Source organism: Euleptes europaea, chromosome 9 (assembly GCF_029931775.1).
Source record: "Euleptes europaea isolate rEulEur1 chromosome 9, rEulEur1.hap1, whole genome shotgun sequence".
In the NCBI taxonomy this organism is placed as follows: domain Eukaryota; kingdom Metazoa; phylum Chordata; class Lepidosauria; order Squamata; family Sphaerodactylidae; genus Euleptes; species Euleptes europaea.
In genome coordinates, this window is record NC_079320.1 from 42,892,131 (window position 1) to 42,958,826 (window position 66,696).

General features: G+C 43.5%; 1 protein-coding gene across 1 annotated transcript; it reads left to right on the top strand.

The window, feature by feature from the left end:
- Positions 1 to 22,790: 22,790 nt before the first annotated feature.
- On the top strand, positions 22,791 to 53,364 carry EDNRA (endothelin receptor type A). Its single transcript, XM_056855278.1, has 7 exons — positions 22,791 to 23,204; positions 36,083 to 36,210; positions 38,770 to 38,968; positions 47,444 to 47,596; positions 49,467 to 49,597; positions 49,979 to 50,087; positions 53,224 to 53,364. The coding sequence occupies exons 1-7, from the start codon at positions 22,794 to 22,796 to the stop codon at positions 53,362 to 53,364; spliced, it is 1,272 nt and encodes a 423-aa protein (XP_056711256.1). The 5' UTR covers positions 22,791 to 22,793.
- The last annotated feature ends 13,332 nt before the right edge of the window (positions 53,365 to 66,696 follow it).

Sequence of the window (66,696 nt, forward strand, 5' to 3'; positions counted from 1 at the left end):
GGGTATAAATTGAATAAAATAAAACTTTTTTCTAATGTGGAGCAAAAGAGGAAGTATACCAATGTTTTAAGGTCATATTTTGTATCAGGTAGTGAATTAGGCCTCAATTCTCATCTCTCTTTTTTATCAATGTGGTTTTGTTTTTCATCATAAGAAATTAAAAGTTTATGATATAGATTTGCATATTGCACAGCATACTGTCCCCACATTACAGATATTGAATTAATGTCAAATATTTATAACTTGAGGAAAATGGCCTTGTGGATTTCTCAGAAATGTATAAGGAGGACCATGAAAAAAGCAACAGCCTGACAGTGACTATTATTAGGCCGTGTTCTATAACAGGCTGCTGGCATGAATGGATGGAAAAAGTCAAAAGCTTTGAGTCGATATCGAGCTGGTTGTCTTCCAATAAATGAGCATTTTAAAAAAGAGAAAATATCTTGTTCCTAACCAGTCATTCAAGTTAGATTTTCCCCCGGAAAAAACTATTATCTTCCAAAGGTTTTATCCAAGCCCACCTTCTAAACCTGATCAACTTGTGTCTGGCTGTAACTGGAGACTGTGGATGAAAACTGATAGAACTCTCAGTTTGTTCAACCCCTGTCCTCGATGTTTTGCATGCAAATCTCTCCATTACACATTGGAATAGGTGTGAAGGGTACACATACTGATTCCCATGTCTTTCCCAATTACCTCTTAATGTTGGATGATTGACTATTTCTATGGCACTGTGTATGTGACATTCATTCAGCTATCTACGACTCTCAAAATAATAAACATTTTAAAAATGAATGCTTTTAAAAAAATTGTTTTGCCAAGATTTGACGGCTCGGTTCACAACAAAGAAGAATTGCTTGGAGTAATTAAGAATAAGCTTGGAAGCTTGGAGTAAGGTTTCAGAGGGGTAGGCGTGGTGGTAGTCTATTGCACCAAAAATAAACTCTAGTCTTGTGGCCATTTAAAGGCTAACATTCACGCGTTCATGGACTGGAGCCCACTTCTTCAGTTGCAACTAATGGATCCTTACTAGGCAGCCATTTTATGTAAAGGTATAATAAAAAGCAGCAACAGGGCCAAGGGTTCACAAGATGCAGGAAGAACTGGATGAAATGAAATTATGTAAAATTCAAATCTAATCAGAAAAACACAGAAGTTATTCACCAGTTATGCTAAGGTAGTTAATGCTTCTACCTAGTGAGAAATCCCAAGTCTTTGCTCAAGTTGCGGTTGCACGATGTAGTATAGTATAGTGAATGGTTTCTGTATTTTTCTAGATTAGATTTTACATGATAATATTTTGTTCTCTCACGTCTGCTTTTCATTTATTTTCACACTCCTGCATAAAATGACTGCCTAGTGAGCATCCACAACTAGCATCTGAGGAAGTGTGTCTAGTCCAGGAAAGCTTATGCTGGAATAAAATATTAGCAATTATATGGTCAACCGACCATTCTGTAATACAATCATTAAAACTAAATATACCAATTGTGCATGCCTTATTAACAGAGTTCTTTAGTCTCTAAAGTGGCAAGACTTCTGTTCATTCTTGGAGTAAGGCGTCATTAACCTTAATAAGTGGATAATGTTAATATGCAAATAAATTGACAATAGTGACATCACATATCTGTAGTCTCAAAAGTTAATAAAACCAGTGTGCCAAAACATCTGTGCCAAAACATAAGCCCAGAGTCTGCATAACTTCCAACACTAACACAAATGAAAGGGCAGGGGGAGATAAGTTAAGGAAGCAATTACAATACAATATTTCTGCCTAAGGATGCTATCCTCTAGGTGGGACCTGGGGATCCCCTGGAATTACAGCTCATCTCCAGACTACTCCCGTGGAGAAAATGGATGTTTTGGAGGGTAGACCCTGTGGCATTGTACCCCACTGAGGTCCCTGTTGTGCATGTATATAGTTGGGGAGTAAGCAAGGGTGACTTAGGAGCTTGAGTTCTGCACGAAGGATCCTAAACCCTGCTCACCTATTGGTCAAGCAAACGGACCCCGTTGGCTCTAAGCCAATATGTACCATTGGTCACCAGGAGGTTATGTCCCCCTATCACGGATCAAGGGGGGAGTGGCCACAGGCGGCCAAGGGGGCATATAAACAGGGGTTGCTCATTGTGTTAACCAGTTCTGTTCCTGTAATCAATAAACGCAGTTGTTGTTGAACTCCGTCTCCAACCTCGTGAATCCTTCCAACGCGGACTTAACAGTCCCTGTCCCCCCAGGTTCGACCCCCAAATCTCCAGGAGTTTCTCAACCTGGATCTGGCAACCCTATTTCTGCCTGCTTGGTTACTTCTAATTTTGACCCAGAGGAGGCAGGGTGCTATTTTATTGAATCAAGCTTCGTCTCTAGCATAGCATTTGTACCCTTTCAAGTTTTAGCAAACTGTTTAGGATGAAGGAACAGTCTATGGAAAAAATACCAGTGGTGCCTGTGATACTAGTCAGTGCTGCACCAGCACTATCAACCGATGAGTAGAGATGGAGATGGAGCTGACGATGGCACCTTCCATCACATCCTAAGGGTGGTCAGAAAATGCCAGCATCTGCTGGCACTACTGTTGTACTGGACGCATGTTAGTAAGAGTACTTCTTTGGCTGATTTTTTTTCAGATTTCTGCTTACATTGCAGCAGCTGAAGTGAGAGGGAGGTTCCAACTCCCTCTTTCATCTCTTATTGGCTACAGGCCACAGGCCACATAAGCTTGAACTCTTTGATTAAAGAACTGATTAATTTCATAAGCGGTTCCAAAATGACTTTTGTGTGACTTGCGGTTAGCCTGTCCTCTGAGACAGCACAACATAACAACATGCATCCAAAAAGTATGAAAATATTTTATTTTGAACTCACACTGAATGCATTAACCAGCTGAAGGACAAAATGTAAAATAGGGACGACTACACAACCAGTTCCCCACAGTACCATACCATCTTCATGTGTCACTTACACTACAGACTATAGCTAATAGCTGCAAACCTCTGCATGTTCACACAGGCTTTCTGGAAAATATGAACCCTTGAGTACCCACAAGGACTTATGAATGGTTTGCAGATTTAACAAATGCAATGTCTACTTTTTCTTTTCTTTTTTTGGCTTGAACACAAACCATGAACTATGCCTTCTTTGCAGTGTTACTAAGATGTTCTTTATTTTCTTTTATTCATTTAAAACATTCCTATGCCACCATTCTACCCAAATAGCATCCCCAAGATGGTGAATATCAAAATATTAAAACATTTCAACCTTAAAACAGCATTTTAAAATAAACATACAAAACACCAAAACCAGGGAAGAAGGCTAATAACATCAATTAGGGGTATGCCAAACAAAACCTGCTGGTGGAAGACACTGATAGAGGGAGAGACACAAATCTTCTTGGGGAGGGAGTTTTGGCACCACAACAGAGAAGGCCCTTTCTTGGGTTGCCACTTGTCTATCCTGAGATGGCAGGAATACCCAAAGCAGGGCCTCCAAAGATAACTGGAGTAAACTGGTAGATTCATATGGGACAAGGTGGTCCTTAAGGTATGTTGGCCTCAAGCCATATAGGGCTTTAAAGTCAATACCAACACTTTGAATTGGGCTTGGAAGCAAATTTGGAGCCAGTGTAGATGGAACCCAACTGGGGTGATGTGATCCTTATGACCCACTCCAGTGAACATTCTGGCTACAGCTTTCTGTACCAACTGCAACTTCCAGACAGTCTTCAAGGCCAGCCCCATGTGGAGCACTGTGGAGTAATCTAATCCAGATGTTACCAGGGCCTGCACCACAGTGGCAAGATCTTTCCTGCCCAGGAAGGGCTGTAGTTGGCTCACCAGCCAAAGCTGGTGAAAGGCATCCCTGGCCACCGCTGCAGCTTGTCTAACAGGAGTCCTGGCTCCTGGGTCCAGCTACACCCCCATGCTATGAACCTGGTCCTTTAGGCAGAATGCAACCGCATCCAGAATAGGAAATATCCCCAGTTCATGAGTCAAACCTTCCCCCCAGCAGTAGCATTTCTGTTTTGGGGGGATAAAATTTCAGTTATAGGCCTAGGGTTGCCAGGTGCCCGCTGGTGGCAGGCAAACCCCCGGCAATTGCCCCCTCTGCCCGCCAACCACCTGAGGGTTGGCGGGCAAATATGCACGCACGCGTGCATAACGCGCAAGGCACTTCCGGTTTAGAACCAGAAGTTCCGCCTTGTGAGGAGCCTTTACCTCTTAGTCTGAGTGGTAAAGGGTGGCTTTACCACTCAAACTAAGAGGTAAAGGCCCTTTGCGAGGCAGCACTTCCGGTTCTAAACTGGAAGTGCTGTGTGTGCGTCGGCATGTGCGCTTAAACGCGAAAGCCTCCTGCCGGAGGAAAAGAGGGACCTGGCAACCCTATATAGGCCCTTTCCAAGCCCATTTTGGCCTTTGAGGGAAGACTCTGAGGCCAGGGCTGGATAGAATTGCCAGCTCCAGTTTGGGAAATTCCTGGAGATTTTGGTGTGGAGTCTTGGGGGTGGGGATAGCGTTTAGGGAGGAGAGAGGCCTCAGCCATATATAATAACATACAGTTCACCCTCCAAAGCAGCCATTTTCTCCAGGGGGACAGTTCACTGTTGTCTGTAGTTCAGTTGTACTTCTGAGAGATCACCAGGTCCCACCTGGAGGTTGGCACTAGCCTCAGAGCAACCTCGGAGTGACTTGTTATCACCTGACTTGCATGACTCAACTAGGCCTGGCTGCTTGCTGCTTTTCAACAACAGCCACCCTATGAAAGACAGTGTGGTGTAGCAGTTAGAGCTTCAGAGTAGGCCCAGGTTCAAATCCCCATCTTGCTGTTGAAGCTCACTGGGTGATTTGGGGACAGTCACATACTTGCCGCCTAACCAACCTCACAGGGTTGCTGTGAGGATAAAAAGGAAGAGAGGAGACTAATGTAAGCTGCTTTGAAGAAAGGTGAAGTATAAATGAAGTAGATAAATAATAAATACAGTTGAAGTTGGGAGGCAGATAAAAGAGAGGTTGGAATGTCTGGGAAGGAGAGATGAAGCAGACATAGTTGAGAGAATGTGGGGGTTGCCAGGAGGAGGGAAAGAGAAAATAACGTGGGGAGGGAGATAAGGGGAAAGTGAGGTGCCCCCCAACAAGTCTTTGTGGGTTCCCTATCATGCAAATGGGCCTGGCCCAGTGGCTTGCTCCACACAACTGGACCATAGTTTTCCTAGGCAGAGGCTGCTGGGGGGAGGAAGCTGAAGATGGGGGCAGAAAAAGGTAGGTTGGCTGCTGAGTGGGAAGGAGAGAAGGAAGCAGGAAAAGGGGTTTCAGGTAAGGGAAAGAGGAAATAGTGCAGGAGGGGGAAATGATATGCCTCCCGCAAGTCCTTGCAGGTTCCCGCTTGTTTTCTGACTAAGGTTGTGCCTAAGTAATTGGCTGACAGTGCAATCCTAAGAAGAGTTATACCTAGGGTTCCCAGGTCCGTCTTCACCATCGGCGGGAGGTTTCTGGGGCAGAGCCTGAGGAGGGTGGGGTTTGGGAGGGGAGGGGACTTCAACGCCATCGAGTACAATTGCCAAAGCGGCCATTTTCTCCAGGTGAGCTGATCTCTTTCGGCTGGAGATCAGTTGTAATAGCGGGAGATCTCCAGCTACTACCTGGAGCTTCTCTCAACAAACACAGTACCTATGCTGAAAATAACGAGGTTGTGAAAACAGCAGCACGAAGGCTCACAATAATGTAAATATTGTATTAATTACTAATGAAAATAATTGTTAAAGAGCTTGGCAATATAATTTTTGACAATATAATTAGAAACAAAAAAGAAACAAAAAAGAAGAAAAAGCATTGCTTCATGCATATAATCAATTCAACACAAAGTAAGTACACCCAAAGCAAAATACATGTACACGGGCGAATTGCCCTCAAATGAGAAAAATGTTCCACTAACAAGTGGTAAAGAGTCTCTGTGGTGTACTTGATATATCAAGAAGAAGGTGATGAAGGAAGCCAAGAAGCCGAGACGACACCTCCGGTTTGGTATTCGTTTCGCATGTGCTTCTTCAGTCGGATGTTGCCATCATGTGAAAACTCTCTAGGCAAAATAAAGGCTTATATAACATAAAATCCATTGCTAAATATTTTCTGATATATAAAAAACAGAATGTTCTTACCATATGTCTTACAATTGACCCAGGGGGTTCATAGACCACAGGTTCTCATGTCCTTCAGCGAGGTAACAGATCATGAAATAATGTCAGGGTATGAATTTTAAAGTAGCAGCTCATTACATACAGGTGAATTGAATACATGGCATTCTGAGGTCTTAAAGCTACATATTACAAAAAGCAGGATAAATCAAAGTCACTGTTTAGTCCAGTAGGGGTCAGTGTTTTAAAGAGAAAAATGAGTTTCATTTCTTGCCTGTGCAAAATCTGGGCTACATTTTGATGATGAAAAGGTTTGGGTCTATATTTCCATAATGCAAAGAAGAGCATGTCATTCTCTGAGTGTCCCTTTTTCAGAAAATGCTCTGTTAATGGCGCTTCGAGATTCCTCGCGCGTAAACGCGCTTTATGCTCGCCAATTCTAAGTTTTAATTGGCGTGTGGTTGAGCCAATATAAATTAAGGAACACGGGCACGTGACCGCATAGACCACATTGTATGATGCACAGTTACTAAAATGTCTTAATTTATATTTAAATTTAAATGCTGTAGAGCTGACTTCCTTAACTTGTAGGCTTAACGGGCAAAAGGTACAGGAGCCACACTTAAAATGGCCGAAAGTAACTTCCTGTTGTACCGGAGTAGCACTTGTTTGTATTAATTGGTCTCTCAGTGAGTTTGTTTTTCTCAAGCCAAAGAGCGGAAATTCTTGGCAACCTGGAACGGTGTGCAGAATGTGCCAATGCTTGTTGATTATCCTTTTGATATCATTAGTAAGATGATTAAATTCTAGGGATGAAACAATCCTAGTGGTACTGCTCTTTGTTTGCTCCGACAGAAATAATGACTCTCTAGTTTTTAGTTCCGCTTTAGTATAGGCTGCATTTAAGACCTGGTCATTGTAACCCCTATTTCTCAGTTGGGCACATAATGCAGATGTGGTTTGTATGTAATCCTGATGAAAAGTAGAATTGCGTTTAAGCCTTAAAAATTGGCTAAAAGGTAAGTTTCTACGCAAATGAAGAGGGTGGTGTGATTCAAAATGTAACCCTGCGCCACGATCTGTAGCTTTTTTAAAGGGTTTGGCTGCAATCTGACCCGTCTGGGTCCTAAAGACCGTGATGTCAAGGAAGTTGATAGATTGGGGGTCAGAACCTCCAGAAAATTTAAGATGACTGTCCAAAGAGTTGAACCACCTGTTCAATTCGGAAAAGGTGTTGACAGAATCCAGGACAAAAAATAAATCATCAATAAATCTAAAATAAAATAAGACGTGTGATTGAAAAAACGTATTGCAAAAAAGAAACTTACTTTCAAAATCCGCCATATATAAGTTGGCTATGGCAGGGGCGCACGCGGAGCCCATAGCCACGCCTTGTTTTTGTAGCCACGCCGTGTAGCCACGCCGTGTACATGTATTTTGCTTTGGGTGTACTTACTTTGTGTTGAATTGATTATATGCATGAAGCAATGCTTTTTCTTCTTTTTTGTTTCTTTTTTGTTTCTAATTATATTGTCAAAAATTATATTGCCAAGCTCTTTAACAATTATTTTCATTAGTAATTAATACAATATTTACATTATTGTGAGCCTTCATGCTGCTGTTTTCACAACTACCTGGAGCTTGGCAGCCCTAGTTATACCCTTCTAAATCCATTGACAGCAATGGGCTTATAAGGGTGTAACTCTGTTTAGGATTGCAATGTTAGACTACTTCTTAGGCACAACCTAAGGAAGGCTAATCATCTTGCGAGGAAAAAGGGACTAGATTTTATGTTGGAATAAAAATGAGGTATTGGTTCCTTTAGTTTGTAGAATGACAATTCATTAAACTGCAATGCTATTCTGTTTTGCCGCTGACCTCTTCAGCTACATTCCCAGTGTGCAGTGTTTACATTTGTTAAATGTTACATTCTAATAATAAAACCAGTGGAAAACACTAGGGAAAATGCTGTTTTCTCTTGTATTCTTTCAGGGTTATCGCCAAAACACCAAGGATGCAAAGGTAAATTGTAATAAAGTTCAGACTTGTTTCTTTGTATTCTTGTGCTCTTTTCCATTTTCCTCATGCAGCTAAAGGGTAGAAAGATGGCTACAATCACAATGTGACAATTGAAGGAATCCAGAAAGGGTGGTAAATAAAATGAAAACGCTTTTTAAAACTATGCCTATCTATCAGTTTTGCTTATTTTCTGTTGACTATGCTGTATCTAACCAGCATGGTGTACTAAAGTCTCAGACTAGGCTCTGGGTAAGATTGCCCACTGCCCTGACGAAAAATGTCCTGTCCTTTGAATGGAGGCTTAGCCAGATGTTATTAAATAGTGGGTATTAATTGACTCCTCCTCCCCATTTCCACATACTAACCCTCTGTTAAAAGGACAAGATTTTTCTTTTTCAGGTCTGTTGGCAACCCTAGATTAGGAAGACCCAGATGCAAATACCCACTCTGGAATTAATCTTGCTGGGTGACCTTGTAATGTTTACTGTTTCTCTCAGCCTAACCTATTACTAGGGTTACCAACCTCAAGATGGTGGCAGGAGATCTCCTGCTATTACAACTGATCTCCAGCCGATAGAGATCAGTTCACCAGGAGAAAATGGCCGCTTTGGCAATTGTACTCTATGGCATTGAAGTCCCTCCCCATTCCAAACCCCGCCCTTCTTAGGCTCCGCCCCCCAAAAACAAGCTACTGCAGACAAAAATGTTTCCAAAGAGCCAACAATTTGATAAAAGATCTCTTCTCTTCAAGTCTGCCTTCATTCTATTTACTCTGCAGATAGGGAAGGGGACTATTCTTGATAAGTGCATGTTGTATTCTGGGCACACCCTAAACATATTAACAGCTGTTAGATCCCGCTCTTTGTATGCACGTAGGGCATGCAGCTATTGAAAGGGGATACTGCCAGGCCTTGTCACTGCTCAGATGTTTTGGAAAATAAATTTCTTTTTGTTTAGCTTGTTTTATGAACGTTAATTGCATTAGTCTATTGTTTGTGCTGTTTACCTCACTAGGTTAAGGTTTTAACATGGCAGATTCATGAATATGACAAACATAAATATGCATGAGCTGTAAAGGTCTGGATTTATATTTTGATCTTCCTTAAGTGGAAACATCTGAGGAAACATTTTTAAGTTCTTTACAAACATAACAGTCATCTTGCTTAATCCATCATTAAATAAGTATAAACTCAAATAGGTCCTATGTAATGTGGAAAACTGATGTTCTTGTTTCCATTGGTCAGGTTCTATAACTGTAACAAATTAAATTATAATGATTCTAAAGACGAAACATATCCTAATATTTTTTCTGAGTGTAAAATTCAACAATTGCTATTTCTGAGAGAGAAAAAAAGCCCTTTCCCCAAGCCATTAATTATAAACCTACCTTGGAACCTCTGCATTGTAGTAAATAACAAATCTGGAAATAGTAAGGCAAGGAAGGTCTATGCCAGCCTGTGTGTGAGAGCTGTTTGTGATGACTGAAAAATATGTCATCTGCTCAGAGCCACACAGCATGCTTAGAGACAGGAATGTTGTTGACTTACAGGCAGCTTTCCCCAGCTGCATGTTTTCATTTATCAATGATTTTAGTGAAAGAATTTGTGTCAGCTTAAGACCCATGCAAACAACACAACATTTCTGTAGTTGTTGATAGTTAGCTATCATATTTTGGTCACATTATGAGAAGACAAGAGTCACTAGAAAAGACAGTCATGCTATGAAAAGTTGAGGGCAGCAAGAAAAGAGGAAAACCCAACAAGAGATGGATGGACTCAATAAAGGAAGCCACAGCCCTCAATTTGCAAGATCTGAGCAAGGCTGTCAAAGACAGGACATTTTGGAGGACACTGATTCATAGGGCCGCCATGAGTTGGAAGCGACTTGAGGGCACTTAACACACACACGCACATGCTTTACCAGACAGTTAGGAGTTGCCCTGAGGAAAATTCCTCTTCAGGTATACCCCACTGCATTAATTCATACATAGGCCATGATCCAGTCAAAGTTTCTATTAATGTATTTATTTATATCCAACTTTCCTCTGCACTGGGGACCCAAAGCAGCTTAAACGGTTCTCTTCTCCCCCATTTTATTCTTACAACACTACTGTGAGGTAGGTTAGGCTGAGAGCTTGAGGGCCCCTTAGGTGTGGACCAGACAAATGAGTAATTAATCTGTAGGATTCACTTCCAGTGGATGTAGTGATGGTCACTAGCATAGATGGCTTTAAGAAGGGATTAGATATATTTATGGAGTGTATGACTTTAAATTAATTCTTGCAAATATTCTTCAAAGAAGGTATTTTACTGGAGAAGAAATTTGCATCAGAGTCACTGTCCATCCTGAAGCATTCAAAGTATATCTGAGTCTTATTGCCCCAATATGGAACTGCCTGAAAACTGCTCCACACAAAGCATCTCCATGCACAGGTATGATATTGCTTACATGTAGCATTGCCATGTCAATTACTGACAAGAACATGACAAATGACCTCTCTGGGCAATAAGACTGATTCACATTGGAAGCATCTTACAAATGGTGAGGCCTCTCTGCATGGAGCTTCCACCACACAAAAGTGTCTTTGAAGAGGTCCTAATGTTGTAATCAGTCCGCAGTGTTGCAGCTTTATTTAAACTACTGTATGGGTAAATTTCCCTGACCTGAATGTCCCAGCTAGCCTGATCTTGTCAGATCTCAGAAGCTAAGCAGGGTCAGCCCTGGTTAGTATTTGGATGGGAGACCACCAAGGTCGCTATGCAGAGGAAGGCAATGGCAAACCACCTCCAAACATCTCTTGCCTTGAAAACTCCATACAGGGTCATCATTAGTCAGCTGCGACTTGACAACACTTTACGCACACACACAGGTAAACTTGGTAGTTAAAATTGCCCAGAAGCAAGCCAATCCAAGCAGTCCCTGCAAAGCTAGCAGCCCCATAGGAGCTGTTCAGCCTGGAGCCATCCAGAGACTAAAGTAATGATACAAGCTGCTGTAGCCAGGTCCAACCCAAACTGCTGATTCTGCTGGGACTTGGATCACATTGGTTCAGGCTACCAGGGTACGACTGAGACAACAACTGTCCAGGAACTTTCTCAATACATTACACTACTGTTTAAAATACATGTGTAACTAATAAGCCCATGCAGCAACCAAGGGGTTGTTTTAATTTTGATGTACAGAAAATGTAGGTGGATTATATTCTGAAAAACATCTCTCATTTAAATCTAAATTGGGTGGGCTTTCAAAGTAAGCATGTTTAGTCTTAAGTCCGCGTGGGGGAACACGCGAGGTCAGAGAGGGAGTTCCGACAGCAACCGCTTTATTAGGTGAACGAGAACTGACTTACAATGACCAGACCTCTGCTTATATGCCCCCCTGGCCGCCTGTGGCCACTCCCCCCCAGTCTGTGATGGGGGGGAACCCCGGTAGCCAATGGGAACATACAGTTCAGGAGCCTTGGGGAACACCAAGCTGCCCAGGGTTTCCCCTGATGAAGTTACAAGGATCGTTATTCCCTTGATTCAATCACACACGCATACATAACATTTAGGATCACAGCAATTGTTTAATCAAACTCTGAGAAGCTAGCAACCCCCCCCCCCAATATTTTCATACCCCTTGAGATTATGAGCATAGGCTAAACCACATTTCAAGAGTGCCACTACACAGGTGTTTTAGCGCTATCTCTGTGTACTCAGCTTAGAACTGTGGTCATTTACAGAAAGCATCGAGGCGAGGCTGACATGAAACAGGGTCTGTCATCCGAAAGAAAACAACTTTCTGTTGTGATGCATGGCAACACAGGAAGCTGGAAAAACAGAACAAACAGAAGGCAGAGAACATTCTCCCATCTCCTTTTAGAGAAAATGTTTCTCAGAGTTCTTCAGGTTAAGAAACAAATGCAAAGGATTGTATTTAATGGCTATTATGAAGAATGACTTGACTAACGCAGCTGCCCATGTGGGATAGTTGGTTGCAGAAAAAAATAAGCAGGAGTCTTGGGGCACCTAAAGACTGAAACTTCTTACGGTAATTCCAAAATGAATATTCTTAGACTAGAAGAAGAAAAAGAGTTCATTTTTATATGCTACTTTCTCTACCACTTAAGGAAGAATTAAACTGGCTTACAATCACTTTCCCTTCCCCTCCCCACAACAGACAACCTGTGAGGTAGGTGGGGCTGAGAGAGCTCTAAGAGAGCTGTGACTAGCTCAAGGTCACCCTGCTGGCTTCATGTTTAGGAGTGGGGAAACAAATCCAGTTTACCAGATTAGCATCCGCTGCTCATGTGGAGGAGTGGGGAATCAAACGCGGTTCTCCAGATTAGAGTCCACCACTCCAAACCACTGCTTTTAACCACTACACCACACTGGCTCTACATCCCACTTCTTCACATGCATCTGAAGAAATAGGTCTAGTCCGCAACAGTTTATGCTAGAATAAAATTGTGTTAGTCTTTAGGCTGCCACAATACTTCTGCTTATTTCAGCTATCTCAATCACCAAAAAAGACCTACTGAATAGATGAAAGGACCCTTTCATTTTCGAAGTAAACAAGAACAGCATCCTGGCCTGGATGCCTGTTTGAGGAGCAACTGTTTCTATCCCTGACAGAGCTCTCTTACCACTTGCTCCCACCCCCTTAGTTTATTTATTTCTTTATTTTCTTGCACTTTTACCCCACCCACCCCAGCCGGAAGTTTGTTGATGGCAGATAAATTTGTTGTTTGGTGACTTGTGTTTAAAATGTTTATAGAACTGATGGTTTCCTATTGCTTTTTGATATTCTAAACGGCTTTATGTCTGCATTGAGGGGAGAAAGGGGGGGTTAAAAAGTGCATAAATAAAGAGATTCACTAACCATGAACTAGAAGCCCTTTGTCCTAAGGGCAGGTTTTTGCAGGCTCATTGCATTGACTTGGAGGTGGAGTCTTTTCCCATTTAATTTGTTAGCAAGCCATTCACTTGCTCCATGGATGATTGCGGTTTGCTTCCAAATTTTGGAACAATCTCATTATTAATGAAATCAAGTGTCTGGAATATAGTTACTACAAAGTATTTTTTGTAGCCTGAGGGCTATCCGTTTCAACTGTGCAGGCTGCAAGCCTCCACTATCTGGTATCTCTTATTTACACATGTCATTGAAAAAGAAAGGTTTGAAGTACTTGTGAAAGGGCAGGCACTAATTGAATCTAATGGGGTATTTAAAAAAAAATGCTGTTATAGTTTCAGGACATTTGTCAGATCCTGTCTACATTTGTGCAGTAGTACCCCAGTCAAATGAAGCAGAAGCAGGTTTCCATACATACAGGTTTCCATGATATGTTCTCTGCCAATCAGGAGCTGCATATACAAGGCTAGATCATTGCATCCAGGGCCCCTAGTTGCTGAGTTCCCATTGCTACGTCCAGAAGAAGAAGAGTTGGTTTTTATATGCCGACTTTCTCTGCCACTTAAGGGAGAATCAAACCAGCTTACAATCACCTTCCCTTCCCCACAACAAATGCCCTGAGAGGTAGGTGGGGCTGAGAGAGCTCTAGCAGAGCTGTGACTTGCCCAAGGTCACCCAGCTGGCTTCGTGTGTAGGAGTGAGAAACAAATCCAGTTCATTAGATTAGCCTCCTCCGCACATGTGGAGGAGAGGGGAATCAAACCCGGTTCTCCAGATCAGACTCTACCACCCCAAACCACTGCTCTTAACCACCCTGTGTCTCTGAAGGAAGCATGCAGCTGAAGGGTTGGCCTTGTCAGTTGTGGCAGTACTGATTCCTTGTTCAGAGGATAAAGAACTTCCAGCCCCCTATAAAAATGAAAAGGACTGTCAGAGTTGACAGTGCTAACCCACAGATCAGCTGGTATGAGCATACAGACAGTTGCATGCAACCTATTTGCGACTGGGCCTTGGTCTAGAGGGTGCATGCCAGAAAATATTAAACCTGCTTAACAATACAATCCTAAACAGAGTTACACCCTTCTAAGTCCATCAAAGAAAACAGGCTTAGAAGGATTGTTCTTGAAAGGGTTGGAATGCCTTAGATTGATCCAGTTGACTTGAAAAGGATCCCTGGCTTCAAAGTTTTGCTTGGCTGTGTGTTCATTTCATTGGTCTTAGGTAAGTTGCCCTTAGAACCTCAGCTCATTTTTTGTAAAACAAAGGGGAAATTAATGATCTCCCACATAAAGCTCTTTGGAAGGGACTAACATATGGATGTAGATTACTTTAAAATGCAGAAAATAATTTTAAAGATACCTTGTTGACATCTGAAGGAACATCCTTGGAAAGAGTATGCATGAGCAATGTTACACATCGAGCTGCCTTATACTGAATCAGACTATTGATCCATCAAGGTCAGTTGGTATTGTCTACTCAAACTGCTCTCCAGTGTCTTGGGTAGTGGTCTTTTACATCACCTACCACCTTATCTAGGAGCTCCGTGGCGCAGAGTGGTAAGCTGCAGTATTGCAGTCCAAAGCTCTGCTCACTATCTGAGTTTGATCCCAAGGGAAGTTGGTTTCAGGTTGCTGGCTCAAGATTGACTCAGCCTTCCATCCTTCCAGTGTGCAAGGTCAGTAAAATGAGTACCCAGCTTGCTGGGGGTAAAAGGAAGATGACTGGGGAAGGCACTGGTAAACCACCCCGCAAACAAAGTCTGCCTAGTAAACACCAGGATGTGACATCACCCCATGAGTCAAGAATGACCCGCTGTTTGCACAGGGGACCTTTACCTTTTCCCACTTTATCTAGCTGGAGATTCTGGGATTGAGCCTGGGACCTTCTGCAAGTGAAGCAGATGCTCTACTAGTGAGCAACAGCCCCTCCCCAAAAGTTGAAGCAAGGGTAGCAAATCTCATCCACAACTACTAAAACCACTCTCTGTGGCCTAAATGTGCCCCTGGACAGAGAATCACAAAAGAGAGACAGTGTGATGTAGTGGTCACTGTACTCAATCTCTACTCAAGTCATGAAGCTTGGTGGGTAACTCTGGTACTGTCACTCTTTTTTAATGTCTAAGCTACTGCACAGGGTTGTTGTGATTGTGAAGATAAAATGGAGGCACTATCCTGAGTTTCTTGGAAGAAGGGTGGGATAACAATACAAGAGACAAAAGCTGTTGGGATTTAAAGGTTGGTCAGCTTATGAGATCTTTGTCTTAACGCTGTGGGGCTCTTTTCTGGGGTTCATGGATTTAAGGGCCACTTCATAGTGATGGTTTTCCTAAGTGTACATAACCCTGTGTGTGTGTAAAGGTAAAGGTAGCCCTCTGTGCAAGCACTGGGTCATTCCTGACCCACGGGGTGATGTCACATCCCAACGTTCACTGGGCTGACTGTGTTTTATGGGGTGGTTTGCCATTGCCTTCCCCAGTCATCTACACTTTACCCCCAGCAAGCTGGGTACTCATTTTACCGACTTCGGAAGGATGGAAGGCTGAGGCCATTTATGCCTGGGAGGTTTTGCCTTGTATTTACTGCTCTCCAGATGCACATTTTCCCCAACTGAATTCTCAAAACTCTGCATGGGGGCTTATTGTTGAGTTTTGAGAATTTAGATGGGGAAAATGTGCGTCTAAAGAGTGGCAAAACCTCCCATGTATAAATGGCCTGCGTCAACCTTGAGCCGGCTACCTGAACCCGACTTCCGTCAGGATCGAACTCAGGTCAAGAGGCGAGCTTTTGACTGCAGTAGGGCAGCTCGCCACTCTGCGCCACGGAGATCTTTTCTGCGTGGGCGAGTGTGGACGTGTGAAATCGGCAGATCTGCTCGTTCCTCACCCCCTGAGCTTGGGACGTGCTCCTCACCCCTAAGGCGAGGATTCGTGGAAGGTTTTGCCTTGGATTTGCCACTCTTTCGATGCACTTCCCCCCCATCCATGTTCTCAAAACTCAACAATAAGCCGCCAGGCAGAGTTCGGAGAATTGAGATGGGGAGAATGTGCATCTAGAGAGGGACAACCCCAATGCAAAACCTTCCACGAATAAATGGCCCCTGAGGGGCGTGCGCACAGTCACAAGCCGCGAATCCTCCGCTGCGCCTCCCTACTCTCCTTCCCGGGTCGTTCCAGCGAGCTGCACGTGTCTGCCGGGAGGTCCGCCTCGCCCCTCTCCCTTGAGTGAGTGGGCACAGCCCCGCCTCCAGCCCAGGGAGGAAACGGTTAAGGCGCTTCGCTTCCCCCTTCTTTTGGCCGGGGTCTCCTCTCGGGCTGGAGGTTTTCCTTTCAGCCTTTCCAATCGGGGGCGCGGGGGGGGGGGCGAGGAGACCGCGGAGGTGGAGAGTCCGAATCCCCCCCAGACAGCCAGCCAGACGGAGGCGGGCGGGTCGGCTCGGAGTGCTTCTCTTTTTGGTTTCCTCCCCCCCCCCGCCCCGGCGAGGAAGCCCAGCCAGACGGACGCGGGAGGGTCCCCCTCCAACTTTGCGCGCAGCCGCCCATGGTGCCCACGGGAAGAGGCGCGAGACCCCTTCGCCAGGCGCAGCACGGTGGGTGGACGGGGCCGTCTGGAGCGCTTTGTTCGGGCTGGGGCGCTGGAGGGGGGCGAGGCGGGAGGGGGCGACCGGGCTGCCCCTTTCTCCTAGGTAGGGCAAGAGGCCGGTAGCGCCTGAAAGACTCGCAAAAATATTTTCTGGTAGGGTGTGAGCTTTCGTGAGCCACAGCGGAGCTGTGGCTCACGAAAGCTCACACCCTACCAGAAAATATTTTTGCGAGTCTTTCAGGCGCTACCGGCCTCTTGCCCTTTTCTACTACTGCAGACAGACTAACACGGTTACCCGCGGTGAACTTTCTCCTAGGTGTGAGGGGCAAAGCAAGCGTGCTTCAGCCGGGGCTTGGAGAGAGCCGGGCCAGCGACGCCCTGTCGTGTTAATTAGCGATGCGCGAGGACGCATCTCGCTGCCACGCGTAATAACCCTGCTGCTGATCTTCGGCGTGGTAGCAAAGCCCCTTCTCTGCACACTGATGTCCCGCTGGCGCAGGAGGAGAGGAGGCGGACGGGTCGTTATCCCGAAGCGAACGGAGCTCCCTTTTGCGTTGGTCTGCGGCGTCGGCCCCTGCGCGGGAGACCCGCGGACACGCTCTCTCTCCCCCCACCCCTTAATGAAAAGCAGCCCCCGGGGTCTCAGACGGGGAGCGGGGGAGGGGCTACTTAACCCTTTCCCTTCCTAGTAGAAAAGGGCAAGAGTCCAGTAGCGCCTTAAAGGCTCGCAGGGATATTTTCTGGCAGGGCGTGAGCTTTCGTGAGCCACGGCTCGCTTCTTCAGATACGGCTAGAACGGGAACCCATCTGTCTTTAAGGAGAGGAGAGGGAATTCAGACAAGCGTTAGTATTCAAAAAGGGCAAGAGTCCAGTAGCACCTTAAAGACTAACAAAAATATTTTCTGGTAGGGTATGAGCTTTCGTGAGCCACAGCTCACTTCTTCAGATACTCATACCCTACCCACCCTTCAGAAAGCTCATACCCTACCAGAAAATATTTTTGTTAGTCTTTAAGGTGCTACTGGACTCTTGCCCTTTTTGACTACTGCAAACAGACGAACACGGCTACCCGCTGTGAAGCATTCGTATGTAAATGTTAACAGTATGTCAATGTGTATGTCTCTTGTCGACACATTGTCTATGTCAATGTGTCGACAAGAGTCACTGGAAAAGACAGTCATGCTAGGAAAAGTTGAGGGCAGCAGGAAAAGAGGAAGACCCAACAGAGATGGGTGGACTCAATAAAGGAAGCCACAGCCCTCAGTTTGCAAGATCTGAGCAAGGCTGTCAAAGATAGTGGAGGACTTTCATTCATAGGGTCGCCATGAGTCGGAAGCGACTTGACGGCACTTAACACACACACACACACACACACATGTCAATGTGAATAGCAGGCGTGATGGGATGAGTGTGGCATGCAGAAGAGTCTGTGATGTCCAGAGGAGAGATGGGTGTGGAGAAATCAGCACTGGTAATGAGGCATGAATGCAAGGTCTTTATTCAGCCCAGGTAAATGCATTGACTTTAGTTTGAATATCAACTGTAATTCAGCAGTTTCTCTTCTTGCCCTTTAACCACTAAAAATCCCACCCCCCCTTCCAGGCTGCTTTCCCACGGGGGTGGGGAGAGGGCTTAGAGCATGGGTTCTCAACAAGGGGGATTTTAGGGTTGGGGGGGCATTGGGACCACTATTCATCGAAATGTGATGTCCTGTAGATTATGTACAATCTGTAAAATTGTAGTTTGTTTTTAATTTAATCTGCAACATTCAGTAAAGTGTATGACTGTCTTGGGAAGCGGGGAATTACGTTCTGAACAATGGGGAAAGCGGGGAATGGAGCAAAAAAGGTTGAGAACCACGGGCTTAGAAGAACAGAAGAGATAGCGGGTTCAATTTGGAGACAACCGGCAACGTCAGAGATTGTGCGTGCTGAAATATAGTCTGTGAAATGAATGGATCTGGCCTAGTAAACCCCAGTTTAGCATAGAGGAGTCCTGAAAACTTGTGTAGATGTTCCTGACTACTTAGCTCTGACAATTTAGACTGTTCCTTTCTAGGCCTCATACTAAGAGAGCTTCAACTCCATGTACAGAAAGCGGGGATTTAAACCAACTTGACATTTCCGTCCTAAAAAGTTTGTTTTCTTTAAATGGAAGTAAATCCCACTTGACTGCACTCCAAAACGAACATAACTAGAGATTAGACTGGCTGAGATCAATTATAAACAATTGGGCACAATCCATGAAAATTTGCTTTGCATTTTAAGTAATGGAATAGAACTTGGTCACAGCTAACTTTAAATGCTGTTGATTTCAGTGTTGTTGATTTCGCTGCTCAGAAGTACATCCCACTTACGTTTATTTGATTGTAGTTATAGGGATTTTTTTCTGAGCTGTGACCAGGTTTTCCAGGGTTAGATTGTTATCCGCATTGCCTCAGAAGAATCTAATCAGTTTATAGTTCAAGGAAAGTTATCATTTAATTAGATCCACTCAAAACCACTTTAAATTAGTTACCCAGATCATAGCCTGAGAATAATGAGAAAGTCTTGGCACTTTCACACATGCCAAATAATGCACTTTCAATCCACTTTGGAGCTGGATTTTACTGTGTGAAATGGCAAAATCCACAATTCTTAAAGTGCATTGAAAGTGCCCTACGTGGAATTTTAGTTATAATAGAAACCTGCCATTTTCCTACCCTGTTTGAAAACACACACACCCTGACCTGTAGGAGCCTAGGCAGAAGAAGCCACAATGCTGCCGGTGGCATCTGTGGATCTTGTTGCCTGAAGTAGAAGGGGTTGGTATGTGGCTTTCAGAAAAGGAAGGTAGTTATAGTGGAAGGAGAAAATATGACAGAGACAGGAAGGGATGGGATTAAACAAAAGCATGGTCAATGTAGTGTGCTGGGGAAGACAGGCTTCTGATAGCCCTGGATCATACTAAAATTTCCTTGTCTGGCTTTTGACAGTCAGGTCCCAGGTAGACTGATCTAGTCAGATCTCAGAAGCTAAGCAGGTTTGGCCCTGGCTAGTACCTGGATAGGAGACCACCAAGGAATGCCAGGGATGCTATGGAGAGGCAAATGCAAACCACCTCTGTTAGTTTCTTACTTCAAAAACCCTACTGGGTTGCCATAAATTGGCTACAACTTGACGGCACTTTACACACACACACTCGCCTTTCTTTATTCCCTACTCTCCCGTGTGTTCTATAATGTCAGATAATGTACATATAGTGAATGCTTAAAACCTCGTTAGGGCAAGATTCTGAAAACATATTTAGTTGTTAGATATTTATACTCAATGTTCTCTCGTCGTTCTCCCCAACACAATTTAGGTTTTTCCCTCCTCTATTTTATCCTGATAAACACAATCTTTTGAGGTCTGTTAGGCTCAGAACTGGCCACAAGTCATCCAGCAAGCTTCCGTGGTAGTGTAAGGATTTGAACATGGGCCTCCCAGATCCGCATCCACCTCTAACCATTATATAACACAGCCACAAAACTGTTTAGATTCCCATTATCTAACGCACAACTAACTTTTTTCAGAGAAGCTAACACACACAAAAAACCACTGGATCTTTAGCGCTTTCCATTCTCCGCTGTGACTTCCTAAAGTGTGTACATGTGTGGCAAATGTTCTATTATCCCCAAAGGCATTCTCATAGAAGGATTTCTGTTATATCATTCATACTGAAATAATTCTTGTTATTTTTATATTTATTATCATGGGACTTTTGTGGGGACTTGGGAATTTAACTTGGACAGTTTTCCTGTTGATTCCAAGTGGCTGCCAGGCAGGAATATGGCACCGATTTTCCCTTGGAGAGAGCAAAAGTTCCACGCTGGAGCACATGCTTTGCATGTACAAGGTCCCGAGTTCAATCCCAGGCATCTCCTGTTAAAGGCTGTTGGGTAGGAGAGATGGAAAAGATCTTATCACAGGCTTTGCAGAAGCTCTATTTCACTTAGAGACAAACTATGTATTATGCAGTCCTGAGATTGAACCTCCCAATTATTTTTGTTTTTACTTTAAGTAGTTATGGCATGGGAATGCTGCCAGTATTGACAGATAATTAAGTATTTCTGCTTACATCATTTTCTCATTTGGAATCTGCAGTGGTGGAGAAAATACAGGTATCTGCTATTAGTCCTGCAAGGGAAACGTACAGAGAAAAGTGGGAAAATAGCAGTGTGTGGGGGGGAGGGGGTTAAAACCCACAAAATGCCTTTCCCCACAGCACTACTGATCCAAACAAATTCAGAGTCCCACATGGCTTTAAAGGAAAAAAATAAAATAGTAAAGAGATTTAATAAGGGATCTTCTCTGTAATGTGTCTCCTAAACTAACTGAAATCCATGAAGTTAATTGTGCCTTTCTCTAGTGACAGATTGCGACCATTGTTAGATTGTGGACTTCATGGTTTTATGAAGGTCTTCCTTTACACGGGTAAAATCTTCTTCAAATGCACAGAGTTACAGCCTGCTTTGTGGGAACCCCTATTAAGATAATGCGTTGGGACTTGGACTTGTCCCTAAAAATCTAGCACTAGGACTGGAGTGCGAGTCTGATGGACTCCAGCTGAGCTAAATTACACTTAAGTCTTTCACTAAATGCCAGACTACATGTCGTGTGTAACATCATTAATATTTTCTCATTTTCTTGTTTATAAATTGAAATTAGCATCTAGGAACTACAAGTTTCAGTGGAGGAATGTCTTCAAGCTCAAAATTACGTATAACCTATGGTCCATAATATAAGGCGGTGCTGTCCATTACATGGTATTAATGGACTCAAGCACACCTAACCGTCATGGGTGGTGGCCGACTCACAATGCAGCCAGAGCTCAGCACTTAATCTTCATTGAAATTAAGGACGCATGCATCCCAATCCTATGCTTTGAAGTAAGTCCCACTAAATTCAATGGGACAATCCCAAGTAAGCGCACATACAATTTCAGCTGGACTGGGTTATTTCCTGAGCTCCCATCAATTCATTGGCTAACATTTGTTTATTGTACATATTCTACCTTTCTTCCCCAGAACTCAGTATTACCATTATTCATGCTTTGGATAAGGCAGTGAAGTCCAGAAACTATCTCCTATAATGTACTGAAGAAAGATGATGCATAGGAAGGGAACTGACTCACTGGTTGAATCTAAGCAGGATTTTTTGCTTTGAGGCTTTTTGGCCCGTAATAGTGGTTTTGTTTAGGGTGACTAACTGTTATTGCCGAAGAAAAAAGTCTTGGACGTGTCTAGAGAGTTTAAAAAAAAAAAACTACCATTGTTTGGCATTGCTGATCTTCCAAGCGCAAAAGTTTTTCACCACTCAGTGTGTATTCTGTGTAATTTATATGTATAGTTTTTGTCTTTCCATGGCCCTAAGCCATAGAAGTCGGTTTCAGGTAGCCGGCTCAAGGTTGACTCAGCCTTCTATCCTTCCGAGGTCGGTAAAATGAGTACCCAGCTTCTGGGGGTAAATGGAAGATGACTGGGGAAGGCACTGGCAAACCACCCTGTAAAACAAAGTCTGCCTAGTAAACGCCGGGATGTGATGTCGCCCCATGGGTCAGGAATGACCCGGTGCTTTCACAGGGGACCTTTACCTTTTTATGGCCCTAAGCACACTTCATTGAAAATGTTTTACTGAAATCAGTGCAGTTTACTTCAAAACATTTTGCTTAGTTGAGATGGATTTAGGATTAGGGGTTGGAAATATATGATTGTAAGCAAACTTCCATCGGGCGTGTTGTGTTGACTTTACTGGAACATAGTTCTAAACGTTCTGTCCTTGAGTTCATAGTATTGCATTCTGATTACACTTCATGGTTCTAATCAAAGTGTCTCTGAAGTTAATGGAGATTATATACATGTGTCTGCACGCAAGTAGGGATCCATCTATGGCTCATTTAGTGAATACAAATAACACTACAGTTTTCAATATATGATTTCTTTAAATCAGCCTGCGAAACTTACAAGTAAGTGCATTTAAAATCAAAATGTCATTCTGATTCATGAACTAGGAATGAAATACCAGATAACTACTTTTAAAACATGAATTAGTGTGCTGATGTTCCAACATAAATATTTTCATTGTTTCTCTTTGTAGGTGAATTAAGTACGACAGACAATATTTAAAATACTAATTTCTGGTGTTGAAGATTTGAAGATGGAAGCCTTTCATTTTGGGATTATCTTGGCACTTTTAATACCTGGGTTGGTCTTCAGTGATGATCCCAACAGACACTATGCAAACCTGACTGACTCTGGAAACTATCTTGTGACTTACTCTGGAGTAGAACCTAGATTACTTTTTGCTACCAGTGAGCCCAGTCAACTGATACAGCCAAACAAAACGGTTCTTTGTGAACAGCGTACTAAATTCAATCACGTTTTCAAATATATCAACACAGTAATGTCCTGTGCCATTTTCATCATTGGACTGGTCGGGAATGTAACTCTATTGAGGATTATCTACCAGAACAAATGTATGAGGAATGGACCCAATGCGCTAATAGCTAGCTTGGCATTAGGAGACCTCATCTATATAATCATCGATATCCCAATTACGACATACAAGGTAAAGAAAAATCCGTTGTGTTTCTTTTTATCTGCAATTTTTTTACAAAATTACAAATAGGTGTTGGGACATTGTGAGTATCATCTGTATCAATAAATCACCCTAAACTGATGCATGCGTGGAGCCAGCATGGTGTAGTGGTTTGGAGCGGTGGACTCTGATCTGGAGAACCGGGTTTGATTCCCCACTCCTCCACATGAGCGGTGGAAGCTAATCTGGTAAACTGGATTTGTTTCCCCACTCCTACACATGAAGCCAGCTGGGTGGACTTGGGCAAGTTACAGCTCTGTGAGAGCTTTCTCAGCCCCACCTACCTCACAGGGTGTCTGTTGTGGGGAGGGGAAGGGAAGGTGATTGTAAGCTGGTTTGAGTCTCCCTTAAGTGGTAGAGAAAGTCGGCATATAAAAACCAACTCTTCTTCATGTCCATCTGAGAGCTGATTAACTCAGATGTGTATATGACTCCATGTCACATCTCTTAAAATGTTAGAGATTGAATGCTTCCAATTGAACAAGTGATTTGCCTCCTTTGGAGAAAAAAACATTTTTGAAGTGACATGAAACTTTGTCTATAGCGATGGATCCATGGCTGTTTTACACATACAGATGCTAGACATAAGTTGATGTTTCAGTCATAAAGTTATTAATCCTTTTCAAACTTTGTACTGTGGAATGATGTGGATTACTAGACACACAGCAAGGGTAGAAGCCACGGCGAAGTTGGTGACTGAATGTTAAGCTTATAAAAGATGTCTTGTCCAAATTCATCCTCAGGTTATTGCTCCTTATCCAGACGCTGGTCCAAGAAAGTGTCCAATACACCTGAATCAGATGAAAAAAATGATTTGGCATCAATAGCATATTTTATAAATCCATACTCTAAATTTCTGCATGATTTCTCCCTTCAACTGCATGCATGTGTATGGAAAAGCATCGGATTGAACATTGCAAGTGCAATCCTAAAGCGAGTTACTGTTAAGCGCAATGACTTCATTGGACTTAAAAGGGTGTAACTCTGCTTAGGTTTGCACTGTGCATCAATTACCATGGAGTAGAGGAAGCCACCCACTTCTGCCTTCCAAAGTTGATTGTACCAGATAGAATGTTATTGCAGCAAAGTGCCCTCTGTAGCAAGCTCAGCAACTCGCTCAGCAACTCGCAAATTGACTCCTTGAGCTCACGATTCTTACCACAGGTTTGATCCCCGTGTCCTATTTCACATACTGCAGTAGATGTCAAAGCAGAAATAAACAAATTCTGCTTCTTCAGTTTGATTTAGCAGCTCTGTTACTTGGTCATCAAAGGCTATCGAGTTTTTCCATAGCCAGGGGAGAGATTGAAATTCTGGTCTCCTAGGCACTGCTGCTGGAGAGTGTAGCCTGCTCTCATCCAATCTCAGAAGCTAAGCAGAGTCAGTGCTTGGAAGGGAGACCACAAAGGAAGGCTCTGCAGAGGAAGGCAAATGGCAAACCACCTCTGCTTCTCACTTGCCTTGAAAGCCCCTTGCTGGGGTTACCACAGATTTGACGGCACTTTACACACACACACACTTACAGGTACTACTCCTGCTCTCTTATACTGGACCACCACTGCATTCAGAAAACTGGAAAAAGACAAACTCCAAAAGATGCCTCCATCCTTCTCTTATTCCAACCAATCCTACCCTCATGCCTAACAAGTACAGCGTGACTCATTTCAAAAGCTGTGTGCTCAAACACTCATGCTGTGTTTACAAACTATAATCTGCCACCACTGTTACTTAAATTTACTTATTTACATATTAACTGTAACATGTTTACTGCTAGTGTTGCATAATATTCTATTAAAATACAATCAAAGGCACGTCAGACGCAGTTATTTTTTAAAGTCTTCTTCCAACTAACCTCCCCCTTTTTTTTGTCCCAGTCAAGTCACAGCTGACTTGTGGCAACCCTGTAGGATTTTCAAAACAAGAGACGTTCAGAGGTGGTTTGCCATTGCCTGCCTCTGTGCAGTGACCCTGGTGGTCTCCCATCCAAATACTAGCCAAGGCCAACCCCGCTTAGCTTCTGAGATCTGACAAGATCGGGCTAGCCTTGCCTTATCAAAGTCAGGACAACTAACAAATAGACACATGAAAAATAAAAGAGAGCAGAGTAGTGCACTAATTCGTGGGATTTGTTTCATGGCTTCTTTTTCAGAGACTTGGCCAAAAACTGTAAATCCACGTGAGGTTAATCAAGTAGCATCATCTTTGTTTTACTGTAATGCTTTAAAAAAGTCAAAGATGATGTGATAGAAATATTAATTTATGGTGTGTTTATGGTCTGGACTCTGAATGTATTTAATAGAGCTTGAGCCAGGCTTAGTCATTGGATTACTGAACCAAACTACTAAAACTGAGGTCCGCTTTCTCCATTCCTCATGGACCTGGTGGGCCCTTTTTGCCTAATTAACCCTCTGATCTAGTGAAATGCTGCCTGTCTGGACCTGTGATTTCTCTATAATTATATACTTGATGACTGGCAGCTGAATGCATCAGCTGGTCCACTGAAAAGTACTGTTTTTCAGGGTTAAAACGCTGTGCTGTCCCGTTCATACACATAAGTTATTTGTTAAGTGGCATTTATTAAGTGTGGAACATGAATGTATGAATCACCCTTTAATCAGTTCTGTTTCTAGGAAATGGGTTGTAATTACGGTAGTTATGGGGCGCAAGCAGGTATCCAGCAGAAGGAAGAGTTTGAGTCTGTGACCTATATCTGGTCTTCTATCAATCTTGTGGATTTGACTGCTTGAGAAATGTCTTTTGAGACTAAGAAAACAGCAAACTTTCATGAGAGGGAACATCATGGGAAACATATATTAATGTAGGCAGTTTTTGCTAAATGAGTTTTGTTTAATGAAATGCAACTTTTCAATTACTTTTTGTGAAATAACTAAAAGTAATAGGAAAGTGTACATTTCATTATGTTGGTGTAAGACTGCCAGGTCCCCTCTCTCATCCGGCGGGAGACTTTTGGGGCAGAGCTGAGGGGATCTCGCATGCGTGCTGATGCATGTGGGCAGTCACTTCCAGTTTATAACTGGAAGTGCCGCCTCGCGAGGGGCCTTATACCACTCAAACTCCCAGTTTGAGTGGTAAAGGGCCACTTGCGATGTGGCGCTTCCTGGTGTAAACGCATTGCAAGGGGCCTTTGAGTGGTATAAGGCCCCTCGTATGGCGGCACGGAAGTGACGTTCTGTGATGTGGGTGCACGTTTGCCCGCCGACTCTCAGCTGGTCGGCGGGCAGAAGGGTCAATTGCCGGGGGTTTGCCTGCCACCACCAGGCACCTGGCAACCCTATGCTGGTGGCAATGAAACCTGGCTGCGTAGAGCACATGCATCAGAGAGGGACAAGTAGCTGGCAGCAGGGCCAGGTCAAGCGTTCCAGGGATTATCTATGAACCTTCCTTGCTTATTCCACTCTCCTCACACAGGAAGGAAATAGTGGGGGCGAGAAGGAGACAGGGAGGGCGAATGGGAAAAGAGCAACTCAGTAAGATTCATGGCTCTGGGCAGTGGTGGGGTGTGTTCCCGGGGCTTGCAGTGAGCAAAGCAGGTGTTAGCTTGGATGTATCCTATTTAAGGTTGCCAACCTCCAGGTTGGGCTTGGAGATCTCCTGGAATTACAATGGATTCCCAGACTATAGAGATCCGTGCACCTGGAGATATGGTTGCCAGGTCTTCTATCAATCTTGTGGATTTGACTGCTTGAGAAATGTCACCACCAGCGGGAGGTTTTGGGGGCGGAGCCTGAAGAGGGCGGGGTTTGGGGAGTGGAGAGACTTCAATGTCTAAGGGCGAAAACGCATGCGTTTTCACCGAATGTGCGTTTGATCCTGGCTGAATCCTGGCTGAAACAGGGAACAAAGGAGGCTAAAGTGACCGTGCGTTTTCGCCCATAGAGTCCAGTTGCCAAAGCAGCCATTTTCTCCAGGTGAACTGATCTCTGTCGGGTGGAGATCAGTTGTAATAGCAGGGGATCTCCAGCTAGTACATGGAGGTTGTCAACCCTACCTGAAGAAAATGCTTGCTTTGGAGGGCAGACTGTATGGTATTATATCCCACCGAGGTCCCTCCCCTCCCTAAACCCCACCCTGCCCAGGCTCCACTCCCAAAACCCCAGGAGTTTTCCAACTTGGAGTTGGCAATCCTAATCCCATTTACTCATACACACCCTCCAGCTCTTCGGCCGAGCACAGGCAGTGCTAATTCTAGAGGAAGCTGAGCAGCTTGTCTGCCACATGTGCAGCCATTGCCCTCACAAGGCTGCCCTTATCACTTCTGCCCTCCTTTTAGGATGTGGATTGATGATTCACTCTTGCCATTGCAGGGAGTGAGGAAGATTAGATGTGCATACAAAAAGCATCAAGTCGTACTTCTTTTCTTCAGCTCTGCTAAAAGGAACAAAAATTAAGGAGAGAGGTTGCTTCTCGGGGGTCCTTATGATTTCCCCAGCATCCTCGGAGAGTTCCCTGGTCAGAACTGAATTCCCTTTTACTGCACTAACAATTGCCTGAGGAGCATCAGGAGCCCTCCATGCACAGCTAATAAAGCAATGTCTGTCTGAGAAATTATGCATTTTATCATGGCAAAAATCCATTTTAAACTATTGAACCAGTTTTCAGAATTCTCATGTACATTGGTGTAGTGGTTATTTCTCATAGTGTAATGGTTAAGAGTGGAAGACTCTAATCTGGAGAGCTGGGTTTGATTCCCCGCTCCTCCACATGAAGCCTGCTGGGTGACCTTGGGTTAGTCACAGTTCTTTCCGAACTCTCTCAGCCCTACCTACCTCACAAGGTGTCTGTTGTGGGGAAGAGAAGGTGATTGTAAGCGGCTTTGAGACTCCTTAAAGGTAGAGAAAAGCGAGGTATCAAAACCAACTCTTCTTAAAACTGATTTCCCCCTTAACCCAATGGATCAGATTATATATTGTTGGTTTTTATTGTTATATATTGTTGGTTTTTTATATATATATTGTTGGTTTTTTATATATATTGTTGGGTTTTTTTGGCTCAGCCTTTTTTGAAGATGGATTCAGGTGACTAGGTTGAAGTTCTTGCATTAGTATAAGTTTTAGCTTTGTTTTGAGTAATATTTATGTTACGTCTGTATAGCTTGGGACAAACTTCCTCCCACATGGATTCCTGTGCAGCCCAGAGGAGTTACTTCTGTTGCTGGGCACCACTTCGCGGTCACTCCTTGTCACTTTCCCTGCTTGTCCATGTGTAAAATGGAGAATGTGTGTATGTGCACACATAAATGTCCAGGTCTTAATTTTTTTCAGTTGTTGGTATTATTTATAAAGTGAAACTCCAAGGGAATCTTAGAGGGATGTGCACGAATTTCCTCCGCTTCTTTTTGAGAATAAATTGTATGCAGTAGGAACCGATTTGGCTGTTAACGACAGGACATTTGGGAGGACACTGATTCATAGGGTCACCATGAGCCGGAGGCGACTTGACAGCACTTAACACACCCAGACGCGTACATTTTATTCTCAAAAAGAAGCGGAGGAGATTCCTCCAAGTCAGGGCCACGGTACTAAGAAGGGAAGGGGTTAAATCTTCTCCATATGCTCTTTCCCAATTGAAACTGGCTTCCTAGGTTGCTTTTAGCACAGGGAGGAAGGGGGAAAGACAGGCACTAGTATCTCTTTCCTCCTCCCTTCCAGGGCTGAAAGTAGCAATGGAGAGTGAAGATGGTCTTGAGCAGTAAGGAAACAGTGTGGGGAAAAGCTCTTTCCTCTTGCCACATACTGATCTTTATCCACCAATGCTTCCATTTGCTTTGAAGCTAAAGTACACATGGGGGATTTAATCACTGATCCTGTGTAGATTGGTCCCAAGAAAGCAAATTCTGTGCAACTTTCAGTAATACAAAATATAGGCCGTGACCATGAGAATGAAATATCTTTAGGTGGAATTTCCCCTTTGAACTTCTGCTTGTTAGTGTGTATGTTAAGTGCCGTCAAGTCGCTTCCGACTCATGGCGACCCTATGAACCAGTGTCCTCCAAAATGTCCTGTCTTTGACAGCCTTGCTCAGATCTTGCCAACTGAGGGCTGTGGCTTCCTTTATTGAGTCAGTCCATCTCTTGTTGGGTCTTCCTCTTTTCCTGCTGCCCTCAACTTTTCCTAGCATGACTGTCTTTTCTAGTGACTCTTGTCTTCTCATAATGTGACCAAAATACGATAGCCTCAGTTTAGTCCATAGCTGCTTGTTTAGTCCACTCCAATAATATTATACATGGGCCAGTTGTCAGTGAACTAGTACCTTATTTTCCACCTTCATATCTAATGCTTTTATAAACAAAACAGAAAAACCCATGATTTTTTATCCTCTTTGATCATTCTTACAATCTGAAAAGAAATACTGAAAACAATATGCAAAAACAGTTCTGGGAACTTACCCTTTGTTGTTGTTGGGCCTTATTCTTTAAAACTAGATTTTCTTTGCAGCAAGGCAGAGAGAAACAGGCATTTCCCCAGTGTTTGGGAGAAAATGCTTTGACAAATGAGTGCACACATAAGAATACTGGGTTATTTCCTTGAAGGAGAACAGCACAGATTGAAAGGGAGAGAACTTGGCCATCACGGCATGCCCAGTTTAAAAAGCACATAATCATGCGGCACATACAATAAAAAACACCATAAGAGTACGGTAAGAAAAGCTTTTCCTACTTTGTAACCAATTAAGACAAAACTTCAGATAACTTTGAATAACTGTGGGGGTTACCGCACTTGCATTCCCAGCGATGTATTAAGGGTTTGAAAACGTTATAAAAAATACTGTTCGCACTTTGTTTGGCCCCTTTAGCTGTGAAGACGTTTTCCAACCATTTATAAGCTGTGGTATCCAAAAACCCTTTTAAAGCGATGTTTTTTATAATGTTTTCAGAATCTTAATGCATCGCTGGGAATACAAAGTGCAGTAACCCCCTATGAGTTTTGTGGCACCTTAAAGACCAATGCATTTACTGAGGCGTAAGACAAGGCTGCAGCACCCAAGCACGGCTTCCCCTCTGGAGTATGTTTTTGTCCATTTGGAATCTATTTCTAACTTCACTGTGTTCTGGCCTGTGCTTTTCAGCTTAGAAAAGGATGACTAAGGGGGAAAGTGATTGTGATTTTTAAAATTATGCACAGGGTGGAGAAAGTGGACAGGGTTTTATCTCCCTCTCCCATGCAAGTAAAACTAGGGGGCACCCAGTAAAGCTGATGGGCACTAGGATGAGCAAAAGGAAATATTTATTTACTCAACAAGTAGTTAATTAGTGGAATACACTGCCAAATGGATGTAGTGATGGCCACAAACACATATATTTTAAGAGGGGATTAGAGGGATTCATGGAGAATAAGTCTATTACTGACTACTAACCAAGGTGACTAATGATGACATAATGGACTTTTCCTTGGGAATAAGGCCTATTGAACTCAATGGCACTTCTACTGGCTGTATGTTGAAAGCAAACTGATACTAAGTGGGTACATACAGGCCATCTTTTCACGGACAATTTTGAGGCTCTCTTGCCATGGATCAAAAAAAAAGCGTTTTATAATTTTTTTTCATGGCCGCGATTTATCCTTGTCAATCCCGATGTAGTTTTTGTTTTTCATGGGAACAAAGCATGCTGTCCCCTTTGCAGGAGGCCTCCCCTTCCAGCAAGCTCATTGTTTATGCCCACCCCAACTCTGCCCAGCAGATTACCTCATGCGATTCCCCTCTGTGGGCACCGCCCCAGCGCAAAAAACAAGCACCAGTCCCTTTGGTCTCCTACATTTTTCTTCCACCCTCGCTCTGTTTTGCTTGTGGAACAGTCAGATTCCAGTGGGGGGGGGGGGGCAAGGCAGCACTTTCCTCAAAGCTTCCCTCTATTTTCTATAAGCATGGAACCCATTGCCCTTTAATGACAGGCAGGATTTGGGTCAGGAGTTGCATCCATGTGCCCAGAGAAGTATTTTGCTGAAAGTTGGAATGGAGCAGCTCCAACCTGTGCCGATTCAAGAGGAGTGCCTTGGATTTCCCGCTCTCTAGATGCACATTTTCCCCATCCAAATTCTCAAAACTCTGCCTGGGGGCTGATTGTTGAGTTTTGAGAATTTGGATGGGGAAAAGGTGCGTCTAGAGAGCGGGAAATCCAAGGCAAAACCTCCCATGCTTAAATGGCCACTGTAAACCTCTTGCATTAAAGCGATTTCCCAGAGTATGTCCTCCTCCCCAATATAAAAGAAAAAACCCAGCACCAGTCCCTCTATATATTTTTCTATATACCATGCTCCCATGCATAAATGGCCAAACACTCTCCCTTGCCTTCCCTTCGCAGCATGCCAATCTGTACACATTGCTCTCCCCCTTTTCCAAGATTTCCATTGTTCCTTTGTTCTATTCTTTTACCAGGTTGGGGATGCATGGGGCGGGGGAGAGGAAAGAAGGTCCCTGGCTTGCATGCCGGCCCCGATCATGAGAGAGAGCAGAGAGGGCCCCTGGCTTGTGCGCTGGCCTCAATCCAGCCCGTGTGCATGGGAGGGGGAGAGGAAAATAGGCCCCTGTCTTGCATACCGGCCCCGATCCGTTCCCAGTGCATCGTGAGAGAGAGCAGAGAGGGCCCGTGGCTTGTGCGCTGGCCCTGATCCGGTCTGTGTGCATGGGAGGGGGAGAGGAAAGAAGGCCCCTGGCTTGCGCGCTGGCCCCGATCCGGCCCCAGTGCATTGTGAGAGAGAGCAGAGAGGGCCCCTGGCTTGCGCACCGGCCCCGATCCGGCCCCAGTGCATCGAGGGAGAGAGAGAGAGAGGAGGGAGACCCAGAGCAGACTGGCCGCCCCTCTTCAGAAGGGTGATGGGAGGGAGTTTTGCCTTGAGTTTTCTGCTCTCAGGATGCACATTTTTCCCATCCGAATTCTCAAAAATCTCCCCTCCCCGCCGGGGTAGGGGGGCCAACAGCCCTTTCCCTTGAACAAGGGTCCAGCTGCCCTAGACCAAGCTGCCCCCACCCCCCCAGCACACGAGGCGCACATAACATGACCCCACCGGCCTCCCCTTGGAGCCAGCTGTCCAGCATCCCCCTGGGCTTGGAGGTGTGGGCCTGGCTCCAAGGCCCATCCCGGGCGAGGGGCAGGGAAGGCGTGCCGCCTGCCCGCCCACCTGCCTCCAGGACGGAGGGAGGGAGAGAAGTGCCACGACTCCAGGCAGGCAGGCAGGCAGCAAAAGGGGTATTCTTGTCCAAGAGCGAAACTCCCCCACCCAATCGCCTTTCACAGGGGAGGAGAAATTAGCCGGCATAGGCGGGGGAAATTGATGCAAAGTTTGAACCAGGGGAAAATTTTCATGGAGCCCTATGGCAAAAACCACACAAAAAAATCAAAGATCGCCCCAACACAGGTTTGAGAAGACGTTGGGATGACACGATTTTTTTGGCCAAACCCGAAGCTGTCATGAAAAATTAAAAATTAGCAGCGCGGTAAAACAGACATGAAACCACCCCCACAGTGTTTTAGGAACACTTAAAATAGTTCTTGCCCTGACCTGGATGGCCCAGGCTAGCCTGATCTTGTCAGATCTCAGAAGCTAAGCAGGGTCGGCCCTGGTTAGTTCTTGGATGGGAGACCACCAAGGAATTCCAGGGTCATTATGCAGAGGAATGAAACAGCTAACCACCTCTTACTCAGCCCATTCCTAAAGGGGAGGCTGAATGCCCATAGGAGCTGGTGTGACCCCTACACCAGTGTCTGTGCCACTTGCAGCAGGTTGGGTGACTTACACAAGCCCCTCTGGACCATGGCAGCAGTGTGGCTCTCAAATGCCTGTGCGGCCTCCTGCCAGTTTCCCCAGCATATCTCCCCAAGCCAGCATCCTGGGGGCCGTTCTGGGGGCATGCCCAGGGGCGGAGCTGCCTTTAAACAGCTTCCTAACCCCATTCGGGCTTAAAATGCGCCATTTTGCAAGTGTCAAAGCCTGCAAACTTCATGGCGCAGCCTCGTGGAACTCTATGGAGAGTTCCACGGGGCTTTTAAAAAAAAGTTTTAAAAACTTTTTGGGGCTTTGTGTGCTGGCAGAAAGCTGCTCTGGAGGCAGCGCAGCTCCGCCACCTCCAGCCACCGCGGGACCCCCCCCCTTTCAGGATTGCATGGTTAGTCTTTTGCCTTGAAAACCCTACTGGGTTGCTATAAACTGGCTGTGACTGGACGGCACTGTTCATAAACAAAGTAGTTCTCCTGACTGATCTGAGATGTTGACATCAGAGAACCAGGAACCACTGTAAACTAAGTTCTGTGGGTTCTCACAGTGTACTTAAAAATGTTTGCTTTGTAGATTGTACAAAGCATCTTTTATACAGCAGCAAGTATATGAATGATGCTTAAAATAATTATAAGTAACAAGCAGAATGTAGACTTCCTAGTGACATTTAAAAATCATACAAATGGAATGTTCTGAGCCCTTCTGCCTTGTTTATTACTGTTCCAGTGTAAGGATGGAAAACACATGTTTATAAAAGAAGAGATCTTCAAGAATTTGTGGCTGTCTGGTCAGTTCTCCTGAATTCCAGAAGCAGAACCTTGAAATGTGAAGAGTTTCTGATTCCAACATAAAAATGTGTGGTCAGAATTCTGCTGTGCTAGGCATTACTCAGGTTGTCTTGAAAGATCTGGCTATAAAACTTTTGTGTGTCTATAGTGCACTTATCAGAAATCCTATCTTGCTGGTGAAGATTTGGAATGGGACACCTAGCCCCAAGTCATTTGGAAGCAGGCAGAGACTGTTCGGCCACTCTCATCCTGTTCAACCCCCTCTCATAATGGCACCCCAGTCAGCTTCATGGGTCACTCGGGCCGAGAACTGGCCCTGCTCATTCTTGATTGGTTTTCTCATACTGAAGTCCTGAATCAATGCTTTTAAATTCAAAGGAGGGCCATTCTGTACAGAACATTCTTGTTAGAGTTGCCCGTCTCCAGGTGGGGCTTGGCGATTTCCCATAATTACAACTTATCTCCAGATGGCATATATCGGTCCCCCTGAAGAAAATGGATGCTTTGGAGTGGCGGGCTGTATGGCATTATACCCCACTGAGGTCCCTCTCCCTTCCCAAATCTCACCCTCCCAAGATTCTTCTCTCAAATCTTCAGGAATTTCCTAAGATAGAGTTGGCAACCCTAATTCTTGTTTACTTTCAGAGCTCAGTGAGATTTCCTTTCCAGTACTAATCACATTGGTGCAAACCCCAGTGGGCAGCAAACAGGGTTGCCAACCTTCAGGTACTAGCTGGAAATCTCCTGCTATCAATCAATCATCTTTATTACAGCCAAAGGCCAGCATAAAATATAAAATATACATCCTTTGGTAAAACCATACAGCTCCCACTTACATCATCTCATCCATGCTTACTAGTTTGAAGATTTATCCATAAGACCTTTGTTCATCATTAGTGCTTTCTGTTTCCAACAGACATAAGAGCAGAAATTTGCTATGGAGTGTAAAATAAAAGTCACCCCATCTTCCAGTAAATAGATCTCCTGCTATTACAACTGATTGCCAGGCGATAGAGATCAGTTCCCCTGGAGGAAATGGCTACTTTGGCAATTGGACTCTATGGCATTGAAGTTCCTCCCCTCCCCAAACCCCGCGCTCCTCAGGCTCCGCCCCAAAAACCTCCCACTGGTAATGAAGAGGGACCTGCAACCCTAGCAGCAAACATTCTTTCTAGCCTTCCCTCAATTCCTAGCGTAGCCAAGGGTGGTCTTAATGATTTTGGGACCCTGGGCAAAAGTTCAGGATGTGACCTCAAAATCCCTGCCGGCCCCCTGCCAGGGCCAAGCAAGGGGCAGCCCTCACCCCATGTGAGGCAGGTGAGAGCCACCACAGGAAGCTGGCTGCCCAGTTCTCAGACGGAGTGGGCCCCAGCAGCTACTGCTGAGCCAGTTGCCCAAGCCCTGGATGGGGCAATTGTGAGTGGCTGTCGCTGTGATCGGGTGGCCCAGGTTCTGGACAGGATGCGTGAAGAAGAAGAGTTGGTTTTTATATGCCTACTTTCTCTGTCACTTAAGGGAGAATCCAACCGGCTTACAATCACCTTCCCTTCCCCACAACAGACACCCTGTGAGGTAGGTGAGGCTGAGAGAGTGTGACTAGCCCAAGGTCACCCAGCTGGCTTAATGTATAGGAGTGGGGAAACCAACCCAGTTCACCAGATTAGCCTCTGCCGCTCATGTGGAGGAGTGGGGGATCAAACCTGGTTCTTCAGATCAGTCCACCTCTCCAAATCACCGCTTTTAACCACTACACCATGCTGGCCCCTCCCAGCACTGGTCCCAGTGCAGCTGCCCTTGTTGCCTCTTGTCTAAGACCTCCCCTGGATTTAGCCAAAGACTAGATTTGTGCTTGCAGAAGTGCTGGAATAAAGAAATCCACACTGAGGTGGGGGGCATCATTTCCCCACTAATTTCAGAATTGCTGCATTTTGTTAAGGCATATAAATACAACTTGCCTTATGCCACAGCACTGGCTCTTACGATCAGGTGATAAAATAGATTTTAAAATCACTCTTAGAAGCAGCCACCTTGGAAGATAACTGATGCATCATATTCTAACATCACCGCATAAAGAAGAACTCTGGCAAATGGGTGGTGTATCAACTTGTCATAACTTGAGTCAAGGTTTCACAGAATGCAACAAAGTATGGGTAATTCCCTTATCTTCATTGATTTGTTCTGTGTTTACTTACATGCCACTGGAAATGAGAGGTTGATCTGGAGAATTCTAATTGATTGGGATGTAACCTGAGAACAAATTTGGTTATGTTCTGCATTTAATGTTTCTAATTTTCTTTTCTTTCTCTTCCCCCACCCCCCCATCCTTTAGCTTCATGCTGAAAGCTGGCCCTTCCCAAACACGAATTTTGGGTATTTTCTTTGCAAATGTGTTCCTTTTATACAGAAGGCATCAGTAGGAATCACAGTACTTAATCTCTGTGCCTTAAGTGTGGACAGGTAAGAATTTATTGTTATATTGAGTGAACATTTTTCCTAGAAAAAGAATAGGTTTGAATACCAAAAGGACACTGATTTGCTTGACAGTAAGACAAGTAACAACTTTTTGTTCATGTGTTCAGAAAGCTACATAACTGGCAACTATTTTTTAAAAACCTTTGCTTAATTTAATACCTCCATTCTTTACTACTGTAATCCAGACAATGGACTGTGGACAAACGCACTATGTGGGAAGTATCAGGACCTTCTAATTAACTTAGTTAATACAAAGTTTCTAAACATTTTTTTGGTTGTCCTGCTTTGTTTTATGGGATTAAAAAAGAATATTGTAGGTGTAATTAATTCACTTTCTAAATTCAAAGGCACAATGCCTGCCTGTCCTTTCTCGGACAGGAGGCAAAGGAGACCTTTAGCAATTATCAGCCATTTAGCAATAAACTATTCTGCTTTCCAAATGCTTCTGGATTAAGGAAATGATTCAGGCTGAGTAACAGCCTGATGTGCCTCCCAGCCTGCAAGCAAAACTAGAGCCTGTTTTGGATGAGTGGAGGATATTTCTTTGGCAGAATGGAAATAGATGGGGAGGACCCATTCATTTGTGGAGGAGGAGTCCATTTGCTTTCTGGATGGCTACTCAGAAGTTGCCAAAATAATTCAGTAAGGCTGTACAGTACATCCGTCAAACCCATTCATTTTTATAGGAGGAAATATTTATTGGAAATGTGTGAAGAACAGTTCAGTCTTGGGTCGCAGTGGTGTCAAGCAGCTCCCACATTGCTGCTATAATTGTAAATGATAACCAATTCTCCTTATAAGCAGTATGTGATTAAGAAGATAATGGGCATTTTTTCCTCTTGAGGCAGGGCTCTTACATCCTAGACGGTGGGAAGGAGAGGTGGCACATCTGATATACACGAGGTCTCATTATTACCCATCCTGGTTACTATACTGTAGGTGCAGCAAAAGTACGTTAGTCCTCTTTAAATTAGTAAGTCATTGGGGGAGATACAACGCTGTTCTAGATGCAGCCTAACCCCAGCTTTTTGCGTAATGAAAGCATTGTACTAAACCCTTCTCCCCTTCAATCACCTCTGGAGCATTCTTTAGTAGGAGGAGCCAGCGTGGTGTAGTGGTTAAGAGTGGTGAGAACTGGGTTTGGTTCCCCACTCCTTCATATGAGTGGTGGACACTGATCTGGTGAACCGGATTGGTTCCCCCACTCCAACACATGAAGCCAGCTGGGTGACCTTGGGCTAGTCACAGCTCTCTTAGAGCTCTCTCAGCCTCACCTACCTCACAAGATGTCTGTTGTGGGGAGGGGAAGAGAAGGTGATTGGAAGCCGGTTTGATTCTTCCTTAACTGGTAGAGAAAGTCGGCATATAAAAACCAACTCTTCTTCTTTTCTTCAATAGTGTGGAGACTATATTGGTACATCATCATCTCTCAGAGGGGCAAACTAGATGTTAAGGTATCCACAAGTCCACAGATCTCTGCCATTTTAGAGGTGAAAGGCCATTTAAAAATTCTGCGAGAGCCCGATACTGACTGGGCCAGCAGCATGGCAGGACCAGGCAATCTTGCTAGTTCCCTGTACCTGTTCAAGTACCAAAACCCCTTTTTTGGCACTTGAAAAGGTGTGTGTATGGGGGGGGGGAGATGACAAGATTGGCTGATCCCCCTGCGCTGTGGACCCATTCAGGATAGCACCCTCACGGCATTTTTAAATTGTCCAAGTTCACCTCTAAAATGGTAGTAGTATCCACAGGTTGGACTCATGAACACCATAACATCGAGTTTGGCTCAAAGGTCGATTCCGTAGAGACTTAGAGGAACAGCAGCTTAGTTGGGAGGTCTGTCCTTACTGACCTTAAAGGTTGTTGCATTTCTGGTGGTGTGTTTGATGTCCACAGAGAAATTCATGCTAAGGAAAAAAACAGGCATTTTACTTTAGAAAGAATGACTGGGCTGAAATAAATATCCCCCCCCCCTATATTCCATGTGGATTTCTGTTTTGGAAAGTGGGAAGACCCACCTGTTTTATCAAGAACCTGAAAACAAAAATCTGGTTAAGGTACACTAAAGGTAGATTAGAGGCCAGTGGACACCTTAAAATTTTTAAAAACTTGTAAGCTAACAATATTTTGTATGTGTATATGTTCCTTTCTGGTCATGTTTATCACACAGATACATGGGACAGAAGGTCCCAGCTGAATACATGGAGTTGCAAATTATGTTTGCTGCTGGCTAGCATTTCAAGTGGCCCTGATCCATACTGTATTACTCCATTTTGTTGTTTTGCTTGTCATGCTTTGGCCACTATATATACTGAATGAGGGCTATTGGATGCATTTAGACAACCCTTTAATCAGTCTATTTGTGTGGTGATATTCTCAAAATGGTCATCTGAGTCTCTGTATTTTTGCAATCTGATGGCCAACTACAATTCATATGTTTTAAAGAATCTTGAAATGCACTTATCATATTAACCCTTCCTTAAATGCTGTGACTTCTGATAATGTACTGAAGCTTGGGATTTCACGCTTCTGTGTTTATTACAGGTACCGAGCAGTTGCTTCTTGGAGTCGTGTTCAGGGAATCGGAGTCCCCCTGATCACTGCTATTGAAATCATTGCCATTTGGATCCTTTCCTTTTTCCTGGCTATCCCGGAAGCACTTAGCTTTACTACTGTACCTTTTGAATACCGAGGGAAATTCTATGTTGCCTGCATGCTCCGTCCAACTAATGCATTTTTGGAGGTATGTATCAAAATAGAGCAATAGTGGTTATTTTTCCTTTAGCGGAGGACCAGTTGGGAGGAAGGTGGAGTTAAGAGGAAATTCATTGAGATGGACAAGAAGTGGAAGTCCATCTGGGAAGTGGAACATTGTAGTGACTCAAGTTCAATATCCAGGATGGCCATTTATCAGGAAAGGGGGAAAAATGCTGTGAAGGCTCAACACATTTAGAAAAAACTCCAAAGTGTTTTCTGTGTTTTATAAAACTACAAGCACTGTAAATGATAAAGCTATCCATATGGACCTATTTTAGATTATCTTGGGGCGTGGATGCATGAATCCCCCCTTGCCCCATCCCAGCACTTAATTCTTCCTTGAATTTCCTGTGGCACAGTAACCATACTTTGCTATGATGTCTACATTGGACAAACTATCCTTGCTGCTTACCACAGTTAGCCTTCAAACCAGAATCAGAAACCCATTTCATATTCTGATTTCTCTCTCATTTTGAGACAAACTCTGGTTAATAGTACCTATAGTTTTCCCAGTTTAGTGTCAGGGCAGACTATAGTTTCTTTAAACCAATAACTTGAAGAGAGAGTGCACAACATTTTACCGAAGTGTAATGTCTGAACTTCCCTGACCTGGATGGCCCAGGCTAGCCTGATCTCGTCAGATCTCAGAAGCTAAACAGGGTCAGCCCTGGTTGGTATTTGGATGGGAGACCACCAAGGAATACCAGGGTTGCTGTGCAGAGGAAGGCACTGGCAAACCACCTCTGTTAGTCTCTTGCCACAAAAACCCCAAAAGGGGTCGCCATAAGTCGGCTGCGCCTTGACAGCACTTTATACACACACACACACAATGTCTGAACCAAGCCATTGTTGTGAGCATGAATTGTCTTTTGTATATTTTAGTATTCTGGGAACATAGAGATTTCAGTAACGTATGTGTGCTGTGTTTCCCTGAGCAACGGGAAGCCTTGGAAACAGTGCTACGGGGTCTAGGGGTTTCCAGGCTGAGCATGCACTAGAAACTTACTGTACCTTTCTTAGTGATGGGCTAAGCTCCCCTCAGCTCATCATAGTTTTCACTCGCTTTCCTCAGACTTGGAGTGCAAGTGCTCAAAATAACCTCTGCATGTTTTTGCTTACACAGAAGATCACAGAACACTAGTGTAAACTCTCCCTAACCCTCCTCTGCAGTCTCTGCCATGGCTCAATGGTAGAGCATATGCTTTGCATGCAGAAGGTCCCAGGTTCATTCCCTGGCATCTCCAGTTAAAGGGACAAGGCAGGTAGGTGATGTGAAAAACTTCTGCCTAAGACCCTGGAGACCCTTCCGCCGGTCTGAGTAGACAATACTGACTGACTTGATGGACCAAGGGTCTGATTCAGTATAAGGCAGCTTCATGTGTTCGTGTTTGTTCTTGCATTCCCTGTACCTGATGGCAGAGAACTGGAAGCAGCGTTAAAGTTGTAATCTGATCCTTACTTTTTTTCAAATGTAGGGGCAGACTGGGAGGACAAAATGGCCATGGAGAGCCATAACCCATATCTAGGATTGCCAGCTCTGGGTGGGGAAATACCTGTAGATTTTGGGTGTAGAGCCTGGGGTTTGGGGAGGGAAGGGAAGGGAACTGAGCAGGGTACAATGCCATAGACTCCAGCCTTCAAAGCAGCTATTTTCTCAAGGGGAACTAATCTCTGTCACCTGGAGATCAATTGTAATAATGGAAGATCTCTAGGCCCTATCTGGAGATTGGTAACCCTATCCATCTCGCACCCCCACCCACCCCCAATGGAGGGCCTGGCAGTGACTGCCATGTGACTTGCCCATAGGATTGCAAACTCTGGCTTGGGAAATTCCTGGAAATTGGGGGTGGTGCCTGAGGAGGGTCAAGTTTGTGAAGGAGAGATACCTCAGTAGGGATGTTTCTCCTATAGGAGAAACTGAAATCCAACAGAATACACCCTCTGTGGCCACTTCAGGATTTCCATTACTCCTAGACTCTATTGTCCATTCTCTGAAGTTGAGATTTCCTGCTGGGCATTGATCTCTGTACTCGGGAGATAAATTTGTCATTCCAGGAGAACTCCAGCCCCCACCTTGAGGTTGGTAACCCAAAGCCATCAACCCACCGATGGCTCAATCCACCCCTATTCAAATGCTCCAAGAGCAGTATGCTGTATGCAAGGTACGCCTGGGGAAAGTAGTTCTCCAAGGCTACATTTCCCAGGGTTTCCTTAAACCTAACATGCTGTGGTTGAGGCATTTGAGAGGAAGGAAGAGAGGGACTGTGATTTTGCTGCAGTATTGCCATCAGGTGAGTTTAGGGAAGAGAAGGAGATGATGAGGGATCTAGGAGGAGATCAAAGGGAGGTGAAGGGCTGGCTAGCCACAATGCGAGCACAGGACTAAATTCTTAAGGCATGGGCTTATCCTGCCTAAGGCTGAGCATTCTTTAGTAGGAAGAACTGACATTTTGAGCTCTCCCAGTTCAAACACTGTCAGCACCACTAGTCATATTTGCTTTATTTACAAATATACATGGAGAGAGTAGTGGAATCAAATGCATTCTCATAGGCAGGCAAGCACAGCCACTGATGCTGTGTTAAGTCCCCAAAGAGGATGTTGCCCCCCCTCCAGACGGTTCAGTTTCATCTGCCGCACAGCTCTCTCCCTTTACTTGGTTTCATTCTCACCAGTTCAAAGCTGCAGCTGCTTTTCTTTCCCACACTGCGGCCCCCAGAGGCTGTTTTTGGTTAACAAAGCCAACATCAGCTAAAAAGCACATGAAACTTCCTTTGGGCCTGCTCATTAGCTGCATGAGGAAATCACCTTTCCCATTTTGCTCTGAGGGGGGAACATCCTTCTGTCTTCCCAGAAGTAGTCGTCAAAGCAAGTTTTCACCCCAGGCACCCTTTTTCACCAAGAACCATCCCCACACCCCTGTATTTTGCTGGTATCAGATATAAAAGGTTAATTTATGTGTAAATATAAAAGGGAATTCGAAGGGGGTGTGTGTCATGGCAGTTTCCAATAAGCGCATGAGGAATAAAAGGGGAAAACCTCTTCAGACTTAACTGTGGTGTTTGCTACAGTAAATGATATAATAAATCAAACCACTCAAATTGAATAAACAGTTACGTTAGTCCTTGTTTTAGTTATCTTATAAGTCTTTTCGTTATTATTTTTTAAAAGCCATTCTTTCAAATATTTGTGCTAGAATGTAAATCCCCAAAGGCCAAGTACTTTAGGGAACATGCTAAAAGGCACGTTTCCTGTAGAAAACTAGTTCCATGTGGCCTTGCAGGGCTAACAAAAGGATGTTTGTGTCACCTCGAAGTACAAAATTGGGTTGGTGTTAGATTCATGTGATTTAATAGCCACAATTAATCATTTGCAGACATCTTGTTTTAGGTTTTATAACTTTAAAATGGCACTGTGTCAGTCGGTAATTTAAATAATCAGTAATCAGGTTGACATTTGTATTTAACCTAGTTTTAATAATGTTGTTTTTCTTTAGCACACGGTTTAGTTTCAGGGGAAGATGCTAGCTTATGCTCTTTTATTTGCACTAGTATTTTCCTTGATTTCAATGGCACCATTTGTGTAAGAGAGATTTGACCATGAGAAAAGTTTACATTCCTGCCTCAGGCTAAAGGACCTGAAGTAAATTGCTGTTTCCTGCTGTCTTTCACACTGAGATAACCTCATTCCTATAATCATAAAAGCACTAAAAATTGTTTGATTAAGAGTAAGGATAAAACAGTTCATACTAAAACTTTAATCTCATATTCCAAAGCTGGTTTTGCCACTGAAATATGCGTAAACAGGATTTCTTACTACCGACTTCTGTGAATGGTAGGGAAGAGCAACACTTAATATTCAGCTATTAGCATCAAGATGTTCTGGTGTGGGAAAAACTATGATGACATCTGCTAAGAATAAACAAGCAAGGGGAAAAGATTATGAGAAAGAAGAAATCCTTCCCAGTGACTAAGAACTGAGAGCTAGGAAGGAACTCTTTCACTTGTCATCCTTATATGTGTTGAAAATTCATCTTTAGAAGTGAAGGAGAAATATGTTGCCACTCTCCGGGCTGAAAATATGGTTATAGACGGAGGAATAAAATTGTCGCGCATATAGATCACTGGTAGCTCTTCACATGACCTGAGAAAAAGAATGGGATATTAGAGGAACCTCCTGCTTCCTGTCTCATTGTAGAAATACCATGAGAAGGGTTGCATTCCAGTCAAAGGGTTAAAGCAACCAGTGAATCAAAAGTCACTGAAAGCAGCAAGTTAGATTCCAGACGAGGTTTCAAGTGGCCTCTATCTGCCTGGTACTTAAGCAAAGCAGTTAATCTTTCTCCTGATATGATGATACTTAAAATGCATTCTTCGTGTAGTCTTTCTGGAATCAAAACCATTTGCCATGGCCTTACAAGGTAACAGCTCTGGGTTTTTATTGGGACAGGTTGTCAAGACTTCTGTAACCTTGTGATTTATTAGTCGCCGCATACAATATTAGTAGCCACGTGATCACAGGGATTTGTGTCTGATGAGAGCTGTCAGATCTACAGTTAACGGCAGTACCAGGGAGAAGGGCCACAATTCCTTTGCCAAAATAAATCACAAATTGTCCCAAATGTGTATCAAATTTCTTTTAACCAATTCCTTGTCTTCATAAGATACAAATGGCATCCTGTCCAACACACTAAGGTCTTTCCCCTTCCTGGGATTTCCCCCCCTTAAATCTCTTAGATTAGTTCATCTCTTCCCCTTTCTATTGCTACTCAGTTTCACTTAGTTATTTGACCCCCAGGCCTGTCTTTCTCTGACCCCTACTCACATACCCTCTGTCTGATTTATGCCCTCAGCCTCCCTGTCTCACCTTATCTCTGTTCTCATCATTTTCTGGGGGGAATGACCCGGTTGCAGTTCTCTGTCATGGCACAGGAGCTTGCTCACAAGTAAATCTGCTACTAGGAATGATGCCCAGTTTGCCTTAAAGAAACTCTGCTAGATGAACCAATCTGATGTAGTGGTTTGAGTGTTGGGAGTAAGACCTGGGAGTTCAACCATGAAACTCACTGGTCGGATTTACCAAGGAAGGGCAGAGTGTGTGCCTCAGAAGCTCCGTCACAAGTTACCTTAGAGGTGACTAGTTGTAAATAGTGCCAAGCACTGGCAGGCCAGTAAATAAACGTTGCTTTGGCCTCTTTCTCAGCCTTGCATGGTGTGCTGAAAGGGAAGTAAATTGTGGGAAATAATCCTCAATTAATCCCAGAATTAATACACGCTACCATTGTGAGGACAATGGCACTGGACTGAGTTGGGATTTTCCCACCAAAATATTTTAGTGCCTTCTCCTGCCACTCCAACCTGTCACAGAGGGAATCTCACCTTCCTTCTATTTCCAGGGCAGATGGAAAGTTGGGAGAGACGGGTGTGATAGTAACAGGGAAGGAAGTCCCTATAATTGGGTCAAGAGAAGTAGCATGAAGACCATTATGGACCATCTGGTCGGCCTTGATTAGAATCATTCCGAGTCTGATCTGTTAGACCCTGAATCAAACCAAGCCTCGGTGATGGGTTCAGAGATGGAGGTCAGCTAAGCATATCATCTCCGAAGAATATCTAGGGTGTGTTTGAAAGGCATGTGATACAGCAGCCTTGCTGAGGCTGAGCAGGTCTCCACCTGGTCATTGCCTGGATGGAAACCCTGGTAACCCTTTGTATGATACCTTGAGTTCTGTGATGGAAAAAAAGCCAAAGATAAATAGAATAAATAAATGATGTGCTTCCTGTGGACCCACTGATATTGGCTTGGGGGCATCAGGTTAGCCCAGCATTATTTTACAGAAAGAATCCTTCCCAGCTCTCCAATTATCTGTTAAGGTTAGCCATGCAGAAATAGAAAAACTAAACAAGGGACTTGCAATGGCTTTTGGGGGCATCCCCTCTCCCACTGTTTCATCTTTCCCTTCCCTAAAAGCCCAGATAGATTCCCCCCTTTCCTGCTTCCTTCTCTCCTTCCTACCCACCAGCCAACCTAGTTGCCTGGTGGCCACTGGTGCCAAGTGGGGTCATGTGGTGGCTGCCAGGCTGGGTAGCATGGGGCCAGCCCAGGCCAGGTGGCATTGGGCCAGGTTGGGCTAGTTGGTGCAATGCGGGCCAGGTGGCATGGTGTGATGCCAGCCAGGCTGGACTGGGTGGTGCAGCACTGGCTGGGCCAAGCAGAGTGGCACAGTGGGGAACCTGCAAGGACTTTGGGGGTACATCACTTTCTGTTGTATCCCCCTCCCCACACTATTTCCTCTTTCCATCCTTCTGCCAGCCCCCCATCCTCTTCCCTTTCTCTGCTTCTTTCTGTCCCAGACACCCACCCACCAACCTACCTTTTATCTCCCCCCCAATATTCAGCCATATTTATTATTTGTTTGTTTATACCCCACCTTTCTCCACAGTTGGGACCCAAAGCAGCTTACATCATTATTTCCTTCTCCATTTTATCCTCACAACAACCCTGTGAGGTAGGTTAGGCAGAGAATGAATAGCCCGAAGTCACCCAAAAAGCTTCCATGACATATTGAAGAGTCCAACCTGGATCTTTCAGACCCTAGTCTGAAATTCTAACCATTACATCACACTGGCTTTAATGCAGTAGTTGTTATTGACTAGAATCTGCTGAGGCCGGGTGAGTCATGCAAGTTGGATCGTAGCAAGTCGCCTGTGGTTGCCTGTGGGCCTGGTCTCCCAAAAAGGCCAAAACAGCCCTGGAAAGGGCTGTGCCCTTCCCATCTTTTTCTGACAGAAACCAAGGCTTGAAGGCTGGCAATACGCTTGTGGTTGCTTAGCAACAGATTTCAGAGGGTATTCATTTCTTAAAGCTACAGGTCCTGCTTCTGTCATTTTGGGGATCTTACCCCCCATCTATTTTTAATTGCATCTTTTTCTGCAAACCTGGGGCTTTTCTCAGTTTTTGGAAGGATCTGTCTTGTCTGTTCATAGCTCCGGTTTCCAGATTTAAGTATCCGCAGAGTGGTACATGTTGAGATTTAGATATATTGATGATACGTTGACATTTTTGTTGCATGCTTAAGTGTGAGTGCAGGCTGGCAGGTTGGCACATAGGGATAGCACAGGAACCTAGTACCTCCTTCTGCAACAGATTTCCCAGACTGGGCAAATGCAGTCGATCTGGGAACTTTATAGCATGTATTGGCATGGAATTGATTCTATGGGATTACCTGATTCTTAGAACCTAGAAGATCTGCATTGTGGTGCCAACTCATTGTGGTTTCCTCCTCTCAGTAAAAGTTCTGTTGAGGGCAGTGTAAGCAGTAGGGAATTGGTGCCTGACTTACAGCACACTCTGGTATGTGTGAATTGCAAGAAAAGGAACTGCTTTTATTTAAGTAAAGTATTTATATGCCCACCTATCTTCAGTCTATATCAGGGCTCATCTCAGGACTTTGTCTTTGTCAATGTATTGTGTATTTGTCATTGTATTGTGGAACCCTTTCCTGGAAAAAAATGGTATTTTCATTGTGGGAAGACATTCCTATCTTGATTCTAAATGTTATGCCCTGACCCATTGGCTCCATTCTCTGAAGCATATGTAGAGAGAGAATCATGTCAGATTGGGGCTCTTCATTTCACTGTCAGGTGAGCGCATGCAGTATTTCGTGTACATTTTCACAGTAGTCATTACAGTTCTGTAAATTAGGCCAGTATTAATATCCCCATATTGTAGATATAGGAGCCCCGTGGTGCAGAGTGGTAAGCTGCAGTACTGCAATCCAACCTCTGCTCACGACCTGAGTTTGATCCCGACGGAAGTTGGTTTCAGGTAGCCGACTCAAGGTTGACTCAGCCTTCTATCCTTCCGAGGTCGGTAAAATGAGTACACAGCTTGCTGGGGGTAAAGGGAAGATGACTTGGGAAGGCACTGGCAAACCACCCCGTAAACAAAGTCTGCCTAGTAATCGTTGGGATGTGATGTCACCCCATGGGCCAGGAATGACCCGGTGCTTGCACAGGGGACCTTTACCTTTATTGCAGGTATGGGAAATTAAGCGAAGAATGAGTGTTTTGCCTAACGGCACCTTGTAGCATAGGTGAGATTTTAACCAGCAACCTCCTGTCTCCAAGCTCAGCCCCTTAGCCACTGTGCTACATGCTGAAAGCTGCAATAGTACAGGATAGAAAAATTCTATTAGTTCTTATATTTAGAGCTCTTCAATACTTAATAGCATTGGATAATATGAAGCATATTTTCTTGTATAGGTGAATTTCAATTTTGCCTCGCATTTGGATTTAAAAAGAATCTTCACCATTAATGCATGAAATTATTTTCAAAAAATCCTTATGTGTTCGTAACACAGCCCAAAGAGACCTATCTACAAGTAACAACAAGCTAATTTTATATTTTGGGAGAACATGGCATTTCATTTCATTATTGTTACCTTTTATATCCTCGCTGCAGTTTTACAGAAATGCAAAGGACTGGTGGCTCTTTGGTTTCTATTTCTGTGTGCCGCTTGGATGCACTGCAATCTTCTACACCCTAATGACATGTGAAATGCTGAACAGGAAGAACAGGAATTTGAGAATAGCTCTCAATGAACATCTGAAGCAGGTAAAGAAGTATGCAACTACCTAAAAAATGTGTGTGTGTGTTAAGTGCTGTCAAGTTGCTTCCAACTCATGGCAACCCTATGAATCAGTGTCCTCCAAAATGTCCTGTCTTTGACAGCCTTTCTCAGGTCTTGCAAATTGAGCAAATTGAGGCTTTCTTTATTGAGTCAATCCATCTCTTGTTGGGTCTTCCTCTTTTCCTGCTGCCCTCAACTTTTCCTAGCATGACTGTCTTTTCTAGTGACTCTTGGCTTCTCATAATGTGACCAAAATACAATAGCGTCCACTTCTATTTGTGTCTTCCAGGCATTACCTTTAAAACCTTTCAATACATGCTTTAATGAAACATACTAAGCCAATAGAACGTGGGGTTAAAGGTGAATTTTGATTCTCAAAAGTATTCAACCAAACTCAGAACAGAAGAATAATTTATAGTGCAGGCAGATAATGCAGACAGAATGTTTTAGACACTAGATGAGATTTCCCCTGGTGAAAAAAGGAGAAGGGGGTTCTTTTTACCACCAATCTTGGGGCCTGCGTGGTCAAAAGCCACATGGAAGGAGGCTGTAATAAAGTGGGGAATTGGCTGAGATAGAATAAAGAAGCTGCCTAGGTCATTTTATGTCATTTTAAAACTCATGTCACAGTTTTGCTCACCCACTATCTACCCTGATTCCCTTAGACTCAAGTACAAGCATTGGCCAGAGGAATCTTCTTACTTTTTCTTTCTATACTTTTTCTTTCTAAACATGTGCTTGTTGGTCCCTGTTACTTTACCCAAGTCCAAATAATAATACATTTCCGGCTGTGATATAGCTATGAAATGTTAACAGCATAAAATTGCTCTTTAAGATTGCTGTGTGCACAAATGTGTCAGGTTCTGCTGCCGTCGGGTCTGAGGCCAGGGCTGTCTAACCCTCCAACTCCAGGGTTGCTTTTAGTTGAGCAAGTACCCCAGGACAGAGCCTCAGAATACAGCAAGAGAAAGGGGGTTCTGCCTTCACCCAATTTTCCCACTCTGCTTTGCCATTTACCTATTCCCAGAGGCCTTGGAATGGGTCTGGCTCTTCCTCCCTAGCTGTCCCGGGCACCCCTTTTAAATTCTTCCCCAAGGGATGGCCAACCCAGGGCTCAGCCAATCCTCCCTCCCCAATCCATCCCTGGTTAGTGTCAAGCCCCTGGGCCAATGGATACTTGCCGTGGAGTGGTGAGTTCACTGGTCCTTTCCCCTAGACTTCTTTAAATAGCTGGCTGCCCTGCCCAACCTCCTCTAAGAAGGACAGTGCTGCTGAGTATGCTGCTGAGAGCTGGCTGGGCTCTTTCAAGCTGGCTGACTCCCAAGTAGACTCATCCAAGGCCCCACACTATTGTGACCTGATAGGCAACTTCCCCATCTGTGGGGCGTGCTGGCACAGGATGCCTTTGATGGGCCTTGCAGTTCCCTGGGGCAAGCGCAGGGGCGAAGGCATCGCCCCCAGACACATTACTTTTCAAGTTCACTCGCATGATAGACTTCAGCTAGAAAGTTATCTAATTTTCTGAATGGTCTTTTGGAAATGAAGGTGATGCACATCAGTTGGTACGCATTGACCATTCCAATCCATGACCAAAGTGAAGAGCAGCTAAGAAGATCCATAGTACTGAGGCAGCATCCTGACCATTCAAATGGATAAAAGGCAAAACCCCAAACAAAGCTTCATGGGAATTTCAGTAAATTTGGTTTTAATAACTACTGCCAGATCAGGCACTGGGTTTACTTGTGCCCTAAAAAGCTGGTTTCACCCATACATTTCTTCAGCTTCCACTTTGTTTTGCACAATGTTTGGCTTGTCTCTCACTTGCAAATTCTTGAATGTGCTTTCATCTTCCAGCGACGAGAAGTTGCAAAGACAGTTTTCTGTTTAGTTGTGATTTTTGCCCTTTGCTGGTTTCCTCTTCACTTGAGTCGGCTTCTGAAGAAACTGATGGACAAAATGACCCCCACCAGATGCGAATTTCTCTGGTACGATTTTATTTTTTATCTGTGAGCATGAGAGTGCTCTGCTTTGATTATCTTAAGTACTAAAAGTCATACCCTCAATAATAATCTGTAAGCCTTTTGAAACCCATAAAGCTATTAAATTGCACATAGTGTGCTTTTCTTTATTTTTAGAACATTCCATTTGTTTTCCAGGTGCCCCTTAGCCATACCTATGTTCTCTATAACTGACAGGCACTTCCTGTCTCACATTTTTACCTGCATCATAAATTAACCTTGATCAGGATGCAACTGAGATTGCCAACGTTCTATATGATTGGGAGAATTTAATAAGGCTTTAGGTGGCTGGGGGGGCGGGAATGAGTCAGATTGGTAACCATTTGCTTTCTCTCTTTTTAACTCTAGCTTTCTGTTGGCATTTGATTATATCAGCATGAATCTAGCAGCCATAAATTCCTGCATAAATCCTATAGCACTCTATTTTGTCAGCAAGAAGTTCAAAAACTGTTTCCAGGTAAGGACTTGCGATGATTTCAAGATGCTTGGAAATAAAGCTGTAAAATTGTCTTTTGAGGAAGAAAAAATGAAAGGGCAGCTTGAAGTTGTACTATTTTTTCCTGCCAGCTGATTTGTTAACATACCTGCATGTTTTAGTTGGACAGCCGCAGTTATCTTTTAGTTGTAAACATGAAACAGTCTCCCTAGGTAAATATTCAGTGACATTTGACTGAATTTGAGGTAACTATCTTATTAAACTCCCTTTCAGCTATTAAAAAAGGGCATGAAGGAAAATTTCATTAATCAGGAAGGAGGCATGTTATATGATTTTATTTAGCACTGTAAGATATTTCACATATTCTTACTTGTGATGCACGGAAAAAAGAAATGTGTGGCATGGCTCCCGACCGAGGAGATCTGTGCCCTAAGAGATCTGCAATTATTGCAATCTGCTAGATGATGGGCAGAGCAATCCTAAGGGTGGGGGGATAGTTCTGATGCGGCTGAGGTTGGTGCAGCCGCACAGACTCCTGATCAGTTTGCTGCACCACGGCGAGCAACCTGATCAGGGAAATTCCCCAAAGACCCCTGAAACTGCTCTATGCAGTTCCATGGGGCTATGACACCATTTTTGCTGGCATAAATCTATGCTGGCAATAGGGGGCATTTCCAGGGCAAAAGGGCTTAGAGAGCTAACTAAAGTCTGCCCCAACCCCGGGAATGCCCCCCTTTGGCGCCAGCACAAGCCCTTGTAGTGGACGAACACTGCCGCTGAGGCTGCTCCAGTGCCCATGTGTGGCGCTATCGCACTGCTCCCCAGCGCTGGTGTGAATGGGCTGGCAACAGCATTAGTGCCCATTTGCATGGCGCAAGTGGCTCTAACGCCAGCGCAGAGGTCACGCCGGCTCCTAAAGATTGCTCTGTAAATCATTAATTTCCTGAGCAAGCTGTAGTTCAGTTCTGTAATCAAGCAAAATGAGCTAAGAATCTAAGATTCTTCATTCCATATTACAAATTAGGATGAGTTGCTTTTTATCTCAAAAACTAGAAATACAAAAATGGGTTGGATCCAATGACCTTTTCTGCTGGTGGAAAGGGGAAGAAATGAGGAGGCTATGCTTGGGATCATGTGTGTACAACAGCCATGTGGGAAAGTAGTTGGCCAAGATTGAGTAAAAAAGCTGGCTGAATTCACAGATGCCAGTGTCTTTAGAAGACAGGTAGATACTACTATGTTTTCTGCTGAGCAAAGGCACCTCCACCAACTAAAGAGTGGTTGAAAGATTTTCACTGCTTCTTTCCTCCTGGAGCAGACCCTCATTTTATTTCCCATGCAATTCCTACAGGATCAACCACCCCTTGAGGTCAGGATTGGGGGGCATGACAGGATGCAGGGGAAGGTCATAAAGATTGCTTCTATAAATGGTGCATAGTATAGGAACTAAGCTTTAGTTTCCGATAAATCAGTTCCAGAAGTTTGTGTAAAGGACCAAAGTGGAGGGGGCCTGGGGCATTTGCAGTGCCCTGTCCAACTGTAAACTGTTCTCAGGCTTTGCTTATTTCTTCCACAGTTTAGTTCATTTGTCTTGTCAGCCTGATTGCCTTTACTGACACGTTCCACTACAAAGTTAATCCCCTTCTTGTCAACTACTCTGTTAAACAAAGCAAAGCTCCTCATATCTTTCTTAAGGGACCCCTTCAGTTTACAAGGAGAGAGGACTCACTGAAATATGAACCACTATTGTACCACTATTTTTGCTGTTTTGTGACAAAATGATATCTGGTTGGCAAGTAATTTTTAACATGGGCCACATTGTCAAGGATGCCCAAGGGCTGATTCAGACACTGGGTGGGCCCTGTTTGGCCATTGGAGAAATCCACATGTATCCCAGGGAACATTTGGATTTCCCAAATGGGCCAAATAGTGCCCCCCAGGACCATTTCAGGCCCTGAAAATGGCATGAGGGGAAAGGCTGAGGACTCTTCTCTATGCACAGTTCACTCCTAATCCAAATCAAGTACCAAACATGCAGTAATTGAAGAAAACCAGCAACTCACATCTGTTACACAAGGTGAGGACCCCAGATCCAATCTGTGTACTTTATAATGTGTGGATAAAGGCCAGTGATATTAGATCTGCTCACTGCCTCATTCCTACATTACAAGTCCCTGTCTTCCAGTACAAACTGCAGTATAGCCTTGACAAAGAATTTCATTTGGGTACCTCAGCTGATTACTACCTTTTTCCTTTCTCTTATGCATGGGGGGGGGAGTGCTGTAGGTAATAAGGTCAGGTCACTTACAAAGCCTCTGTTGCTGCTTACACTGGTGATACTGTGTGTGCGTGGGTTTCTGCTTGGGGGAAATTAACTGAAATGCCTAAAAAGTGAGCAGTTAGTCTGGACATATTTATATTAAACTAAATATGTTAAGGGCAGCCATGAAGGAGCTAGAAAAGATTCTGAAGTGTAAGGATGTGTCACTGGCCACCAAGATTAGGTTAATTCATGCCATCGTATTCCCTATTACTGTGTATGGGTGTGAAAGCTGGACAATAAAGAAAGCTGACAGGAAGAAAGTAGACTCCTTTGAAATGTGGTGTTGGAGGAGAGTGTTACGGATACCATGGACTGCCAAAAAAACAAATCAGTGGGTTATAGATCAAATCAAGTCTGAACTGATTCTAGAAGCTAAAATGACTAAACTGAGGCTATCGTATTTTGGTCACATCATGAGAAGGCAAGAGTCACTAGAAAAGACAGTCATGCTAGGAAACATTGAGGGCAGCAGGAAAAGAGGAAGACCCAACAAGAGATGGGTGGACTCAATAAAGGAAGCCACAGCCCTCAATTTGCAAGACCTGAGCAAGGCTGTCAAAGATAGGACACTTTGGAGGACATTGATTCATAGGGTTGCCATGAGTCGGAAGTGACTTGATGGCACTTAACACACACATTCAAATATGTTAATATGTTAATTAAATATTACTCTTGATTCAGGCCCCCAACTTAGTTCCACTCCGTTTGGTACCATTAGTACAAGCTTAAGCCTGACATTGCCCATGTTCTGTTGTACTTACTCACTCTTGAGAGTTCTGCTCGCCAGGAAATGATCCTTCATGATTAATACTCTGGAAATGTTTCTCTTGCCAGTCGTGCCTCTGCTGTTTGTGTTACCAGAATGGATGCCAAACAACATCTGTTTCTATGAATGGAACAAGTATTCAGTGGAAGAACAATGAATTGAACAACTACAACACAGAACGGAGCATCCACAAGGACAGCTTAAACTGAGGTTCAACAGAAATTGCACAGTTCAATCGGAGAAGGAGATGCAGTCAAATTTTTTAAGCAAGACCTTTTCTGAGATTTAAATTAAAAAAAAATTCAAACAGAAATATTTGATCCCTTGGCGCTTAATTCCAAAGATGACCAAATAGACTTGGACATACCTTGGTGAAGTTCTGTACAGATTTCCTAATTAAAGTCTGGAAATTTTTTAAAAATTAATTGACTTCTTGGTGATAAGAAGAATTCATGCAGTATTCTGCTGAGTGTTTGCCAACTGCAAAGATGGAACTACTTAATACATATGTCCTCTTAAAAGTTGATGGTAAGTCAGAATTAGTAATGGCGGATTTTCAAAATACTAAGACCTGTCATTGCTTAGTGGTGCCATCAATACCTTTGCTGTTTGTTTGGCAGGAAATATGTTCATAAATATATTCACAATTTAAAGCATGCTCAGTGTGAATTTTGAAAAGCTTTCTGCATATATTTGTGCCAGCATTTTAGTTATCAATATTGCAAATGAGACATTAGTATTTACAGCACTTTGCTAGCCACTGATATGATTTCTAGGAGTGGACCTGAAATAGCATCAATATTAGATTCTTATGTTATAAATGGATGCCCCAAACATATCATCATATAATAGTTCGACAAACTCTTTACTAAGCAGGTACATTTATATAAATCAACATCAGTGTGATCCTTTATGAAAGCATATCTGAAGACCCATCCATAGCCCACTGCTTACATTTCAGCACTCTTACTAGATCACGAACCTAGTACCTTCATCTGGCAGAATCTATTATGACCACAGAATGAAATGTGAGTACAGCAGTATGAATGGATCATGTAGCAGATCATTACCAAAACCGTTTACAAGAGTGCTTACAAATTATAGGCATTAAAAAGTAAATATCCAGTGGAAGAACAGTGGTAAACAGAAAGATAACAAATTTTGCCTTATCTGGCTAACCAGCCTTACTGGAAAATCATTCTATTAAAATCAGTAGGACTTTCCTCTAATCCATTGTAATTGAGATTGGAGTTCTTAACAGAATAACTAAACCCCTGAAGCTGCAATTTGCTTGTATTTTTGTGTCTTTATGGAGGTAATTTAACACAGGGCACTGAGAAAAAGTGGCTGGGCATAGACAGGCACTGACCCCTACCCACCTTTAGCTTGGAGCAACTAAACATAAATGACGAGCATCTCCAGGTGATGATCCAAACATGCATCAGATATACATACCCAGCCAATTAGATGCACACGACAATATGGATGAAGGAACATGCATCCTAGGTATGAATCAGCAATGCACCCAGAAAGCTGCTTATGTGCCTGGAAAGCATATCATAGATCAAGGGGCTGTGTTTGAACATCTTGTGTGGCAGTAATCAGATTTTGATTGAAGTTTTGGTTATGGCATTTTGCCAATAAACAAGCAAAAATTGTCAGTACATACAAGCATCTCCTGACAGTGACTCTAGTTTTAAAAGTTCATTCAAAATCATTGTATTTGTGCCTGTAATAGAGCACAGTCCTCTAATGAGTACCTTGTCAACATCCGTACTATTTTATATTTGACAAGTGTTTCGGTGTTGTAATTGGCCTTTCCCCCCACCCCACTTCAATATTGCAGTACAAAGTGCATATCCACAAACAAACGTTCAAGATAGTTTCAGGAGGATAGTTGTGTTGGTAGAAGAGCTAGATTTTAGTCCAGTAGCTCCTTAAAGAATAACTAGATTTTAGGGTATAAGCTTTTGAGGTTCAAAAAAGAAGAAGAGTTGGTTTTTATACCCCACTTTTCTCTACCTTTAAGGAGTGTCAAAGCAACTTACAATCACCCTTGTGAGGTAGGTGGGGCTGAGAGACTTCTGAGAGAACTGTGAATAGCCCAAGGTTACCCAGCAGGCTTCATGTGGAGGAGTGGGGAATCAAACCTGGTTCTCCACATTAGAGTCCGGCACTCTTAAGCACTACGCCATGCTGGCTTTGTCACATGTCTGACAAAGGGAGCTTTGACTTCCAAATATTCAAGGTCTTCCTCAGTGTGCGTGCCGCATGGACACTCCTAAGCAGAGTTACACCCTTCTACATCAGTTGAAGCTAGTGGACTTAGAAGTTTATTACTTTGTTTAGAATTGCACTGACAGTGGCTTGGTTCCGACGTATTTCATCATATCCCAATCAGGACTTCCAAGTTCATCAGAGAGAATCTCGTTTGTGTCATAGCTTCCCTCTGAGTGTCATTAATTATGTATATTTAATAACGAACGTTGTTACGTTGCTCATTTAAATCAGTGACTAAAAGTAAAGTGGTTTTTAGCTGAGACAGGGTAAATGACAATGGCTCCAATCCTGTTGCCTGTTATGAGTAGGAAAGTCCTATTAGCTTTAAGAGAAATTCCAAATAAGTAACTAGAGTTGCAGCCAATGTACCCAGTGGGATATTTCGGGGGGGGGGGGGACCAAAAAAAACAAACCATGATGAAATCCTGAAATAATTTCCAACTGTTATATTATTTTCTGCATATGACTGGGTTTTTTGGTCAACCCAGGCATATCTCAGTGTTCAGAATTCATCTGCAACTATTATAACTAAGCCAGACTACCATCGTTGGTCATGTTACAGTATTATGTTTCCTTTTGCCATTTCCCCCCCCCCAGTTTTTATAATTGTTGCATATGGCTCTGACTAGCTTCCAGAGGAAATGATGATTCACAAATACAATAAAATAAATGTGAAATTTGAATCCACGTAAATGAATTATTGCTTCCTCATTGTTGTCATAAGCTCTATTGGGTGGCCATTATTTGCCTGTTATTGCTAAACAGGTAGCATTTTATTAGCCAGCAAAATGAATTATAGCAATGTAGTATATGATGTGCGTGCTACATAAAACCTCCAGGAGATTTATAGCAACTGCTCTGCTTGGCTTAGGAAAATAGCCATGTGCGGCATGGAACATCTAGCTGTATTTCAAGTGGCAGACACAATTCTGTGCATAATTTACAAGGTCAGATGTGAATTGCATACAATTATATCTGCTGAACAATTTCCAGAATGTTTACAAACAGCAGTGTAAATGACTGTGCATTTTAGTGAGTGCTTCTCTTAACGGCCTTTGTCTGTGTATATACATATGTATGTGTTAATGTCTCCAAGCAAAATATAATGTATTGGCATTGTTTTGTAATAATATGTAAGAGCATGGTATAGATGAAGCCTTGAGGATTATTTTCCCCCTCAGAGCCTCTACATGACAACACAGCAATATAAATAACTTTTTTTCTGGTTTTGACTGAGTGGGTTCAGTTTCTGTGCCAACATGGGTTAAAATATGCCATAATATAAGAACACAAGGCGACAATTTCTCCAGGGAACCATTTATATTCCTGATTTTACAACCTTGTATTATAAAGGTCTTTGATAGAGCTACAACCAGAGTGCGATATTCGACGTCTCGCTACCTTCTTTTCCCTGCTCCAGCCTATGTGTTTTACAGCATGTTGACAACAAACTCTAAAACAGAAGTGATGTGATTAAAAAATGATCTTTCCAGCTCTTGAGGGAATGGCCTAAGTCTAAAAAGTCCAGTCCAACATCAGTCTAACATCAATCCACATCTGCTGACCACTCACATTGTGGCCTGTGGCTTTAAGCATACTCCACTAAGGAAGAGTAGAAGTCATCACAGAAGCCAGTAGCACAGGAGCTGCCTGGTAGCTCAGTGGGAAAGGGAGCTGCAGTGAGGAACAGGAAAGGTTAGGCTTGAATACTGAATACTGAAGTGACTTGTAAAAGATCAAGTTTACCTTCTGCATGTTCCGGCAGCAACCTTGATCGTTAGTATGAAAGGTGGGTAGACAGCCTCCCACTTCAGCGTGCAACACCCTACCAATAAAGGCACAGCAGGCAGAAGAAGAAGAGTTGGTTTTTATATGCCAACTTCCTCTACCACTTAAAGCAGAATCAAACCAGCTTACAATCACCTTCTCTTCCCCTCCCCACCACAGACACCCTGTGAGGTAGGTGAGGCTGAGAGAGCCTGACTTGCCCAAGGTCACCCAGCTGGCTTCGTGTGTAGGAGTGGGGAAACAAATCCAGTTCACCTCCACTCATGTGGAGGAGTGGGGAATCAAACCCGGTTCTCCAGATCATACTCCAACGCTCCAAACCACTGCTCTTAACCACTACACCACGCTGGCAGAATATAGACTCATGATGGCACCTTCCTAGACTTTGGGGTATCTGCCCTTGACCTTTCCATGCTACGCAGACAAATTCATAGTACTGAAGAAGCACAGCCACATAGACTAAAACAAATGGGACCACTGTATAGAGATGATCACAGTGGGAAAACCTACTCTCAGTACACAAGAATTCCCTTAACACCTAGTTACATTTTCTTTTGATACTGCTTGCAGGAGAAAATCCTGAGATTAGTCACTTCACCATGCCGTGCAATGCATGCATTTCAGAGGGAGTGGTGCATGGGCCAGGAGCCTAATTCACTAACCACATCCCACCCAGTCCTAGATCTCCCATGTTCTTTTGGTTCATTGCCAGTGCTCTCTGGCTTTCCCCCAGCAGAAACTGGTACTGTTACCCTTCCCCACTGTGGCAGCAACACTGCCAGCAGTGAGCTGAGGTGAGTTCAGGAGGATACTGAGCTATTTGGGTCCTTTTCCTCTGACTTCCTCATGCTCTCAGTGGCAAGCCCCTGGTCAAGATGTAAATGCCCATCCTGTCCTCTCCCCCCCCCTCCCGTGTGTTAGCTGATCGAGACAGCTGAGGTAAGTAACAAGGCAGGGGTTCTCCATCTGCCAACCATCAGAAGAACAGAGACGTGGTAGAAACATTTCCCACTTGTGTATTCCAAGGTACATGGACATGAGGACAGAGTGGTGTATCCTATGTTTTGCTTTACTTTATAATGTCCTTCTGGGGTAGTGGCTAGACTGTTTGACTAGGATTGGGGAGGCCTGGATTTAAATCTCTACTCAGTTATGAAGTTCATTGAATGACCCTGTGACAGTTAAATCACACAGTTTAGCCTACCCCTGCAGATGTGAAAATTATTTTATTCAATTTATACCCCACCCTCCCCAGCCGAAGGCCGGGCTCAGAATGGCTCACACAACATTCCAACATACAATTAATACCATGGAACACGTTTCACTATTTTGCCCTCTTCATGAAAATGCTCGTGATGAAATGATTTCTCCATTGTTGGTAAGATTCCCAGGCCAGGACTCAGCGGATAGCGGCGAGAACCCTCAGGTTACAACTCAGATTGCCAAATTTTGTTCTGTGTCTATGAAGCTTCGTAGACATCTGCTAGAATGATGTTATTGGTACTTACTACACTTTTTTCTACCCCATCCACTTGTATGTAAAGTGTTCTTAAAATTTATATAAATATTTCTCATTTTTTTAAAACGCTTTTTTATATTGTTCATGCGAGGTTTATTGTTGTATAGTTTTTACTGGTATGATTGTAGTAGTAATGGGAGATTTCAATTATCCTGACATCTGTTAGAAGGCTAATTCTGCCAAAACAACCAGGTCCGACAAATTCCTCACTTCCCTTGAAGACTACTTCATAGTGCAAAAAGTGGAAGAAGCGATAAGGGGAACAGCCATTTTGGATCTAATCTTAACCAATTATGATGACTTGGTTTATGGAGTAGAAGGAGTGGGATCTTTAGGTGGGAGTGACCATGTTCTCCTGGAGTTTGTTATACAGCAGAAAGGAGAAGCAAGAAATAGTTAAACATGTACTCTAGACTTTAAGAAAGCTGATTTCAATAAATTTAGGGAACTGCTGGGTGTGATCCCATGGATGAGAATATTGAATGAGAAGGGAGTACATGAAGGATGGGAAATTCTTAAAAGGGAGATATTGAAGGCTCAATTTCAACTAATTTCCATGAGGATAAAAAAAGGTAGAGGTTTGAAGAAACCAGGGTGGATGACTAAAGAACTTTTGGTTGAGACAGGATTTAAGAAGGGCATGTACAAGAAATGGAAAAAGGGAGAAATCAACAAAGAGGAATTCAAACAAGTAGCCAGCAGATGTAGGGAGAAAGTCAGGAAGGCTAAAGCGCAGAATGAGCTCCGGCTAGCCAGGGAAGTTAAAAACAACAAAAACTTTTTTTTTTTGGTTATGTCCTTAACAAAAGGAAGATCAAGGTAACGATCGGGTCATTGCGTGGAGAGGATGGTGAGTTATTAACGGGAGGCAGAAAAGGCAGAATTACTTAACTCCTTTTTTGTATCAGTCTTCTCCCAAAAGGGGAATAGTGCTCAACGTGGGAATAATGGAGCAGAGGATGCAATAGAGGAATTACAACATAGTATAGACACTGAGATAGTACAGGAATACCTGGCTACTCTTAATGAATTCAAGTCTCCAGGGCCGGACGAACTGCATCCAAGGGTGTTAAAAGAACTGGCTGAAGTGATTTCAGAACCACTGGCAATAATCTTTGAGAATTCATGGAGAACAGGAAAAGTTCCAGCAGACGGGAGGAGGGCAAATGTGGTTCCCATCTTTAAAAAGGGGGGAAAGGAAATCCCAAACAATTATCGCCCAGTCAGCCTGACATCAATACCAGGTAAAATACTAGAGCAGATAATTAAACTGACGGTCTGTAAGCACTTAGAAAGAAATGCCGCGCTCACTGACAATCAACATGGGTTTCTCAAAAACAGGTCATGCCAAACTAATCTCATATCTTTTTTTGAAAGAGTGACAAGTATGGTAGATGAAGGGAATGCTGTAGATGTAGTGTACCTTGATTTCAGTAAAGCCTTTGATAAAGTCCCCCATGATGATCTTGAAACAAAGCTAGTAAAATGTGGGCTGGACACTGCTACTGTTAGGCGGATTGGTAATTGGTTGACCAACCAAACCCAAAGGGTGCTCATTAATGGCACAACTTCATCCTGGAGAGGAGTGACTAGTGTGGTACCACAGGGGTCTGTCCTGGGACCGGTACTATTTAATATTTTTATAAATGACTTGGATGATGGAATCAAATTTGCAGATGACACCAAGTTAGGAGGGGTAGTTAATACCCCGGAGGGTAGGGTCAGAGTTCAGAATTACCTCGATAGACTGGAGAGCTAGGCCATAAGCAATAAAATGGATTTCAATAGGGAGAAGTGTAAAGTACTTCACCTAGACAGAAACAACATAAGGCACAGGTACAGGATGGGAGATAGTTGGCTTGACAACAGTACATGTGAAAGCGATCTGGGAGTCTTAGTGGACCACAAACTGAACATGAGTCAACAGTGTGATATGGCGGCTAAGAAGGCCAATGCAATTCTGGGCTGCATCAATAGGAGTATTGTGTCTAGATCAAGGGAAGTAATATTACCACTGTATTCTGCATTGGTCAGACCTCACTTGGAATACTGTGTCCAGTTTTGGGCTCCACAATTTAAGAAGGATGTTGACAAGATGGAGTGTGTCCAGAGGAGGGGGACCAGAATGGTCAAAGGTCTGGAATCCATGCCTTATGAGGAGAGACTTAGGGAGTTGGGTTTGTTTAGTTTGGAGAAGAGAAGTTTGAGGGGAGACATAATAGCCATGTTTAAATATTTGAAGGGATGTCATGTTGATGAGGGAACTAGCTTGTTCTCTGTTGTTCCAGAGACTAGGACACGGAGTAATGCACTTAAACTAATAGAAAAGCGATTCCACCTAAACATTAGGAAGAACTTTCTGACAGTGAGGGCTATTCGACGGTGGAATGTGCTGCCTCGGAGGGTGGTGGAGTCCCCGTCTTTGGAGGTCTTTAAGCAGAGGCTAGATGGCCATCTGTTGGGAGTGCTTTGATTGTGGGATCCTGCATGGTGGGGGGAGGGTTGGGGTCACTGGGGATGTGGGGGGAGGTAGTTGTTAATTTCCTGCGTAGTGCAGGGGGTTGGACTAGATGACCCTGGTGGTCCCTTCCAACTCTTATGATTCTATGATTGACTGTACCAATAAATATTATTATTATTATTATTACAATATACAATTTAAATAGCATAAAACATCTAAAACACGATTAAAACAGCCCTATAAAATCCTAACTAATATAAAATATCCGATTAACATAAAAACCAAATACGCCCCTCACAATGTAACATAGAGCTACAGCATGGTGAACAGGGGGGTAGGCCCCCACAGATAGTAAGAGGGAGGAATAAACAATGGAGGGTTGGGGAGGCCAACATTTATGGAAGGAGGAACTGTAGCTGGCCTCAACCATAAGCCCAGCGGAATAGCTCTGTCTTGCAGGCCCTGTGGAACTCTCCAAGGTCCTGCAAGGCCCTGGTCTCACTGGAGAGGCTATTCCACCAGGAGGGTCCAGAGCAGAAAAAGCCCTGGCCCTGGTCGAGAGCAGCCAGACGCTCTCGGGCCGGGGATCACCAAAAGGTTGGTATTCGATGTTCGCAAAGTTCTCTGGGGAACATACAAGGAGATGGAGGGAAGAACCACAAGCAACACCATGAGCTCTCTTTGAGGAAGGGAGGGATAAAATCACTAGAAGAATTTCCTAGTGGTACACTATAGTTCAGGAGCCCCGTGGCGCAGAATGGTAAGCTGCAGTACTGCAGTCCAAGCTCTGCTCACGACCTGAGCTCGATCCTGACAGAAGTTGGTTTCAGGTAGCTGGCTCAAGGTTGACTCAGCATTCCATCCTTCCGAGGTCAGAAAAACGAGGCAAACCACCCCGTAAACAAAGTCTGCTTGGGAAACGTCGGGATGTGACATCACCCCATGGGCCAGGAATGACCGGTGTTTGCACAAGGGACCTTTACCTTTATTGCAGATATGGGAAATTAAGCGAAGGACGAGTGTTTTGCCTAACGGCACCTTGTAGCATAGGTGAAATTTTAACCAGCAACCTCCTGGCACCAAGCTCAGCCCCTTAGCCACTGTGCTACATGCTGAAAGCTGCAACGGGTCAGGAATGACCCAGTGCTTGCACAGGGGACCTTTACCCTTTTTTTAACACTATAGTTGGCTGTGAAATAACTGGAATCCCCCAGTTGTGGTTGTCGGGAGGAGAACAACAAGGTGAGTCTGTCATCTGCAGCTGTCTATTGACTTCAATGAGGGGTTGTTCCCTTATGTTGCCTCTTTTGCACATGTCGCCTTACACCATCGTTGGAAGAAGGGAGATAATCTGTAAATGAGCATAAGAGTTCTCATAAGTTGATGCCATCAGTATGCCTCCTACATTCCCCCCCTTGTATTTGCAGTAAATGGTCCGCTAGCATCAGCCTCCCTCTGAGGCAATGGTATTACTACACTGTCATAATTTTTCCTGGCAACATTGCATTGTGTTCTGCAGCTAGGAGGGTTTAGGAACGTTCTTTTTCCCACACAGCAGGTGCATGTTTAAGTTGGAATTTGTAAATATCTCAGAATCAGAATGGCTGGTATTGTGCAAAAAAAGTCTCACTTTATGCACTGTATGCTACAAAAGCAAGGAAAACCAATAAAATCACACATCATAGCTAACCTTTGACAGTCTGGCAAATTTGGAAAAGGAATTAATGCATGGGGGGGGGGATCCTGGAGGATCAGCAGTCATTCCCAGCTGATACTTTTCAGCCTGTCAAAAAGATTTTTGGGGAGCACAGAGGGTTTCTATTTCCAGATTATGTTTTGAAACTATTTACAGAGTCTGCTACAATAAATACTGCTGAGGTGGAAAGAGGGAGGGATCTAAAGATGTAGGTCAACAATTCTCTCTCTAAAGAAAGATAAAAAGTGAATTGACCTCTGGTCTACTGTTGGCAAGATCCCCACCCCACCCCCACTTCATGTATCCATGATTGCTGCTGAAATCAATTCCTGCTTGATTCACACTTTCACAGTTATGTGTTACAATAGCATCTCCAGGGGCTGTTCTGTGTGTGTATATTTGTGTGTGTGTGTACATATTCAAGATTCCATTTGAATCTTACAGGAACTGCAAATGCACTTGGCTACAATGGAATTCCAAATCAACCTATGACTTAAGCGTGGTAGCCCTTAAAGAGATATGCCAAATTAACAGCCAAATTAAACCTAACCAACTGTTATTTAAGCTCTCTACATATGATTCTATGCATACTGAAATCAATACATGTAGAGGAGGAGGAGAAGGCATGAGTGCGCTGGCCTTGTTTGCTGCTGACACATCGCCAGCTTGTGAACATGGAGCCTATATGCATAGTAAGTGTTCACACAAAGGCTCCCTCCCCTGATTGGGAACAATGCTTTTTTTAATGCTCCTAATCAGGGGGAGGGTGCCTATGAGTGTACACTTTCTACACACACAGGCTCCATGTTCATAAGCAGTTGATAGTGTGAAAGTGGGGGCAGCATGCTCATGCACCCACCCCTTCTACATGTATTGATTTTGGTGAACACTGTCATGTGTAGAGGGCTTTGAGTAGCTTTCTTTGCTATCTTCTTGGGAAGGAACAAGGCAGATGGAAGTGCAAACATACTCCTAAAGCACCAATCGATCCATGCCTCCCCCAGGTAGTACAGCCTTTGCAATGGAAATTGCCATGGAAAGTGTAGATGTTCAGATGCCTTTTCAATATCACCTGTATTTTGTATAGTGATGAATGCTACCCCTCCTTCATTTCTTTATAGGGTGGATTGTGGTACTCTCCTCTTCCTCCCTTCCTTTTTCTTCTTTCCTCCCCTCTCCTCTTGGTCCCTTCCTTAAATTCCTTCCTGCTGTTTCTTCCTTTCCCTTCCTGGTGTGATGTTCCCTTGTTTCTTTGTCCTTTCCATCTCCATCCACCACCACCACCACCACCCGACTGTGAGACATCAATAAGGGGCATGGATGCATGGCCACCTCAAATAATATCCTCCCTAATGTGGAATAATTAGGTGCCATTGGGGTGGGATTGAAATTGGGGTGGCTGGAGATCTTCTGCTATTACAACTGATCTCCAGCCAACATAGATCAGTTCACCTGGAGGAAATGGCTGCTTTGGCAACTGGACTCTATGGCATTGAAGTCCTTCCCCTCTCCAAACCCCACCCTCCCCAGGCTCCGCCCCCAAAATCTCCATGTATTTCCCAACCCAGAGCTGGCAACCCTACAAAATGACTGACATGTGGGTAGCAACCCTTCAGTGGTGACATCCCAGTTCTAAAATGTCCTTCAATAGAGATAGTTATTTGGCACTTTCTTTACTGAGATTCAGGTGAAAATGGTGTTAATAATATGAACTTTTAGTTATGATTCTTCCTTCCATTGCTGATTCCTTGATCTTTCTTCTGTTGTTTCTATTATCTGCTAACCTGTTTTGTTTTTTTATTGTGATTTTATGGTACTTTTATATTTTATAGGAAGTTGCTTTGAAGCGTACAAAAAGCTTGTTTGAAAGGTGCATGACTCAACTTTTTAAAAATAAAGAATAAATAAAACTGGACATTTTATTTTACTTATCAAAAAATTGTCTTTTATTTGCAACTTCTGTTTTTTTCTGTTTCGGTGGAGTGGTTTCTTTTCTTGATAAAGCCTGTGCTAAGAAAATCCTGCAATTTCTACAGATGGCTAGCCAGACATGCTGGCAACAAAAACCACAACTGTCTCACAAAGTAATCTGATAGATATCTCTTGTAATCACAAATCCCTTTCCCATCTCTTTTTTGTTTACTTGGGTACATGATAAAGAGTATTCCTTTCATCCTTACAAGCAGGCCAGGTAGAAGAATTAAGTAACTAGATAAGGAATAACCAACTTCCACTTTTCATGGGTAATCTCCCTTCTTTTCCCTTCAATCTGTAAAACCAGTTCTGTGCAGTTTCCCCAGAACTGTTTCTCTTTATTCACTGATAATTGGGAATATAATTTATAATGGGTTTAATATGATAAACTGCCTTAGTTCAACACGTGAAGTGCCATGTTCTTAATTTGGTCTATTTGTGTAGACACTAAACAGATTTAAGGGAAAGGGTGGAGGTTTTACATTGCATTGTTTTGTTTCTGAAAGACTCACTTAGGAAAGTCCCAGCCTTTAAATGGAACCCCACCAATTTGCTACTGCATATGTATGTTGCTAATTGGATTAATTGGCATGGCTTTCCCCAAAGAGTCCTAAAGTGGTGGTTTGGTGAGGGCCTTCATCATTCCTTGTTAGAGATCCCTTGCTCCCTCACAGAACTAGTTCCCAGAATCCCAGGGAAAAGGAAATGAGCATTAAATAAATTTAATTATCTGGTGTAGATATGCCCTGTCAAGTAATACGAATAGGTATAAATTCTACTTGCTTTCTGCACCTTATCATCATACCAACTAGTGAAGATATTCTTCAGAGCTGATAGGAGGTTGGGATATATATTAAGCAGCAGTAGGCAGCCATGTCCTACCACCAGAGACAACATGTACCATACTCCATACTTCTTACTGTCACACCTTTCCTTTTACATAAGCAGGCTCCACAACATTCGAGATGGAGGTGGCCTAAAAATTCAAATTCATAAATAGATTAATATTCTAGCAAAATAAAATGCATATCATGAAAAACACTTGACAACTCAGTATATCCAGATCAAAGTTATCTTTGTAAATAAATTTTATTCTCAATAAATTGGACTATATAAGTTTCAGACTGGTATTCCAGTTGAAATAGTTGATCCGGTTATCTAATGGGATTTTTAAACCCACTGAATGAATCTGAAGCCTGTTTCAAATAGCATTGTTGACATAGGCAAGCAGAAATAATCCAGCCTCTGGGACTGGTAGTTTCCGGCTTAAACATATGCAATACTGTCTGGAAATTTCTTTTTCTGTGGTTGATTACAAAAAGATAAGTCTTGCAAAAGACATGTCTTCTAGGCTTTTGGAAAATACAGTTTATACTAACAAAATGCTGAATAGAATTGAAATGCTAAATCATTCCTCCTGTACTGTAAAAGATGGCATAAACAATGTTTTTGCAGCAAAAGATAAAACTAAATTATACTAAAATGTCTGCTATGGGTAGAGAAAAATTACAGTATCCTCTTACAACTGCCTTGAGCCCCCTTTTGGGGGAGGAATGGAGGAATACAATTTTTCTGATAAATAAAACAATATTCCAGAAATAAGACCAGATTGTAATTTTATGTTAAAGTATTAAACTTTATATTCTCATTTATTTATACTACCATTTTTATGCTATCTTACTACCGATCAGAGACCCCAAGGCAGTGAACATAAACACATTAAAACACTTGAACAATTAAAAAGAACGTTTAAAATGATAAAATAATTCAATAAAAACACATGAACAATACCAGAACCAGGGTGGAGGGCCTATAACCATTTT

Bases quoted from the DNA above. Each gene is read 5' to 3' on its own strand.
- EDNRA (XM_056855278.1), top strand. From the start codon at position 22,794: ATGGAAGCCTTTCATTTTGGGATTATCTTGGCACTTTTAATACCTGGG. The intron at 23,205-36,082 runs GTAAAGAAAAAT...CCCATCCTTTAG, and splicing joins TCCCAATTACGACATACAAG to CTTCATGCTGAAAGCTGGCC. The intron at 49,598-49,978 runs GTACGATTTTAT...TTTTAACTCTAG, and splicing joins ACCAGATGCGAATTTCTCTG to CTTTCTGTTGGCATTTGATT.